Raw genomic sequence first — 72,089 nt, 5'->3', positions numbered from 1 at the left:
CTGTTGCTGTTATCCAGCTTCCTTGTATTGATAGAAGTGTTCACTGGACGCGGTGCGAGGCCGCATCGCTGTGAATACTTCCGTTTTCATACATCAGATGTGATGCTATGTCGCATCACTCTACCGTTCTCATGTTCCATGTAAGTCCTCCTTCATCACTAGATAGATTGGATTCAACCCTTGTGTCGACGCGTTCTCGCATGGGCACAAGTAGGTTGTTAGCTGGTGGGGGTTTTGATAAGGGTAATGGTCACTCGCGGTCGATGCTGACGCGAGATCTGGGACCATACCCCTTCAAGTCCCCCCAGTCTAGTGTTGCTGCCACATACAAGTTGTATGTGGGAGGAGTACTGGACTATGGTGTTTAGAAGGTAGTTTGGAGTCTGGAGAAGATCCTAGACCATGTGGATGGTCTTTCTGTTTGTAAATCAAGCTGAGGTCTGGAAGGGTCATTTGACGCCTCTTCCGTACCGGTGAAAATGTTTCGTCTGATGCGAAATTCTCAGCCTTTGGCTGGTTGCCACCTGTTGGTGTGCCGAACCAACTGTAGGAATTAGTTGGAGGAAGTGTACAATACTTCGAACCAATCTTTGAGATGGTGGTTGAAGGTGTGCACAAACTTCGAACCAACCTTTGAAGTGGTGAATGAAGAAGAGAGCATGCTGTTCCCATGATTGGATATCTAATGATGATTCCTTTCGTGGGGTGTTCATGTTCTTCCATTAGCTCTCAAGTAACCGCACGTCCTTTGCGGTTACCTCGTTGCTTGACATTGTTGGCCACGGTTGTGGGAACAACGTTGGGCACTTGCGTCATTGTTGGCCATGTTTGGTCGAACAATGTGATTCTGGATAACGGTCAAATAAACATGATCATAGGCATGGTAATGCCTATCATTGTTTATTCTATCCAACGTACAAGTAGGGTAACAAAGTCATAAGCAGACTTTTACCGCTTGTTCGATCGCTTGTTGTTCGACAAGGGCTCGTATGATCATTGGGGATCTTGTCCGCATCTCTTCCTTAGGCACCTTCCTTCACGCTCCAATACCGAGGAGTTTTTCCTTGAAGTAGTTTCGTTCCTCGATGTGGAGTTAGTTGTGGCTCTTCCGTAACAACCATTTGCGGAAGCTATGGTTATGTCCGCAGCGACTCATGAGTGTCTGCGGTTTTGCATTCCCATATTCGCTCGAAACGGGTGTGTTGTTCGGATGTGGCTCTTGAAGGTTCAGGAGTCAGGGTTGCTGATGTGCGCGCGTACATTCCCTTCCTTCTTCTTGTTAAAGAAGGGTTCATGCACCCTCTGTGGTTGTGAACCGGACAGGAGGGATTTGAAGCTTGAAGAGAATGAAGGCAATGCGGTTACCTGTATCTGAGATGCGGTTCGTCCAAAGAACAACGCTGGTTCTGAGTATCTGACACACCTGAACGGGCTCGTGTGTGTCATTTCCGCATATTCCACGTGTGCTCGTGGATAGTGCGGAAAGGTCTTATACCCCCTTATAGTGTGGAGATATATATTTCTGCCTATTTTTAGGGGTAATGTAAAAAAAAACGATATGCGGTATGGGTTTATGGTGCGGGAATCAGAGAAACCGCATACCGCTTGTAATTGGATAAGGTAGTCGCTTTTTTTACATACGTAGCTGAGCGCACGTGTGAGTTGGTGGAAGTTGGTGAGATCTTTCTGGCATGTGCTGAAATGAAAGGACGTTTGCACTGCCCGAGGCATTAAATGCACTGTAGCAAAGAGTGTAAACGTCTCTTATGTCAGGCGCGTGGGCGGCCACGCGCGCGTGATAACCGTCAGTGAAAACGGCGCTTGACACGTGGTGTCGCGCAATTCGTTCTTTTTGAACGTGATGATCGTTTTCTCCCTCCGCATTAATTGCGATGGGTATATAAGGGGAAACCGTTCGTGGTTTCCCCTCAATTGTTCGAAATTTCAAAAATTTGCCGGTGAGAGAAACATTTCTTTGTCTTCTCCGACGATATTTCTTGAACTTCCGGTGAGGTTGAGTTTAGTGTTTCTACTCACGTTCTTTCGTTTCTTCGACATTTCTGATGGCTGAACCATCAAGTCCATATAATGTGGAGGGTGAGAACCCTGAACAGCCGGTCGTAGCGGCTGATGAAGACGAAGATGATGATGTTGATGTTCCCGTGGTGGTTACCGGTGTTGAAGTGGTCGAGGGGTGGTTTCAAAACCCTAATAACCACCGTTCAGATGGCCGACGAGTGGATGCTACTTACCCACAAGAGGGGGATACCGGTGCCGATGCTCCGGCCGGTTAATATTACTTTGTGGGCTGATTTTTTCAACGACGGCAACCTTAGGTTGCCGGTGACGGTGTTCGTTGCAGAGGTGTTGGAGTATTATCATCTCCATATCTCCCAACTTAGTCCCTTTGGAATGTTCCGAATCAGGAACTTTGAATATACATTCCGTGCCCATGGTTTGCCCATTACTGTTGAAAATTTCCGGCGATTCTACCAGTTGACGGTGAACACTGGTTTTTTCTCGTTTACTCAACGACATGGGAGCTTGAAGTTGATGACGCCTCCTAAGGGTGTGACAGGCTGGAAGAAGAAATTCTTCTATGTTAAAGCCTGTGCGGTCTATGCCAGCATGTCTTTCAGGAATGTCAATGTTGGAGTTTCTGATGAAGATATTCCTGTTGCCACCGCAAAGACTGTGGATTGGTTCTCTAGGCTGCGGCCTATTGAACTCAAGAAGTTGGATAACAATCAGCTGTGGGTGTTGCGGGTGATGCTCACTAGACCGGATAGGAAGGCAAGGCCCGTTTTGCGGGAAAAGAGTGGTGGTAAGTTTGTTACTCTTTGTTGTTTTCCTTACTTCCTAATCCTTGTAGTAATCTGCATGCATGTGTTGTATCAGTGGATGCGGTTGGCTTGTGGAGAATGTTCGAGCCCGATTTCGAGGGTCGGGTTGAGCTTATTGCGGTTGAGCTGAAGAAAGGCTTCAACCTAGAAATTCTTAGCAACTTCCGCGTGCCGACGCGCGCAATGCTGGATGCCCCTGTGCCGGGAGACGCAAGAGGTATTTCGTAAGTTGCATCTGTTTTTCTAGTTTATCTTTTTAACTGGTTTCTTGATTGTTTCAATGCAGCTATCCTTGCGGATTTGGGGAAGTTTGAGAAGCGCATCCCCAAAAAGCATGCGGAGAAGAAACCGGTGAAGAAAACCACGCGGGGTCGTGGCAAGGGGAAGGCTGAAGGCTCAGTTGCCCCTTCTTCAGTGTCTGAAGCCGCAGGTACCTATCGATCTTGTTATCGTGGATATACCGATTACGTGGTAGTATCTGACACCCTTGAGGGTTTGGGTGTTATAGGTAGTGGTGCGGCTGCGGGTGGAACTGCTGCGGGTCCCCCCGTTGTTGGTGAGAAAAGAGAACCAGAGCAGAAGGTTGCTTGTGGTGGTGAACCAAAGCGTGGGGACTGCAGTCCAAAAGGGCGGCTCCGGCGCAAAAGAAACCTGCGGTTGCTGCTGGTAAGTATATCTTTTTTCATTGTTTCGTATGTACAATGTGTTTGGATTAACAATTGTTGCTCTTTGCGTTGCAGAATCCCAAGATGCAGGGTTGTCTTTTTTTGACTTCCCTTTGTCTCCCTCGCATACCGCTGCTGCGGGTGCGGGGGTGCCGAAGGAGCCTGTTGTGCCCAAGGAGCCTACGGCTCCTTTTGTTGGGCCGGTTCGCGATCCCACCGTGGAGAAGACGGTGGAAAAGACTGCTGCCCATATTTTCGATACTGTAGATTCCTCTGACAATCTGATCTCTCCTAATGAGGGTGATGGATTGGACTTGAGGTTTTCAGATGCTGGTAAGCAGAAGTCTGATGCTGAGGTGCGGCAGCATGATGCGGAGCCGCCTAAATCTTCTGCTGAGGAGAGGCTGCTGGTTCTACTTCTGGTGGTGCGGGTTCCGATGAGTCTCCCATTCAGCCTGGGGAGTCTGAATTGGAGTACTATTACCGCACCTACACGCAGGATCGCGGTACCGCGTATCATCGACCCCCCTGGACTGTTATGCAGGGGGATGATGTTTCTAACGATCCTTCCGCGTGTAGGGAGATTCTGGGTGGTTTGGGTACCCCCTTTGAAGTTGAACGCGCCCGTGCCGCGCCTCGTGAGCTGCGCATCAACCATCTCTCTTCAATGTTAGTAGGAACTTCCATTGTGGCGAATGCCATTTTGGAAGATTACAAGGTGCTGGGTCGCCGCGAGAAAAGAAGCTGCGCGCTTGCGGGCGGAAGCAGAGGAGTTGGTCAAGGCTGCTCGTGCGGGTGCGGAGCAGCTTGAGAAGGATAGAGCTGCTTTTGAGAAGCAGAAACAGACCTCGGAGTGGGCTGCCACTGCTCAGTTGAAACAGGTTCGTACTCTTGCCAAACTTCTTTCTGATGAACGCAAGAGTTGGAATGAAAAGTTTTCCAATGAGCGCAAGAAGTGGAATGAATCTTGGGCTAAGCAGAATGACAATCTGTTTCGTGCTCGTCAGGAGTTAACGAATGCCAAGGCAGCGAACGCTGCTTTGGTCAAAGAAAAGGCTGCAGCTGAGGCAGTGGCGGTTAAGGCTCAACAAGCAGAGGCCCTGGCTGTTAAGGCGCTGGAAAAGGCCAAGGAAACGGGGGCCCGTACTGCGAAGGCCCTTGATGAGGCCAAAGAGAGGGAGGGCCGCTCCTCTAAGGCTCTTGAAGAGGCGAATGCTGAGCGCACTCGTTTGAATAAAGTTGTTGCCAGCCTTCAGGTATGATTCGTTACTTCTGTTTGTATATTTCTCTGCCTTTTGAGAATGTTTATTGAGTAAACTGTTTTCTGCTATTTGAAAGGCTGAAGTTCAGGCCCGGGAGGTCGCGGTCACTGACCTCACAGCCCGCATGACTGCAGCGGAAGAGCGGGCCAATGTTGCCGTTGAGGCCAGAGATGCTCTGACCTCTTCGTTTAACTAACTGGAGGCTGACCGTGAGTGGATGCGGAGTCACGGTATCGCGCGTGTAAGTATCCCTTGCCTTTATATTTGCTTGGATTAGTATCCGAGTCTTATCATCCTTTTATTGCAGATTGTTCAGGCTATCATGGATGCACCTGAGACCGCAACTGGTTTGGACCTGGTTAAGGAGCGTGCCCGCGATGCCGGTTTTAAAGCTGGTTATAACCGCTGCATTTCCCATATGAACGTCATGTCTATAGGCGGTGTTATCGAAGAGCGATCCGGCTTTCGTGACGTGGATACCGAAGGTCGCCTGAACGCGGCCGTAGCCTCCTTTTATGATACGTCTCTCTCTTGTGTGGAGAAGTTGGACGACTGTTTAGAGGCTGCAGACTACGTTGACCGGCTGCGGATGCTGTATGCCGATGCGGAAGAGGAAGATCCCGCTGGTGGTGCTGGAGATGGTGCGGGAGCCAGCGGTACAAAATAGGGTTTAGGTTGGCTAATGTGCCCCATTTTTGCTTTACTCTTGTATATGATAGGAACTTTATGTAAGTCCCTTAAGCATCGCGTGGGTGCTTGAATTTTTTGAATATAAAGTTTATTTGTTCAATTTGTACAAGTGTTTTTAATTCTTGCATGTTTGAACGTATGTATGCGGAACTTTACCCATTTGTGAATGGGGTCAAGTATATTCCATACCTTTGTCGTATGAGTACGCGTCAATTCCGTTATTTACCCCGTTAGGGTTTTAGAATTGCGTAAGCTTTGTAAAAACTTATATAATCGGAACTCTACCCATTTGTGAATGGGGTCAAGTATACTCCATACCTTTGTCGTATGAGTACGCGTCAATTCCATTGTTTGCCTTTTTGGGCTCAGGAATTGTGTTAGTGTTAACAAAAACTTGTTTATCCGGCCGGATAAATATGCAAGTCTTTTTGCCTTTTGCTGGCCTATTACAATATTTGTTTGTGGTTACCACTTTGTATGGGTATCGCGAATGAAAATTTTACCAATCTGTTTTTGGGATACCGCAAAGTGGACACGCATTTGTAATAGTAGTAACAAACAATAATGTATAAAATTGCTTATTTATTTATTTGCCAATGGCCTGCGGCCCGATATGTTACATAGAAAATGTAGGAACATGGCTTACATATAACAGCGTCGAAGCTGTTGTGCGTTCCATGTTCGTGCGATAGATTCGCCTTCTAATGTTTGTAATTTGTATGCGCCTTTCCCTAAGACCTCTTTGATGAGGTAGGGTCCTTCCCACTTGGGGGCAAGTTTGCCTGGGCGCTCAGCATTAGATGCTTCGTTATCGCGTAGGACGTAGTCTCCTGGATTGAAAGTACAAACGCGGACGCGCGTGTTGTAGTACTTTTCAAGTTTGGATTTATATTTGGCCTCGTTGATGGCAGCGTTTTCGCGCCTTTCTTCCAAGAGGTCCAAATCGATCCTGCGTTCCGTGATGTTGTCTAGTTTTTCAATAGCCAACATTCTAGGAGAGGGGAGACCTACTTCCGCGGGGATCACCGCTTCTGAACCGTAGACTAGGCTAAAGGGTGTTTCCCCATTGCTTGTTTTTGGGCTTGTACGGTGAGCCCGTAAGATACTTGGGAGTTCATCGACCCAGCCACGCCTGGCCGTTCCCAACCGTGCTTTGATGCCTTCGAGTATACTTTTATTGATACTCTCGACTTGGCCATTCCCTTGCGGGTGTGCTACTGATGAGAATATGTGCTCAACATGTAGTTCTTCTAGCCATTTTTGGAATTAGTCGGCAGCGAAGTTGGTGCCGTTATCGGTGACAATGCACATTGGTAAACCGAAACGGCAGATGATGTGTTCCCAAATGAATTTTCTTGTTATCATAGCAGTGGTTGAGGCGAGCGGTTTTGCTTCTACCCATTTTGTGAAGTAATCGACCGCTACTATGATAAATTTGACCGCACCCGGGGCGTCAGGGAAAGGTCCCACAACGTCAATTGCCCATTTCTGAAAGGGCCATGCGGTTGTGACGGGGACTAAGTTGTTCTTTGGCCGCAAAGTTTTTGGAGCATTACGTTGACAGTCGATGCATTTGCGCAACTCTTTGACGGCGTCCAGGTGCATGCCTGGCCAGTAATATCCGGCATTCATGATTTTGGCCACTACCATGCGTGGTCCGGCATGTATGCCACATATGCCCTCGTGTATCTCTCGGATGAGGTATGTGGCATCCTGCGGGTTGACACATCGCAGGAGTGGCCCTAGGTATGATTTTCGGTATAAGATATCGTCTCCCATTTGATAGTGGCACGCTTTATGTTGTAACTTGCGTGCCTCTGATTTGCTTTCGGGAGTCACACCTGATTGCAGATATGCGATAATAGGTGTCATCCATGATGTTGTACCGTATTGAATGACGTTGACTTGGCGCAGGGGTACCGAAGGATTTTGCAGAATTTCGATGCGTATCTCCTTTGCCAAGTGCTGGAAGCTGGTGGATGCGAGTTTTGATAGTGCATCCGCGGACTTATTTTCACTTCGGTTAATATGTCGGATATTGAACGAAGCGAATTTCGATGTTAGTTGCAGGGCTTGCTCGAGGTAGAGGATCATGATATCCCCCTTTGCGGCATAGTCGCCGCGTATCTGTCCTGCAACTAACAAAGAGTCGACGTGTGCTTCCAGATGCTGCACGCCGAGTTTGACCGCTAAACGTAGTCCTGCCAGTAGGGCTTCATATTCGGCCTCGTTATTTGTGCTTTTGAAATCGAGGCGGATGGCATATGTAAGTTCTTGGCCATCAGGGCTGACGAGTCGCAGACCTGCGCCCGCACCTTCCTCGTTGGAGGCACCGTCGGTAAATAGTGCCCAAGTTTCTGAGGAAGATGGCGTTGGTACAGGGTTTTGTGCTTGTTCGCATTCTTGGATGCGATTCACCGGTACTTCGGCAGTGAAATCAGCTAAGATTTGGCCTTTTATCACGGGGCGCGGTTTGTAGTTCAGCGTGTGCGCGCCCAGCTCTATTGCCCATTTTGCTAATCTCACAGAAATGTCAGGTTTGGATAGGATCGGGCCGATCCTGTAATTGGTTAGCACCGTGATGACATGGTTCGCGAAGTAGCGTCGCAACCTTCTTGATGCGTGCACTAGTGCTAATAACAATTTTTCCATTATTGAGTACCTTGTTTCTGGGTCGTTGAGCATCTTGCTGATGTAATAGATGGGTGTTTGAACCCCCTCCCGCTCCACTATCAATACCGCGCCTACCGCGTTGTCCGTGGCAGATAGGTATAATATGAGTGGCTCATCCTTGCGTGGTGCGGTTAAGGTTGGGAGTTGTATCAAACACTCCTTCATTTCCCGGAAAGCGTTTTCAGCCTCTGCGGTCCACTGGAATTGTTCCTTCTTTAAACAGTTCCGCGGGGTCTTGATGAAAGGATAAGACTTAGCTGCATGGTTGGCTAAGAATCTGTTGAGTGCCGCTAGCCTGCCGGCTAGTCGTTGCATATCTTTCATTGATGAAGGCGATGGCATGCGCTCGATCGCCTGAACTTTCTCCGGGTTTACCTTGAATCCATCTTTAGTCACGATGAACCCAAGGAATTTGCCTTCTTCCATTCCAAACGAGCATTTCCCTGGATTGAGCTTTATGTTAACGCTTCGCAGAGTCTGGAATGTTCTTTCAATGTCTGTGAGCATGGTATCTTCCTCCATGCTCATGACGACTAGGTCGTCCATGTAGATTTCGACACTTTTGCTTATTTGGCCGCGGAAAGTGTCGTTCATCAGCTTTTGATAGGTTGCGCCCGCGTTGCGCAACCCAAACGGCATTTTTGTATAACAGTAATTCCCGGTGGGAGTGCGGAATGCCGTTTTGTCTTCATCCTCGATCGCCATTTGTACCTGATGGTACCCTTTGTAGCAATCGAGGAAACACTTCCATCTGAATGGTGCGAGATTATCGACCTTCTCGTCGATTTCCGGAAGTGCGTAACAATCCTTGGGGCAGGATTTGTTAAGGTCTTTGTAATCGACGCACATGCGCCAGCCCCCGGATGGTTTTTCTACCATGACCGGGTTGGATAACCAAGTCTGGTATTTGACTTCCCGCAGGATGCCTGCGGAGAGCAGTTCTTCGACTTGCTCTTGCATCGCCTGATTCTTTGCGGACCCAAGGTGGCGTTGGCCTTGGATCACCGGCTTGATACCTGGTGAGGTATTCAAGTGATGTTGCGCAATATCACGCGGGACCCCTGTCATGTCTGCGGGTGTCCACGTGAAAATGTCTTGGTTCCCGAAGAGAAGCTGCTTCAGGTGCGCTTTTGTGGTCGGGGACAAGGCGTGACCCAATGTAACCTTTTGTTCTGGGTATCTCGCGTTGAGAACCCATTTCTCTGGTTGGTTATTGGGGGTGGGCCTTGCGACCTTGGTCGGACGTACTTCGTCCGACATCATGACGTCCCTGCGGGCATAGATTATCGCGACCCCTGATTCGGTTGGGAAACTGACCGCAGAGTGGGGGACGGATGTAATCATATTGAAATCTCCTTGTGATTCTCTCCCAAGGAGTACGTCATATCTGGAAGTGTGAGGTAAAACCATGAAGTTTACCTCTTCTGTTCTTGTGTGCCTTCCGCTGGTAAGGCGCACAGAAAAAGTGATCTGGCCTAGGGGAAAGACAGTTTCCCCTGCGAACCCAGCCAATGGGTAATCTACTGCTTGCAATCGATCTTTGTCCTCCTGGTCGAACTGGTTGAAGCATTGTTCGTAGATTATATCAGAAGTACTGCCCGGGTCGATGAATAGACGCTCGGTGCAGTAATGTGCCAGTTGGCCTGAAATAACGACGGCGCGCCTATCGCGCGGTCCGCCTCGAACTTTTGGAAAGACGACTTGCTCGTCTTTACAGTCATTGTCCGGCCTTCTCGCCGCTTTGCGCGGTCTACCTTTGCCTCCGTTGATCATGTGAGTAGAAGCCACGTACATGGTTCTCTTTCCGGAGGAGGTACCTTCGCCATGAGGGGTGATGCGCTTGGTGGGTTTTTGCCCACCTGGTAAAAGGTGTTGCAGTTTCCCCTCTTTTAAGGCGCGCTCAATCTCCAGCCGGAGACTGATGCAGTTGTTGGTGGTGTGGCCCGAGTCCTTGTGATACTCACAGTAGAGTGTGAGGTCCTGATTTTTCTTGGACTTCATTGGTTGGGCCGGTCGCAAGAATTGCGGGTCCGCAAGAAGGACCTCGCTTGGCGACATGTTGATCTCGGTCCAGTTGCGGTCCCGAGAATCTTTCTTTGGTGCCCGGTTGTCCCGTTGAGGGCTGCGTTTCCTCGGGTCAAACGGGTTGGTCCACGGGACGTATGGTTTGGAGATATCGCTATTCTCTACGTCCCGGTTGCGTTTATTGTTACGCTTGGACCCGTGGTTAGAAGTTTCGGCCTGTGGCTCTGCCTTTGCCACATGCGGTTAGAGGGACCGCTGTGTCTGGGCATATGTCTTGACTGCGGTAATGACATCTTCCCATTTTTTAGGCAAGCCTTCTTTGCCAGAGATGGTCATAACCATCTGCCTATCTTTCACGACCCTGATGAAATGGTTCCGTGCCATTTGATCTGCCACGTCGCCTATTTCCAGGCACTCCTTATTGTATCGGACAACGAATGCTTCTAGGGATTCGTTGTCTCTGCGCCAGATATTCATGACGTCCAACGAGTCACGCGTGTGACGTCGTTGCTGGCTGAAATGAGCGAGGAACTTTTCATGAAAGTCCTCGAATGAGTCCAGTGATCTCACTGGCAAAGAATCGAACCAAGCCCTGGCCAGACCCGTAAGGGTCTGGGGGAAAAAATTGCACCAAGTGGGTTCGTCCCATTGGCCATTGCACCCTGCGCCTATGAAAATGTTCATGTGGTCGTCCGGGTCGGATGAACCACTGTATTTCCCAACGTTGAATGGGAATTTTGTTGTGGTGACATGGGCGTGGGCTATTCGCGGGGCGAATTTGGAGTTTTCGGCTGCAGCTTTCGGCCTATAGGGCTGGTTCTCAGGGCGTTTTGCAGCCCTGAGGTATGTACTGCGGGGGTGAGTGGGAGGAACATAGTTGCGTCCTCCCGGTCTGCTGCAGGTGTCATGTGAATCCCCACAATATGTACGGTCGTCCGGGTCGGTACGACCATACCCTTCGGTGTATGGCTGTGGGCCCAACCGGCTCTTAATTCCAGAGCCATGTCGGGATGCGGATCGTCGTCTGTCCTCAACGTAAGGACCTAGGCGGGTATGCACTGGTCCCCTGGTGTGGGACCCGTATGCGGAATCATCCTCGTTGATTGTGTGTACCGAACAGTAAGATGATCCACGGTCTTCACGTCTGCTTCTCGAAGCTGGACGTGAATGCGCCCTGCCTTCGTATTGTAAAACACGATCGGCAGGGGTGTGCGGTGCTGGGGTTGGCCCAGCTTGTATGTGCGCTTCCGCACAAGCGCGGTTGTATGTTGCGGCCAGTAGGGTGGCCTGTTGGTCATACCAGGCATGGGGGTCCATGTTCGGGGGGATCACAGATGCGTATTGTGATAAGTCATGTCCGAACGTTAGGGATGGACCCCGTTGCGTTGATGTGCCATGTGTCCGGGTTGCGATGTTGAGGGATTGACCCCTACCGGATTTAGATTTGTGGGATTTTGGTTATCCCCAGTATTGTTTTGGTGATCAGTCATGATTTTGAGAGAGGAAAAAGGATGATCGAAAAAGTGCTAAGAGTAGCGGTGGGCGCCAATGATGAAACAATGGTTAACCGGGCAGGGTTAACTCACTGGTCTCGTCAAGAAGGGTTAATCCCTTCCTCTCGAGGATCGCTGGCTGGATCACCGGTGGGTTGATCTCCTGCACAAGGAAACAAACCGTGACTCGTAACAAGGAGGATGGGGTGGGGGGTGCTCCTTGTTACCACTCTCCGGCGTGAGAATCAGTAGTTTGCTTGGGAAGCAAAGTAAGATAGTAGTAGTAGTGAGAGAGTTGTGAAGAGATACCTCAAACCTGGTTTGGGGTTGGTATTTATAGCCGAGGAGTGAAGGAGGAGGTGGAAGGATAGACTGAAGGCATGCTGCACCTTTGCAGGTGTGTCAGACATGTCGGCCGGGGAGACGACGCCACGTCAGTCTGTCGCTTACGTAGACCTGACAGGTGACTGCCATTGGTTCCACTTGCACCGTGGTGTCAGTCCCACTTGTTGAGCGTATAGGATGCGGTGCTAGCCGCATCGCTGCCTGCGGTAACATCTGATGTTATCGCGTCTCTTGCTTGTGATCAAGAAATACGCGAGATGCGGTGTTGGCCGCATCATCGCCTGTGGTGACTGTTGCTGTTATCCAGCTTCCTTATATTGATAGAAGTGTTCACTGGACGCGGTGCGAGGCCGCATCGCTGTGAATACTTCCGTTTTCATAAATCAGATGTGATGCTATGTCGCATCACTCTACCGTTCTCATGTTCCATGTAAGTCCTCCTTCATCACTAGATAGATTGGATTCAACCCTTGTGTCGACGCGTTCTCGCATGGGCACAAGTAGGTTGTTAGCTGGTGGGGGTTTTGATAAGGGTAATGGTCACTCGCGGTCGATGCTGACGCGAGATCTGGGACCATACCCCTTCACATTCTTTGCAGATTTGCTATGGGCACCTACCATTGGTATGGAGATATATTGAAAACACATGTAAAAACCCAGTTCTTGTCACCAGGAATCACATACACGGTGAACCTTGTGTTCAAGTTTCAGGAGAACCCGAACCGAGAGTATAAGAGTTTTGAACCTATTTTAGTTAAATACAAATTAGAAGGCGAGGGAGAGAGAAAGGGTTCAATTTCATACCTTGCATATGAGAGAGAAGATGGATGGTGGGCATGTGAATTGTATCAGTTAACTTGTGACTACAAAATTGTTCATTTTCAGATTTTGTTTGAGGGCTTCCATAATTATTCTGACATATTAGTAGAAGGCATTGAATTTCAGCCCTTGGAGAACGTAAGTTTACCAATTAAAATTTGATTATTCATGTACATCATTAATTAATTAATTAATTAATATCTTTTAGTTTTCTTTTACTGTCCAGCTGTCACAATCACATTACTTATTTTCAATGTAAGAAAACCCATATTAGTGACTAACTCAAAGTCTGATATGGTTATGTTGTTCTACAGGTGGAACATGTAGATGACAAGCAACCCATATCACATTCAGATTCAGATGCAAATTGGGAAGAAAAATTGCCAACTAATTATGAAGACATAATGAAGTTGTCGAAAAAGGGGATTTTTGATTATTTTCCATGGACAGCGAACAAGAAGAAGAAGAAAGCATACTCAATTCTTTGCAAAGGGTTCTTAACTAATGATGGCATGATGGTAAGTTTGATAGCAACAATTTCATACTTCCATTACTGAATTGCAAATCCATTTATCTTTATGTATTGAATTATATATGAACATGGTTCCACCAGAGGGGAAAATTATATATTGAATTGCTAAACATATCTATACACTCGTTGCGTGATCGTGGTTTTCTCTTGACAAAAATGGGAAGAAATGTCATATGCTTTCAGCAATAGCAGCTCTCATATGGAGTCGGAATGAAAAAGTTTATTAGCCTTACCTGAATCAAGGTTCTTTAATATCCCTTGTCAGATTTCTTATATTTTACATGTAATATGATTTTCTAACATCTCTCATATTTGGAAAAGCCTTTCAATTGGGGGATGATGACGATTTTTTTATAAAAACTAATGTCCAGTCCCAACTAGTATCATCTGTCCCAACTAGTATCATCTGAAACAACATATGCATGTTACCTTGTCAACAAATTACCAGAAGACCAATCTGGTTTTGAGGCGCCTGTTAAAGTGAAAGACAAACAATGTGATTCAGGAGATAAATTTTGGTATATTTATTTAAAAGGTACTCCTCAAACCCCAGTTGTTAGACCAAAGGCTGGTCAAAACACCCACAACCCACTCAATAGGCCGAAAATAAGAGGCCTTCCAAAACAAAGGAACGATGGATGGATTGAAGTGCAAATTTGGGAATTCCAAGCTGCCACTACAGTCAACATGGATCTTACGTTGAGACTTGATGATATTAGGAAGAATTTTAGTTGGTTTATTATTGAAGGCATTGAGTACCCATTTAGATTTTTTTTTCAATAATGGACATGAATTAATCGTAAACACAAAATTTGTTTTTTTTTTTAGTTTTTTCTATATGAGTGGGAGTACATTTGCATTCCTATTTCCTTGAAATAAGTCTTTAATGATGTTGTGTCATACAAAAAAAAAGGATATACAATACAAATAATAATAATAATAATAATAATAATAATAATAATAATAATAATAATAATAATAATAATAATAATAACAACAAATAATGCAGTTTTAACAATTAAAAAAACCGAGTGGGTTATAAATACAATATAATGTCTTTTGGAGTTCTATTATGATTTCTAATAGAGTAAATTACTGTTTTGGCCTCTATGGTTTAGTCAGTTTAACCATTTCAGTCCAAAAATAAATATTTTAACATATCAGACCCCGAGTTGCATTTTATAATGGTTTTGGTCCCTAACACGAACTTTGTTACTTTTTTACAGTTAAGTGTAACGGTAATTAGGTCATTCTATACCTTGTTAATGCAATTACTCAAGTTTTTTTTATTATTTCGTTATTTAACGATTATTATTAACAGAATACGATTTGAACATACAAATAAATATGTATTTTCATTAACCATTTGTAAAATAAAAGTCGTTTTAAAAAATATTTTTTTTGTTTACATTTTGTTTAAACCATCTATCATTTTTAAAATTGTTCATTTTTAAACCATTTGTTTTTTAAAATCGTTCTTTTTAAATTCATTTGTCTTTTAAAATTTTTTAAACACTTCATTTCATACCATTCTTTTTAAAATCATTTATTTTTAAAGATTTTTAAACAACTTACTTTGTAATTTTTTAACCTTTCGTTTATTAAATTCGTGCGTTTTTAGTACCTTACACTTATTAACTTATTTTTTAAGGTTTTGTTTTATTATAAACCTCCTTTTTTTAATCTTCATTTATTAAACCACTCGTTCGGTTAAAATGTTTTTGTTTAAAATCGATTGTTATTATCGTTATGAAGTTCTTTTTCCCTAACAACTATAAGTAAACTTAATACAAAGTTTCAAAAATGACGGATTTCAAAAACGGTTCTAAAAGGAACAGTTTAAAAAGAAATGCTTTTAAAAATGGGTTATTGGATTTTATCACTCCTAACTATTGGGTATTGGCAGCTGCCACTCCCAACTTTCACTTTGACTCCCATCAATCCCAACTTAACATTTGTGTGTTGTGTCACTCCGGTTGAGTGGATTTTGGCTCCCCTTTTGTCTTTTAGGAGCAAATTCATTTGCAGTCATTAGTAATTCACAAAGGGTTAGCCTAATATCACCAATAACACAAGTCAAACACTAAGAAATGTTCACCTGTGGAGTGACATCACACAAAGTGTTAAGTTGGGCGTGGTGGGAGTCAAAGTGATAGTTGAGAGTAGCAGCGGCCAATATCCAATAGTTGGGAGTGATAAAATACAATAACTCTTTAAAAATTAACGACTTACAAAAACGAATTGTTTAAAAAGTTAAAAAAAATGATTTTCAAAAGAAATTTATAAAATGAATCTTTTAGAAAAACTTTAAAAGACAAACAACATTAAAAAGAACGAATTTAATAAACAAGTGGATTAAAAATTAATAATTTTAAAATCGATAGACGATTTAAAAAAAGGGTTAAAAAACAAACAATTAAAAAACGACGTTTATAAAAACAAACGCTTAATGAAAATACATATTTATCTATATATATAAAACATATTTTGTTAAATAATAATCGTGAAAATAACGAAAAAATAAAAAAAACTTGAGTAATTGCACTAATAATCTCTTAAATATTAAATGAACTTTGTAATTATCAAAAACATCCCCTAAGGTATATAATTACCTAATTACCCTTACACTTAACTACAAAAAAGTACAAAGTTAGTGTGAGGGGCCAAAACTGTTATAAAATGCAACCTCAGGGTCAGATATGTTAAAAGATTTTTTTAGGCTAAAAGGGTTAAACTAACTAAACCAAAGGGGCCAAAACAGTAATTTTTCTCTTTCTAATAACTAAACTGAAAGCATAGTTATCTCTGTAATTGGCCAGTCTTTTAATTAATAGAATGTTGTTAACTTGATCTGGACATTCTACCACATAAGTTACTCCATAAATCCAAAAAAGACTATATATATTTCTTTCACTTTTGAATGTAAAATACTAAAATGTAAACAGATTTTCTTGTAAATTTAAAAAGAATTTAGTCCGGACAAGGATCAGAGCACTAGAAACAGGAAAAGAATAAAGTAAAGATATAATGAAACACATGACTTTTGTGGTCATATCCAAATTAGCAAAGGATATTTGTCAAAGTGAAGTATTAGCAAGTGAGTCATTCTCCAAGACCCTCGTCCGATCCCCATGACGATATATCCGGAAGATATGGATGAGTCATGTCAAATATATGACCGTCATCATAGACTTCTTTGCGAATAGGAGAGAGACTGATGCCCTGGTTTAGTTCGCAGGGTGTTTCTGCGGATATAAAAGAGGTTGTGGAAATAGAGTATCTGAAGAGCATGATTGTAACAAGTATGATTGTTGTAACAATTGATTAGAAAGCTCAAGCAAGACGAGAGAGAGAGGATCATTCTTCTCCTCGAATGTATCAACCGTTTAAAATTGCATACAGACCATCCAACTATGACAAAAATACATGCAAGCCCCTATTCATGTTAAGTTGTAAAATAGATGTTCTGCCATGGATTTTTAGTTTTTTTTTACTAGGCTTGTATTAAATTTTAAATCTAATTAAAGCAAAGAAAAACCGATAGTATAAAATTAAAATTAATTATTATAAAACCTTTTTTTATATTCCTAAGAGTATAAGTCAGTCCTTTGAGATATCGTTCCCTAATTAAAAAAACGTGTTTTCATTTTCTTGTTTATTCTTGTGATCTCTTGGTAACTCTATTAATCTCCAAGTGTTATTCTTGTTTATTGAGTCTAACTCAGCCTTCATTGCTTAAATCCATTTGCTATCAATGTATACTTCCTTGTAATTCCTTGTTTCTTCTTTAGCAAGTAGTAATTCATGTGGAATTACTTGGGTTTCCCCATACTTTGTATAATTAATCTGATGAAACATAAACTTATCTATAATTGTCATTTTAGTCCCTGAGTTTTGACCAAATTGTCATGTTAGTCCAAATAGTTTTTTTCTTGCCATTTTAGTTCAGTTAGTTTTGTTTTATGCCATTTTAGTCCCTAAATTTTGTCATTTTTTTACAATTTTCATCGACCACCACCACCTCCCACCACCCACCCCATCACAACCTTCTATAATCGCCACCACCTGCCTGCACCGTCACAAACCACCCACCCCCACCACCATCACCACCATCACCACCCACCATTTCCACCACCACCGGCCACTTTTCCGCCACCCACATCATCAACCAACACCACCACCATCATCGTAAAACAAAAACCACCGTCATCATCTTCACTATAAACTGGCACAATATCATCCCCATACCATCGCACCTGTAAAAAAAGTAAGAAAAATGTGGTTTGACCAAATTTCACCTAAGTTAACTAAATTTTTTCAATGGAGTTAGTGGGTTCGATGAAAATGGCAAAAAATGGCGAAAGTCAGGGACTAAAATAGCAGAAAACAAAACTATTTGGACTAAAATGACAAGAAAAAAACTATTTGGACTAAAGTGGCAATTTTGGTCAAACCTCAAGGACTAAAATGGCAATTTACTCATAAATTAGTTACATAATAAACTCTTGTAGTTCAGATGTGTAGGGATTAGTATTTCATTCATGTCACACCCCAAAAACGTCGCAGCGGAAATACAAACGTGGCGGTGACGGAGGTCGGTACCCGTAAATATCTTGGTAGATGATGCAATGTTTATTTTGGACATACAACTTATTTAAAACATGAGTTTAGATTTTAAATTTTAAACATAATCCACAACCACAACATAGTTGTCTTGATCCTTATGGATCCAAATACTCACGGTCCCAAATTAGTTTCAAAAGTTGTCCAAAAGGCGACAAGCATCACTACCACAAGATATGCCAAAATCCCGAAGCCGAACTCATGTACCTGAAGAACACGTAAAAATCAAGTGTCAACACAAAGGAAGGTGAGTTCACATATTCAAATTGGTAACAATTTGTTTAAGGAAAACTTTCTTACTATGAATTTTAATAGTAAAACATCCATATATAGTTAAGAAAGTAAATTTTATTTCCTTTGTCAAAATCCAAGGTTCAGCTATCGTGAGCGATTTATGGAAAACCTCCGGTAAGCTCATTTTCCCAAGGTTTATGTATTAAATTTCAGCCCAATCGTTCAGATTCGTAAGTTTGCAAGACATTACGAGCTATATATCAACAGTGAGAGTATAATCAAGCTAGACTCATTAAAAGAATATAAATTCGTCGCTTGAAATGACACGGAGCTACCGGTCACGACGGGGTGGTCAACCCGATAGATCTATCAACAATTCCACACATGTAATATTAATGATTAAGTTGGCTAAAAGAAATTGCGCCAAGTGCCACGTAATTGGGTCACCCAAATGCCAGCCTTAATGAACAATATATATATATATATATATATATATATATATATATATATATATATATATATATATATATCCTACTAAAAAGTTAAATTTAATATACGGTGTAATTCAAACACCGTCGTGCACCGCGTTTCTGCCTTGAAACGTCTTTATATAAAACAAAATCCCGTTTTCCTCAAAAACAAATTTTATATTATGCACATCTCCAAAACCTTGTTTTCCATAAAAACATAACATATCATTTCAAAATCATATTTTACACGAAAATATATTTTTAGATTATTCAAAGGTATATTTTATACAAAAACGTATAATTATCCTTTTCAAGGCGTGTTCTTCCCCCAAAACAGTACATAAAACAGTAAAAGAGTGGTTAGTGACACTCACCTTTGGGTGCGTTTTTATATTATCGCAATCCCTCAAATTGGTCTACACGTGCTAAATTAGTTAGGAACGCTTTAATAACCAATTACTCTATTAATACCTAATTTTCTCCAATACTTAGAATTTTCACATAACTTTGAGATTTTCTCGAGAAGTCTTTATTTTGATTATGTTGGCGTACGTTGAAATATCTGTATTTTAACGTTTCGGTAACGTTTTCGAGCGTTAGAAGTCACGTATGACTAGCCAAACACCAAGGATACTTAATATAACTTTAAATACTTATATTTATCATAAAAGTATCAATTTGTATTCTGATCTAAATCAGTTTTCCAAAAATCACTTTAAAAGCCGATTTTTACCGTTTTTAACGCACAGTCTTGTACCGAACTTTACTATAATCATCCCAAATCGTCATGACTTCATATTTTAACATAAAAATGTTATTTACTGAATAAAATGGTACTTATATTCATGTTAGTGTAGATTTCATGAAAGTCACATAAATCATACAATTTCACCAATTTTACTACTTTTTAAGCTTCATGTACAACATGCAAGACCATCAAACTTATGACACATCTTTGTATCATCAAAACACAACTTATATCATCATTTTAACATGCAAACAAAATGAAATAATTCATCATTCATATATCATATCATTTCATCATCAAATATCCTTCATATCATCATCTAGTCATCACTAATACTTATGTACAAGTATTCAATGTATGACCACTATTACTACATTATATAGAAACTTAAATGCTCATCAACATATATTTATCACATCTTCAAATAATCCAAAACATCAACTTCACTTAAATCATTTATCTAATCATTTTGATTTCATTACATGTAACATTCTTACATATTTATGAACTATCAAACAAAACTCATATACTGTCACATATACATACATATATACGGCGACAAGTATTCATCCCAACATATACTTTTCACCTATTCAACTCAAATCATCATCATCTTCTTTGCATAAATCAACTTCGATCATACATGCAACAACTTTTCAAGAATCATCACAATCAAATATCAACTTTTAAACAAAACATAATCTCTAACCCACATGCATACATACCTACGGCTATATACACACTCACACATACTTCCGTTTTCGTTTTGTTGGAAAAACATTTTGTTGATTAGATTTCAAGTGTCGTGAAAAATACAAACTTTTGAGAAACAATCTTTTGTAAATCAAAATTTACAAACAAGATCAAGAACAAGAACAAGAAAAATAAAGGTTTACACCCATGATGATCATTAGAAATAATGAAGGGTTTCAAGGGTGTTCTTGGGTAAATCTTCCATATATGCTTGAATTTCCACCATAAAGCTTCAAAGTTGCTAGTAACTTTACTAAACATGGAGGTTTTTAGAGTGTGTTCTTCAAAATTGAAGTTGAAATGGATGAAGATGGGGTGTGTGTGTGTGGTATACGGTTATGGAGGGATAGAGAGGAGACTTGTATGTCTTGGTAAGGGAAATGGTGACATGTGGAAGCCATGCATGCACCCAACACATATATGCAAGACACATGTTGCATGTTCCACCTTCCAAGACCCACATAATCATTCCCACTTTAAAATTCTACATTTTAGTGGGGCCCAACCTAATTTGGCCGAAAATTTTGTGTGGGTAAGGGTTCCCCCTTTATTTTTATAAAAAAATCTCACTTTTCATAGAATTTTACGCAAGTTTTATAAAAATTAGGTGTGTTTATGGTAGTTTCCCAATCTAATTATTATCCAAATATTTTTTCCTACCAAATACCAATATTCTTAGCCAATAATAACCCATTTTGGTTTTATTTGGCGTATCACGCTTTAAAAGTGCGTAAAAGAGTCATGTGCGCGCCAATTTCGAGCATTGCGAACTAAAAACTACCAACTATAGTTTTTGTGTGTTTTAATATTATTTCTACTAATTTATAAATATTAGCTTGCCATATTATTACTGAACAACATATTATTTGCCTTGACTGGCTGCGTTGTCTGTATTTTGTTTTATACGCGCGGTATTGATCAGTATGCGCTTAAATTCAAAAAATAGAGATTTTAAGCGTTTTAATTAATTTTCTTCACGAATATGATTAAAAATAGTATTTTAATCATAATGGAATATTTTTAGGATTTTAACATTTACCGGGGCGTCACCGACGTTTGTTTCGCATTTTGTTCGTTATGCGACAAACGTTTATCTTATTATTGCCAACATAATTTTTAACAAAGTTTGGATTTTCCAGCACATCAAATACTACTTATTAAAACCACATTTAATAAAATATTGCTCTTATTTATTCATAACACGTGTCACACTAGTATGGTACAAACTCAAAATTGTCGGGTGTCACAGTCTCCCCCTGTTTAGGAAATTTCGTCCCTGAAATTTTACACTACAGGTCTCGATTTCGCACTAGACGGAAAAAGATGAGGATATTTCCGTTGCATCTAGTCATGTCGTTTCCATGTGAACTCGGGTCCACGAATTCCAGTAGACCTTCACCAATTTAATTCGACTTCTTCTAAGCTTCTGAATCTTCCAATCTGGAACTTCAACAAGTTCTTCGATAAATCCTAGTTTATCATCTACGTGAACCTCATAGGGAGTATGATCAGTGTCTCGTCCGACATACACTTCTTCATGTTGGATACATGAAACACATCATGTACTCCACTCAACTCCTATGGTAGCTTGAGCCGATAAGCAACTGATCCAACTCGAGATAGGATCTCGAAAGAACCTATATAACGCGGGCTCAGCTTTCCCCCTTTCCCAAACCTACCAACTCCTTTCCAAGGTGACACCTTCAACAGAACACGATCTTCGACCTGAAACTACAACAGTTTTCTTCGTTTATTTGCATAACTCTTATGTCGATCGGCAGTGGCTTTCAACCTTCCCTTAATCTGGGCAACCTTATCGGTGGTTTCCTGAATGATCTTGGGTCCAGTTAGTTATCTTTCGCCAACTTTAGCCCAACAGAGAGGTGATCGACACTTCCTTTCGTACACGGCTTCAAACGGTGCAGCTTTAATACTCGCGTGATAACTGTTATTGTAGGAAAACTTAGCTAATGGTAGTTGAGTATCCCAACTTCCACCGAAACCTACCGCACACACTCGCAACATATCCTCCAAAGTCTGAATGGTTCTCTCTCTCCTTCCTACTAAGCGCATCAGCAACAACGTTGGCTTTACCTAGGTGATAACGAATTTCATACTCGTAATCATTGAGTAATTCTACCCAACATCGTTGTTTCCAGTTGAGTTCCTTCTGATCAAAGATCTGTTGGAGGCTTTTATGGTCAGTGTAGATCGTACACTTCGTGCCATACAAATAGTGTCTCCAAATCTAAAAGGCAAACACAACATCTCCTAGCTCCAAATCATGAGTTGTGTAGTTCTTCTCATGCATTTTCAGTTGTCTGGATGCATAGGCTATCACTTTGTCCTTTTGCATAAGCACACATCCAAGGCCCAAACATGACGCATCATAGTATACAACAAAACCATCATTTCCCTTAGGTAGGGATAGAATAGGTGCACTACACAACCTTTCCTTCAACAACCGAATAGCTTTCTCCTGCTTTTCTGTCCAACCAAACTTCTTATCCTTTTGGGTCAATAGCGTCAATGGTTGCACTAACCTGGAGAAATTCTCTATGAATCTCCGGTAATACCCAGCAAGTCCTAAGAATCATCCCACCTCTGAGGAAGTCCTTGGTGCTTCCCAGTTCTTAATCGTTTCAATCTTCGACGGATCCACATGTATACCTTTCTCATTTATGACATGTCCGAGAAAATAAACTTCTCAAATCTAAAACTCACATTTAGAGAACTTGGCATACAACTTCTCATTCTTCTGTAGCTCCAAAATCATTCTCAGATGTTGCTCATGATATTCTTTGGTTCGTGAACAGATAAGTATATCGTCAATAAATACTATCATCAATTTATCCAAGTAGGGTTTACAAACCCTATTCATGAGATCCATGAACACTGCAGGCGCATTAGTTAAGCCAAAATGCATGACTAAAAACTCATAATGACCATAACGTGTTCTAAAAGCAGTCTTCGAAACATCTTCATCAGCAATCTTCAACTGGGGATAGCCTAAACGCAAGTTAATCTTCGAGTAACAGCTAGATTCCTTGCAATTGATCAAACAGATCATCAATTCTTGATAGTTAGTTTGTTCAGCTCCTGATAATCTATGCACATCCTAAGCGAACCATCCTTCTTCTTCACAAACAAAACAGGTGCTCCCCAAGGCGAAAAGCTTGGTCAAATAAAACCTTCGTCTAGTATCTCTTTAAGCTAAGTCAACAGTTCTTTCATTTCTGAAGACGCTAATCTATAAGGAGATTTTGCAATCAGTGCTGCACCAGGAACAAGATCAATCCTAAACTCAATCTGTCTTGCAGGGGGTATTCCAGGTATGTTTTTAGGGAAAATTTTTGGATACTCACAAACTACATGGATCTCTTTAATCTTCCTTCCTTCAATCTTCGTACAACCACGTTGACCAAGAATGCAGGATAACCCTTATGCAACATCTTGTGCATCTTCATCACACTAACGACTCTCGATTTCCGATTTCCGACTTGTTCGCACTAGTTTCTCAGAACAATAATCTCAGATTTATTCTTGGATAGTCAATCGATCCAACGACTATATCGAAACTACCAAGCTTCACTGGTAACAAATCAATTCTAAAACTATGATTGCATAAACGAATACTACAACCACGAATAACTTCACTGATTTCTATCAGTTACCATTTGCTAATTCTATTGAGTGCTCTTTATCTAGCTTACTTGCTTGAGAACACAGAAATGGTTCAAAGTTTTTCGAAACAAAACTCAAGTCAGCTCTAGTATCAATTAGTACCAACTGTGACACCTCGCTTTTTTGAAACTTTCTTTAATTAGAAAGATTATTCATGTTCCCATTTTTTGAAACTTACATCCGTATTGTATTCGTATTTTGCCTCCGTCTTCGTAATTTGTATCTTGGATCGTACTAAAATGTAACCATTTTATCTAAATTATACTTCGATTGATCATACTTGTTTTAGTTTCGAATCTTATGCATACTTGATACAAATTCGTTATTCTCGTATACACATACAAAATTCTTATGTAAACTATCCAAAATACGCGATCTTGATATTTATTATATGTTTAAACACTTGATTCTACGTTCACAATACACAACCTATACTATTATTTTATACAAATGTATTACTTAATTTCATGTAAATTAAACATTAATATATAGATATGCTTTACAAGTTACCTATCATATATTAATATTATATAATATATATTATAATACCTAACATAAAGTTGCCAAAATATAAAAGTTTTTGGCTGATTTTTGGTTCACAACACCCAACTAACTTCATTTATTACACATCTAACACCCACATACTTGTCTTTAATACTCACCTAACTCACATTTAAAACTAACCTAAACCTCCATACTATAAATACATGTCTTCCACACTATCTTAACACTTTACACTCCCTCAAATCACTCTTAAAAACCTCCCAAATACATCCAAACTCCCACTGTTGTCAGATTCATACCTTTGCTCAAAACATTGAGTTTTGAGCACTTTTCTTCTACTTTTCTCATATTTTCTTGTACCAATCTACTTGGATGATGTGAGTGCATATGTCTGAGCACTTTTCTTCTAGTTTTCTCATATTTTCTTGTACCAATCTACTTGGATGATGTGAGTGCATATGTCTATCGCTTGCGTCAATCACTTAACGTAGCTAAAGCAAATGAGACAAGAATGGTGCTGAACTGAGAAAGTCATAAAGACCATTGAGAAAAGGTGTCTTGGTTCGAAGGGGAAGTTCGAACGAAGCCACACATGATCAACAGAGTGCCTTCGTACGAAGGATTTGTGGCTTCGTACGAAGCCATAGATAGTCTGGTTCGAACCTATCATATATATAAATAGGAGTCTTGTCTTTGTCATTTGTATCTTTCGAGTATCTTTGAGGCGAAGCTCTGCTCGTTTGTTTTCGCGGTATTGTACTGTTATATTCAGTAATAGAAAACAATTATAATTACATCCTCGTGTATTCATCCACGTACTTGATTGGATTCCGCACATATCACGTGACGGTACGCATTCATCGGTTAGAGATTTGGTCCAGGGAACGAATTAACAAGTGGTATCAGAGCAGGTGATTGTTTGCACGGATCGGAAACACGAAGATCATAGCTTCTACATCAGAATCAGCACGAAATCATATCTTCTTCTACATTTTCTTCTACTTTTCTATTTTGAAACTTAAAACACAGATTCACGAAGTTTTAACGGTTAAAAACGGCTGATTTTTGAGTATGTTGTGTGAAAAATGTTTTTGAACAATCCTACAAATTTTCAGAACAAAATTCAAACAAAATCAAGATCAAATCAGTGAAAAAGATGAAAAATATGAACTCGGTTTTCGCAGAGTAACTTCGAACGAAGCCATGACGTTACTTCGAACGAACGCACCATTATATCTGTTTTGTCATTTTGTTCTAGCTTCGTACGATGACATCTTCGTACGAACTCATCCTTGTACGAACACAGTTTTACAACTTCGAACCAATCAGATTCCACCTTCATACGAATGCAAGGTTATAGTGTTTGATCATCAGATTTAATCAAGTGTTTGATTTTGTTTGCAGGTGATCATGGCTGAGGAGTTCTACTATAACAACTCTCCTAAATATTCTTTAGATGCACTTATATATGTACATGTCCGAAGATAGCTAAACATAGGTAGGCAAATAGATATGACAACAAATCTAACATATTAAAGCCACGTACTTCCTTCAGTTACAATTACAAAGGTAACAGTTCCCCTAAAACCCTTAACGTATCCCTAAGCACTCCCAAATACATTCCGTACATAAGAAACGAACCCGAGATACCTTCATAATTGCAAAAACCAAGAAAAACAAGAAATAACAGTCTGTCGTGGGGCGCGACAGACTCCTCTTCATCCTTTGTGGGGCGCGACAGCTCAATATCAGGCAAGCACCCGGTGCTGCCATGTGTCGATGACTCAGCAACTCGTTGCTGCCTTAGGGGCCCTCGCAGGGCGCGAAGACCCCCTTGTTCTCTTGCGCGGGCCGCGAGGAACCCAAGATCAGGCACTATATATAGGATCGATCGGATTCATTTGGAATTCATTCAATCTTTCGATCTCTTTCTAAATTTCTGCATAGTAGAAGTAATACCCGGGTATTATACCCCCCTAATTAACGAAGCTCTGCCTCGTTGTAAGTATTATAACCCCCGGTTATGTATTAGATATGCTGCCCGATTGATTTAGTTCCCTGTAACGACTGTCGAGGTTCTGCCCGACGTAGTTGTTGGAGTTCTGTCTCGGGGAGGGTATAACTAATGTAAATTGGGTTATTTTACTAACACGTGTGCATTGTTTAATTAATAGATTATAACTAGGAAGTCACAAGGGAATACATAAATTAGCAATGTGAGTAATCTCCTTTTTGTAAACTGTTTTTACAAAACCTTAATTTTTTTAAATTATAATTAGTAGTGATTGAGTCTTTGTAATTCTTCAATTACTGTCGGTATGTTGGGGTTTTGTATACAAAATGTGGAACACGTTACCATTGGACAACGAGATAGCCAATGTGTAATATGACCCACCAGTCAGGATTGACAGTACTGAATGAGTAACTGTGTAGATATAAACATTGTATCGCTCTCAATACTGTAAAATGATAAAACCTGTTTTAATTAAACTGGGATTCACTCACCAGTATTTCTTGCTGATAAAATGTTTTAAACATGTGTTTTAGGTAACTTAGTATGAAGCCCATAAAAGCAAGCTGAGAAGCACTGAAGGCTTAGAAAAGTGGCTATAAAAGTTACCAAATTAAAAAGGAAAATTGTTTTCAATTAGGGTTATCCCTTTAAATACATTACAAATGAAAAATCGGATTTTGTTCCACTTGTTATTATAAATATATTATCAGAAAAACTTGGGTTTTATCCCATTTATTTATTTTAAACATTATGGTGTTTAACTCTGATAAAATTATTTCATAACTACGATACTGATGAAATTTTCGCTGCCAAAATTAATAAACACCGATACCACCGAATGTGCGAAGCTCGCGACCGTCCTCCTCCCGGGGCAAGGGGTCGAGGGCTGTGACAGAAGGTGGTATCAGAGCTATGCCACTGATTTAAGCCCTTTAGGTGTTCTTCCAATGCCTAAACTTTAAACAATTGTGTTAGGAAATTAATATCTTATGTGCTATCCTGTGAACATGAAATCTTAATATGTTTATTATGATTTTTCATATTATTCAACAAATTGTGAATTCCCAATATGTGATACCCATATTTGTATTTTACAGTTATGATATGTTTAATATTACTTATATATAATTAAGATATTAATAATATTATGTCTTATTAAAGTTTTTGATATATTATACATCATATAATTGTATGAGAATAATCTAGTACGAATTTTACAACATTATGCTAATATTACTTAATACTAATATAAGATAACACAATTCAGGTATGATACTTCAAAGAATATCATAATATAAATATTAAAATAATATGTAGTATGCCTAAAATGATTTTATGTCATTTAAATTCCTAGGATATGTAACCCCTATGTGTATTTTAAAGTAGGGATATATTCATGAATATATTAATATTAAAATTTGTAATACAGCATGCCCATATATTTATGTGAATACTATTCAAAATAAATTATAATAATATTATGATATTAATATTAATAAAAATATAAGATAACACCCGTAAATATGGTATCACTAAAATGTCATGATATAAAATATTATTCGATACTAGTAGTGTATTTTATGATATAATCCAAAAGTTTTACCCAATTTAAAAATATGTATTTCATATAATTATATTAATTTTGTTAAAATATAATGTTTCAGCATTATTTAGATACGATAACTTTAATAATTCTTTAGTACTTCTTATCATATTATTAAAAATCAAATATGTGTTATCTAATAACTAGAACCTATTAGCAATGTATAGAAAAGAATGGGAGAATGAGGGATAGATTTCTTATTGATGTATCTCATACAAAATACATGAACCAATATATATAGGCTATAACATTAACACAAACATAAATGTGACATGAGAGTTTAGAAATTTGGATTGTCACTAATAATGGATGCATTCATAACACTCCCCCTTGACTATCCACATGATGATATACTATTCTTTAATACGCTTGGTGATGCTGCCTCGTTAAAAACCTTGCTGGGAAAACTCAGTGGGACAAAACCTCAGCTAAGGGAAAAAGAATGCAGCGCGTATTGTCTCCCCCTAATACTTCTGGATTAGGTATGTTGCGTCATTAAAAACCTTACTAAGAAAACCCAATGGGACAAAACTTAGTCAAGGGAAAAAGAGTTCAACTTGAATAAGTCTCCCCCTCATTTTAACATGTATCTTTTAAGTGACGTGTGTCCATCTTCCTTGAAAGTTGAACAAAGCTTTTGTAGTGAATGATTTGTCGCTTGATCCCTTAATGTGCAATCCTTTATGTTGAGCAATGTTGTATAATCTTCTAACGAGACTTTAGGTGCCTCCTTCCAAAAATTATCATATGTCCACGACTGTGTTTCGTTACATTCCTGCATCTACAAGACTAACCAAACTTTTTTGATGGGTTAGTAAAATATAATCAAATATCATTTACACCTGAAATATTTCTTTGAACTCATTCCAATGTCTCTTTGCTTGACAAAGGTTATATCATGACAATAAGCTCAAGTGAAAGATATTATAACCATACATAGCTAGCAAAACATATTAGTGCACTTATGCATTTAACGATGGTACTTCTACAATGAGAATCTCTACTTTGGTAGGAGATGATAATAGGCATTTCTTATAACAAATGACTTAACAACCTTTAACATACTTTAAGGTTCGACTATGTCCATACTAAAATATCCAAACATCATCTTCTAGATGTACATAAGGGATTAGTAAAATATAATACATATTTACTCGAACTGCAGTTCAATTAATAATTAGACCGTGCCAAGGTCATTCAAAAATTCTCCCTCTAAAAGCTCGACAATTTCTCTCAATGATGCCTAGATATCATTACTGTAAATTGCGATTATAGTGAACTTTTTAAAAGTAGAATGTTCATAGAACATGGCTCGTTTAATCAAACTTATATCCCTCTTTATGTGAATATCTCGAGTTGTACAACACTCGTTTCGACTATTTAGTCCATACGTATTTTGTCAACTTCACACAATGCGTTCTTGAGGTTTTTACATCATTAGTGCTTCTAGCATTATCAATCGATGAGGGAATTTATTCCATCTTATCCAAATATGCATGTGCTTTCACTCTTTAGAAGTTTTGCTACATAAATTTTCCCATTTAACACATAGATATCTATATCATATGCAAAAATGTCATGAACACTTGCTTTTGTCTCCAAAATCCATATTGTACCATGCGTGTACACTATTTATTGAGATATCTCAATCACATGGTACAAGTTTTCTATGTATGTTTCTTGGTGCACATGTATTACATCGTTAAGATGTATCAATTAACCTTTTAAGAACTCAATTGCTTTAGAAACTCATCAGGAGTTCCAATTATATCCAACATGTAAAATAATCATAACCTATTCAAACCCAAATATGTATAAATGATCACATTGTTCTCATGAATTACTTTACATAACCCACATAATTTAATCCTTCGAGACTTTCATGTAAACTTTCAGTATCATGTGATACATAACATTCATAAGAGGAATGTCAATTCTCTATTTATATTACCAGACTAATAAATATTGGAAAGTCAATGCATCCACCACTAGAGAATACGTCTCCTCATAATCAATCACAGGTCTTTGCGAAAATTATTGTGCCACCAATTTTTCCTTAAATCATTTAATTTGATTTTCACATAATTCACATAAAAGACCCGTTTATATCCAACATATTTTACAACTTCAGTTGTATGTACTGTTGGTCCATATACTTTCCATGTCATTAGAGAATTCAACTTTGCCTTATTTGCGTCTTTCCATTTTGGCCAATCATTTCTTAATATTCATTCATAGCAGATCTGGAGCCTTGATCCTCATCATTTAATCATTTTAAGCGCTACATTATGTACAAAAGTATAACGACGTCGGTTTTTATTTCGATTCCATACATATCTTAGACATGATACAACTTATCGAGATCTCTTTATTTTCAAGTACCTGAGGTTCTTCTTGAACCATCATGTCTATTGTGTCTTCAGGAGATCTTATTACTATAACCTTGACTTGACCATCTTAATTATTTGCTCCATTTTTCAAGGAATTTTATTATCGGAATCAACTAGTCTCCCACGCTTTAGGTGTGCAATAGACTCATTACAAAAATATGTGGTTGTCCTCTTGGGACACAAATATAACTGGAGCATAAGAAGTTGATTATGTGACTTACTTAGTCACTCTATTTAGGTCAGTGAACTTGTCTGGTAATTTGTTCTTTAATATTGGTTAATGAATTATACTTTAAACTTCTAGTTCAAAGTTTATAGTCTGAGGATCAAGATGACATGATAATTCATTTCACTTTTCACTTTTCAACTACTTGTTATCTCCCCCCCAATGTTGGGAACATTCATTCACTAAAGTGAAAACAATGAGCCATAAACGACTTTCTCACTAATGGCTTTAAGCATTTAATTATAGACGATTATTTATACCCAACATATTCTCAAACTTTTGAGAAGTCCCGTCTTTGTGCGGTATGGTGGATGAGTTTCAATATATGTCACACAACCAAAATCTTTCATAAGACATCTTTGGTTCCTGACCAAAAACCAACTGTATGGGGAGAACTATAACTTATTCGCTTGATGTGAATTGATGGTACTATATATAAAAGTACATTTACCTAAATGAACTTTTGCTCCTCTCATGATCATTGGCTTTGTAACCAATAGTAGACGTTTAGTGATCATCTCAACAATAACACTTATTCCAATGATCGTTAATAACTTGGGAATCAAATTTACTATTATCAAATAAATATACCAATATGGATTAATGTGCTTGCTATCACATTAACTAACCCACAATCACACAAGCTTCAGGTTGTGGATTTGATAACCATTTAGACGATGCATCGATTTAGAAAAAAAACTAAAAGGTATCATGTTGTGATATTCATATCCTTTAATCGCTTCTCAGAATATTTAGGTATACACACTCTCTTTTATTTTTGCAAATATATAATTTCCCTTGAGAGCAAACATTACATGCTAATTATTATCTTGAAGAATCTTCTAGTTCTTCATTATATTTCACATCATCATTGACTTGGTGTGGTCTAACCAGTCATGTCAATTAAGTAAATAATCATGATACAAAAACTTCTAGTTTACGATTGTATACGTAGTAGTTGCATTATGCGAGTGAACAACATGTTATCATTGCAAACTATTGTGTTATATAACTTTTATCCTTTTTCACATTTTGTTCTCGTATAATCACTACCATAATTTGCCACTTATAGTGGTCAATCTCATTATGATCATTATTACAATTCTGAACTTGGCTATCATATCATTCTGATATGGTCAATCTCATTATCAACTTGGCTATCAAAACACTTCTGATGACTGATCTCATTATTATTATGATCATCATTACAAATTTCTCAATTATGTCCATGATCACGATCACGATATTTTCAATGATCGTTATACAATCACATTCAATTCAGGGAATGAAGTGAAATATGAGAGAACCGTATCTTATTGTTTCAAACATTCATGTTATACATGTTTCTATATTTATTCTTGTATAATCACTTCCTTAGTGAGTCACTTCTTGTGGTTGATTTCAATATTAACATGGTTGATCTCACTATCAATATAGGATCATTACAGTTTTCTCATTTACCATGATCACGACCTTTATAACGATCATTGTATAATCACCACATAATTAAATGGTTGATCTCATTATTCACATGAGCATAATAACAAACTTTCATGGTGGCATCATTTTAATTTACTTTGGGTCATGGTCGTGACCTTTACACTGATCATCATCATATTCACTTTAACCAATGGGATAGAATCCGAAAACATTCATGGATTCTCATTCTTCGTTCAGTCACATGGGTATGTAATCATTTTAAAGTTTTCATAGCTCTAAGAATGATATTGTTACTTCATGAGCATATAAATAATCTTCTCTTCACATAACATCAATTGAGAAGTAATTACATGTCCGAGTCATATAAGATTCATCGATCTAACATCTTATGACATTTTATAACTTCATAATGAGATTCGAAAAGTGTGACACTTCTTGTGTCATAAATAAGCATATTAAACTCTTTCATGTGTATGATAACGGAACAAATTGTATACAATTGCAATAATGATAATTTTCTTGAACATCATTCTCTGTTTTTTCAGCATCAATTAAATGAATTTCAAAACATCATTGTTCCATTAAAGAAAATTGATGAAAGGCACCATGAAATCATGCACAATTGGTTTCTAATAAATTCATAGAATACAGTTATATACGCATGCATATGAAATTTATAGTAAAATCTTAATTAATTCTTTATATTACATAATTCACGTTGATACATCAAATCTCATATCTATAGCTATCATAAAGTTTTGACTATTCATCAAACAAAAAATACACCATGTTTTTTAGTTAAACCAAATGATTCGAACTTAAGAATTAAAAGAATGTGAGTATTATAAGTCACATATATTAAAATGTTGATTTACTTGTAACTCACTAAATTTACAATCTTTAAATGTAAAGTGTGTATCTAGGAAATAGTCTAACGTGTTTGCACGTGTAGATATGAAAAACAACTAATCAACTTTCTCTTAGGTGTTCTATTCAATACAATCGATCAATAATAACATATAGAATAGAAGATGCACATAAAGTCAAAGCTATAAATGCATGGCGTTATCTAAAACGAGTTGTTATAAAACTTTATGTAGTAAGATTTTTCATCACTTACAAGAAGATACATATAATTTATAGATCAACCTATCATGGTATAACCAATCACATATATATCTCATAAAAAATATCACAACCATCATAAACGTTGCTACTATTTCCATTCAAGGATGTTCTATTTCAATTGCTATAGCAAATTTGTAATTAATTAATTATCAAGAACAATTTACTTGGAACTTCAAAGTATGATTTTTATCAATGAAAAGGTTTAAATAAATACTATGTCAAAGTAACTTTAGTAATTTATACTATAATATAGATTAATACCCAAATTATGTTATATGACAAGATATCAATTTTATCATTCGATGCTTATAATTTCTTGATAAAAAGAATGTTATAACTTTCTTCAAATATATATACCTAGCTAATTTAAATTTCGTACTTTTCAATAATCGATATATCAACGTGTATCAATAGCTTTTATAATTTATAACAATAATATAGAAATAAACAAATGCATACGAACTTGTAGCCATATAATTATAATATTGTGATAGGATAAATCAAACAAAGTGATAAAACTAAACTGGGAATCGTCTCATTCCTTAATTTGACGGCGACGCGGTGATGTTGGAAAACTCAAAACTTGAGGATTAAGTTATTAAGTTGTACAATCTGAATATGGTTTGATATTTTATAAATAGGTTTCATGGTTTTTCAAAACATGAATATTTTATAAATATGTTTTTTTTATTATCTTATTTTATGTTACGAATCTGATAAAGTTCTAGTCACCAGAATAATTTGAAACCCAAATCACAAATTTGATGATATTGTTTCATATGCGTATATGTATAAATTATAAAATAATAGAGAGAAGGGATACTTACCGGCTTGTGAACCCAAAGTTGATCAGGAGTGATTTATGGTATCAAATCACCGTAACCGGCTGGACAACGATGGTACGTTGGTAGCGTCGGGGATGTTCGAGATGGCTTTGTGGCAGCGTAACTTATTGGAATGAGCTAGATCCGGCCGCTCCTTATTACTTGTATGTTTTTGTTACTGAACCGACCATTAACCATACATAATTTGAAAGAGCACTTCGTGCTGATAACGTGTTATCTAATAACTAGAACCTATTAGCAATGTATAGAAAAGAATGGGAGAATGAGGGATAGATTTCTTATTGATGTATCTCATACAAAATACATGAACCAATATATATAGGCCATAACATTAATACAAACATAAATGTGACATGGGAGTTTAGAAATATAGATAGTCACTAATAATGGATGCATTCATAACAATATGTAGATTATTCATCAAAAGTTGATAAGTTACGTAATATTCAGGAATATATGTATAATCAATATTAATGATAATTAATACGTTAGAGAAACTTTTACACAAACGCTCTCTAAGAAAAGTCTTTAATATATACTGTTATTATTTATTATCAGTATAATACACTAAACTAAAATATTATTAAATTCGGTTTTAAATAACTTTGAAAGAGTAAAATATTTTCAATAACAAAATAGAATTTTTGACTCTTGAATAAAGTTATGTTAAAAAGAGTTTTATAGAACATAATTTAATGAACAAGAATTTTTACAGTTCATAATTCATAGTTTAACGATTCTAAAATTTAAGCACATATACATATACAATGGAAGATATAAATTTTTTTAGGAATACATACAATTTGGTACTGTGTAATTAAATGATTTTTAATACATAGCACCTATATTTCAAAAGGAAATAGTTTAAACTTATTCCTTAAATTATATGTAAGTCAGAGGTATGTATATGTTATATATAACTTGTATCAACATTAGAAATAATATTTCATTCATAAAAGTAAAAATATGTACAAAAACATTTAAGTACGATATAACCATATGATTTAAAATATACGTACGCATATCTTAAAAGGAAACAATTTCTTTTTGTCATTTGATAAGCTTAATTTATTTCTTAAATAATAATTAGAGTCATACGTATATATATTTTAATACAAGAATAATACTCCATTACTTAATATATTAATGATCGAATTTAGAAACACTAGACTTTGTATTATCTATTATGATTCTTTAATAAATAAATATAATAGATGAAAAACTAGAATTAGGTCCCAAATACGTTATAACCAAAAACGGGTCAACTTGTCGGTTAAAGTTTAAATTGTTCTAAAAGAATCCAGAAAATTTATACCCTTATTAAATTTATTCCTTTTGATAAATTGCCTCTTTATTCCAAAATATTATGTTTAATAAATTTAAAAATTTATTTCGTTAACGTAAAGCAATAAACAGTTATGTAATTGGATTCTTATGAATTGATATTATATATTACAAGAAATTTTAAAACTTATATTTATACGTATATCTATGCAAGACACCATTTTTTTGATAGTATGCATAATAATTAAATATCTTCTGTAAAAAAACAAGCTTTTATATAACAGAGGAAACAAATCTATTTGGATACCCAGCTTTAATACCTTAAGAATATCGGTACTAGCACCACTTCTTGAAAAACAATAGTGGGTCAATGACAGAGAATCTCAAAATTTTATATGAAGCCCTTACCTTTATTTTCTAAAATTCTATCCAGCTATGAACCTTGAAAATATAGTTGAATCTAAACCATATAGAAGAAAAGTTACTACAACAAAGAGAAAAACGGCACGTAATATAATATATACACTTTTCTTAAATTTTGATAAAATACAAAGTGAAAGGAACGGTTAAAATATAATGTGAATGTATGAACATGCGTGACACTGATAGGTATGACTATATTTGTGCTAAACATAATATGAACAACAAAATATGTATCATTGTTGAGTTCTGTGATAATTATATCTGAACATGTTTGTAATTCAGATGTCAAAGGAAATAGCATGTGATCCGAGAATTCAAGCTAGTAACGAAAATACTTTGGATAAAAATGCAATAGAAAATATAATTGTTCAAGGAATATTGAATGTTATACGATCGATCATTGAAGCTATTAAAATTTCCTTGCCTATAAACGAGAGTCCTACTATACACTGTAAGCATACCCATCACTTCATACCTAACCCTAGGATCAACGGAAGTCATGATATTCGTATCAAAACTCCACCTTCCAAACGAAAGAAAACCACAACCTATAGGTACTCTTGTGACAACTCGACCTTTTGACTTTAAATGCACGTTGACTTTGACCATTGACTTTGACTGTTTGACTTGTTTGACTTGTAACTGCATACGTTATGTTATAATGAAACATATTATGATTGTTGGATATATTACGTGATATATGATAAAACGCATGGTGATGATCATTTGGATATGTGTTAATGTTATCGTGTTAATGTTATCGTGTGAACCTGCTAGTAAACACTTGATCTCCTTAAGTCCTGGATAACCTTCACAAAGAAACAATGTGTCTCGCCAATAACATCTCGACGAAACAGAAACTTGTTTCGCCAAACCCAATCTCGACGAGACAGGGTGTTTCGCCGAGCCCAGTCTCGCCGAAGCCCAGTAAGGGCCCAACACGTTACATAATCATATATGTACCGAACTCTCTATTCATTCGCCATTTTTGTCAAAACTACTGAAACCCTAGAACTCCCTCTCCCTGTGACGGCGATCCCGCATACCCGAAACTCCGAACCGATCTTGTTGCTTCCTTGTTCTTTACGGTTAGTGTCCCTCTATGTGTGATTGCTTGTCTATACCACCTATTATTGTTCTTGTTGTACCCATGAAGGAGCATGCTAGATTATGACCATACTCATGTGTTGGTTGATGTTTTGATTAGGCTATGGTCAATAGCATCGATTTAGTGTTGCAAAACTCGTTAATGTATACGGAATGAATACACGTTACATGTTATGAATCTGTTTATATAGTTATGCCTTGCTGATTTTGTGTTAGATGGATAATGATGTGCGGTATGGATAGATTCCTTTATAATGATAATTCTGTATGATGATAATGATTGCGTATGATGATTTCTGTATGATTACATTATGGTACAAATGATTTTCATGATGATTATATGATTTTGGTTTGATGATTGATGACGGCAGTTGGCATGGTTAGGGTTTCTGTAATTGACTGCATGATATCCGTAACTGACATGTTGACGTAACTGATGCCTTGACGAATTTGAATGTTTGACGAAATTGAGTCATTGACGGAATGGAACGCTTGACGAAACAAGGATGTGTTTCGCCAAGGGTTTCGACGAAATTGAATTGTGTTTCGCCAAAGAATAGTTGACGAAACAGTCTATGTTTCGCCAACCTCTGTTTCGCCAATCTGGACAACCTGCACAGTAACTGATGTAATTATGTTAAGTGTTAACTGAGTTAATTAACTGATGTCAAACGCTATGCATGACTTGTGTGATGTTGATTGGTAATGTGTACTACTTGGTGATCATTGATTATGCTTATACGTGAACTGCATGAGTACAAACTGATTGTGTATACGTGCATACTCTAGGACGTGATTGACTTGCTTGTGCACATACTTAGCATACCGAGCAAACCAAGGTGAGTTCACACAGCCAAGGCATGGGGTTCCCAGGGTGGGAATGGGATTGAATGAATTATATGTACATACTTAGTTAATGGAACTTTATGATACGAGTCCTCAGGGTGAGGATGGTGAAGGATAAGATACGGCTAGACTAGTATACCTACTTGAACAGATCTTCGCACACACGCCAAGGGTTGGCTGCGATAATTATGACTGATCTTCGCACACATGCCTCGGGAAGGCTGCGAACTATACATATTAGAACTTCGCACACATGCCAGGGTGGCCAGCGATACAAATATACATAGTCTAGGATATTTGGGAGTATTAACCCAAATCTTCGCATACATGCCGAAAGGGCCCGCGATGGAAACCAATACTAAACATGAGCAATGAACGAACTAATACGATACATGATTAGATGAACGAACGCAATGCTTGCTATACCATTTCTATTACTGAACTTACTTTCTGTGAACTCGCTCAACTAGTAGTTGACTCTCTGCTGCATGCCTTGCAGGACCTTAGGTACATTATGGAGCTTGCACAGGGAGGAGCAGGTCGTTGTGGGCAAAGGATCGTGAATGCTATTTGAACACTTATGATGTTTCATACTTTAATATTTACGTTTGGGTTACTTAAATGCTTCCGCTATACTTAACTATATTACATGTTCAATATGATTGGTGGTTAAGATCCTGGTCAGTCACGCTCCCAAGCGGTGGTACTCCGCGTGTGGATTTTGGGGGTGTGACAGATTGGTATCAGAGCCATTGGTTATAGAGAACTAGGTTTTAATATGGGAAAACGTTTTTATTAAAACCAGACTATAACCAGAACAGTGCTCTCAACGATCCACAACGACGCTTCGCTCCACGTGCAAGACTCGACATACTAGGTAATAAGGTTTATGTTTATTACCTGCTTGCTAGAACTGCATAGAACTTTGCTCGTAGTATGCTTACATTACTTTGCTCACTACTTGTTATTGCTTGAGAACACTTATGTGCTTACACTCTCCTGTCATCGCACTATTCGCGAACCTTTCTCACTTATGTTGCCTTTGATGTGAAGATCAATGGCTGGACGAATTAACATGACTCAAGCCCAGCTAGAGGCTCTCGTTCAAGCTCAAGTTGTTGCGGCACTTGCAGCTGCTCAAGCAGGTAGTATACCCTGCAGTATAGACACACACTAGGATCTTTAGATCCTACATTAACTCTCGTATTTAACTTTGTCCTATTCGTACACAATAGGTCAACACGCGCAGCAGCCTGTCTGCACGTTCAAGAACTTCATGGACTGTCGTCCAAATTTTTTTCAGTGGCACAGAGGGGGCAGTGGGACTCCTCCATTGGTTTGAAAAGCTAGAATCAGTATTCGAAATGTGCGAGTGCCCTGAGGCTCGCAAGGTCAAGTTTGCCACCGGCACCTTGGAAGGAATCGCGCTAACCTGGTGGAACGCGCAGGTGCAAATTCTGGGGTTGGCAGCTGCTAACGCCACCCCATGGAACGATTTCAAGGAACTTATCAAGAGGGAGTATTGTACACGTGAAGATATTCACAAGTTGGAAGACGAGCTGTATAATTTGAAAATGGTTGGATCAGAGATCGAAGCGTATACTAAACGGTCAAACGAGCTGGCCGTGCTGTGTCCAACTATGGTAGACCCTCCATACAAGCGCATCGAGATGTATCTCAAGGGATTGGCGCCAGAGATCCAGAGCCATGTTACCTCGGCTAATCTCGACAACATCCAGGATATACAGCGTCTCGCTCATCGCATCACCGACCAGGCAGTGGATCAGAATAAACTGCCTAAGCGTGTCAACGCTACTGCTACAGTCACTCCAGCTGCTACTTCTGCTACACCCAACGACAACAAACGGAAATGGGATGGGGATTCCAGCAGGGGATCAGTTTCCGTTCAGTCTCAAGCACAACAGCGCAGGACGAATGACTACCAGAATCCGAGTCAGCAATCATCTGGCAGTCAGGAGCAGGGTGGATACCGGGGAGTTCACCCATTATGTAACAAGTGTAACAGGCACCACAGTGGAAGGTGTCGCAAGGAACGTTGTCAGAGATGTCTCAAGATAGGGCACGAAGCCAAAGATTGCAGGAGCTCACGACCTGCAAACCAGAACCAGCAATTTCCACCACCAGCTCCTCAGAACCCACAGCAGCAGCAGCCACAGCGTGGAAATCGGGGATGTTTCCAGTGTGGGGCAGAAGGTCATTACAAACGCGATTGCCCTCAGTTGAACCAGAATCAGAACCACAACAATAACCAGGGCAACGGGAACAACAACAACAACAATGGCAACGAGGCAAGAGGTCGAGCTTTCGTGTTAGGACGAGGAGACGCCATGGACGATATTTGAACTTATAACTTATTTTGGGTTTTCCTTATTATGTATCTGTTACTCAAATAAGGTTTGGTTTGAACATCAATCGTATTGGGTTTTATGAATTATTTTAACTACTATACTTTATGTTTGATATGATGGATGATTTGATATATTTGAACGCACCTGCCATATTTAAGGACCTTATGAACAGGGTGTGCAAACCCTACCTAGACAAGTTCGTCATAGTATTCGTGAAGTCCACCTCTTAGGCCACGTAGTGAACAAGGATGGGATCCATCCATCCAAGGTAGACTCGACCAGAAACTGGCCTGCACCACGTACTACAGACGGTTTACCCAGGGATTTCTCGGAGATTGCTCAGCCGCTTACGCTACTGACACAGAAGGGTGTCACCTACCGTTGGGAAGATCCCCAGGAGACTGCTTTTCAGCGCCTAAAGGATAGGCTTTGCAGCGCACCTATTCTCTCTCTGCCAAAGGGCACAGACGACTTCGTGGTTTATCGTGATGCATCCGTTCGGGGACTTGGATGTGTGTTAATGCAGCGCGACAAGGTTATTGCTTACGCTTCACGTCAACTTAAGATTCATGAACGCAACTACACGACGCACGATTTAGAGCTGGGAGCTGATGTGTTCGCGCTTAAGATATGACGACACTACCTGTACGGTACCAGGTGCACGATTTACACCGATCACAGGAGTCTCGAGCATATCCTTAAGCAGAAGGATTGAACATGCATCAACGACGATGGGTTGAACTACTTAGTGACTATGAATGCGCCATCAAGTACCATCCAGGCAAGGCCAATGTTGTGGCGGACGCCCTCAGTCGGAAGGACACTCTACCTCAGCGCGTGCGAGCGCTACAGCTTACGATCCAGTCTAGCCTGCCAGCACAGATACGAAATGCTCAGGTAGAAGCATTGAAGCCCGAAAACGTCAAGGCTGAAGCCTTACGCGGCTCACGACGACGATTAGGACAGAAGGCAGACGGCGCTTACTATGTAACGGGGCGTATTTGGGTCCCGCTTTATGGCGGTCTACGCGAACTTGTGATGGACGAAACACACAAGTCTCGCTACTCGGTACATCCAGGGTCGGATAAAATGTACCACGACATCAAAACTATTTATTGGTGGCCTAGCATGAAGGCCCACATCGCTACATACGTTGGAAAATGTTTGACCTGTGCGAGAGTCAAGGTTGAACATCAGAAACCAGCTGGCCTACTTCAGCAGCCTAAGATACCGCAATGGAAATGGGAAGAAATTTCCATGAATTTCGTTACAGGCCTACCTAGATCCCAGCGTGGGAATGATACCATATGGGTGATCGTGGATCGACTCACCAAGTCTGCACACTTTCTACCTATAAAGGAAACGGATAAGTTCTCCACTCTCGCGGACATCTACCTTAAAGAAGTTGTTTCGAGGCACGGGGTGCCCACATCCATCATTTCGGATCGCGATACACGATTCACGTCAGAGCTATGGCAAGCGATGCACAAATCTTTCGGCTCACGGTTAGACATGAGCACAGCGTATCACCCTCAGACGGATGGGCAGTCTGAGCGTACGATTCAAACTCTAGAAGACATGCTTAGGGCATGCGTTATCGATTTCGGCAACGGCGGGGAAAAGCACCTCCCTTTGGTGGAATTCTCGTATAATAACAGTTATCACACCAGCATACAAGCCGCTCCATTCGAGGCATTGTACGGGCGCAAATGCCGGTCACCTCTCTGTTGGGCAGTGGTGGGGGATAGTCAGATCACGGGTCCAGAGATAGTAGTGGACGCCACAGAAAAGATTGCACAGATACGACAACGCATGGCGGCAGCACGCGACCGTCAGAAAGCCTACGCGGACAAGCGTAGAAAGCCTTTGGAATTTCAGGTCGGGGACCGGGTTTTATTAAAAGTTTCACCCTGGAAGGGTGTAGTACGTTTTGGCAAACGGGACAAACTAAATTCGCGATATGTTGGACCATTCGAGATCATAAAAAAAAATCGGCAAGGTAGCCTACAGATTGAACTTACCAGCAGAACTCGGGGCAGTTCACAATGTCTTTCACGTGTCGAATATGAAGAAGTGTCTGTCAGATGAGACCCTTATCATTCCTTTTAAGGAACTCACTATCGACGAGCGGTTGCAGTTCGTCGAGGAACCTGTTGAAATTACGGACCGGGATGTGAAGGTCCTCAAACACAAGAGAATCCCTCTTGTTCGAGTTCGTTGGAACTCCCGACGTGGCCCAGAGTTCACCTGGGAACGCGAAGACCAAATGAAAGAAAAGTATCCCCAGTTATTCGAAACCAATACAACCACTGCTGAGGCTGAAGCTACTACCACGGAATTTCGGGGCGAAATTCCAGATCAACGGGGGGAGGATGTGACACCCCAGGAAAACCAGTGAACGATGCAACCTATCTAGCTTCCTCAGTAGGTACGTACCAAATTTCGGGACGAAATTTCTTTCAAGTTGGGGATAATGTGACAACTCGACCTTTTGACTTTAAATGCACGTTGACTTTGACCATTGACTTTGACTGTTTGACTTGTTTGACTTGTAACTGCATACGTTATGTTATAATGAAACATATTATGATTGTTGGATATATTACGTGATATATGATAAAACGCATGGTGATGATCATTTGGATATGTGTTAATGTTATCGTGTTAATGTTATCGTGTGAACCTGCTAGTAAACACTTGATCTCCTTAAGTCCTGGATAACCTTCACAAAGAAACAATGTGTCTCGCCAATAACATCTCGACGAAACAGAAACTTGTTTCGCCAAACCCAATCTCGACGAGACAGGGTTTTTCGCCGAGCCCAGTCTCGCCGAAGCCCAGTAAGGGCCCAACACGTTACGTAATCATATATGTACCGAACTCTCTATTCATTCGCCATTTTTGTCAAAACTACTGAAACCCTAGAACTCCCTCTCCCTGTGACGGCGATCCCGCATACCCGAAACTCCGAACCGATCTTGTTGCTTCCTTGTTCTTTACGGTTAGTGTCCCTCTATGTGTGATTGCTTGTCTATACCACCTATTATTGTTCTTGTTGTACCCATGAAGGAGCATGCTAGATTATGACCGTACTCATGTGTTGGTTGATGTTTTGATTAGGCTATGGTCAATAGCATCGATTTAGTGTTGCAAAACTCGTTAATGTATACGGAATGAATACACGTTACATGTTATGAATCTGTTTATATAGTTATGCCTTGCTGATTTTGTGTTAGATGGATAATGATGTGCGGTATGGATAGATTCCTTTATAATGATAATTCTGTATGATGATAATGATTGCGTATGATGATTTCTGTATGATTACATTATGGTACAAATGATTTTCATGATGATTGTATGATTTTGGTTTGATGATTGATGACGGCAGTTGGCATGGTTAGGGTTTCTGTAATTGACTGCATGATATCCGTAACTGACATGTTGACGTAACTGATGCCTTGACGAATTTGAATGTTTGACGAAATTGAGTCATTGACGGAATGGAACGCTTGACGAAACAAGGATGTGTTTCGCCAAGGGTTTCGACGAAATTGAATTGTGTTTCGCCAAAGAATAGTTGACGAAACAGTCTATGTTTCGCCAACCTCTGTTTCGCCAATCTGGACAACCTGCACAGTAACTGATGTAATTCTGTTAAGTGTTAACTGAGTTAATTAACTGATGTCAAACGCTATGCATGACTTGTGTGATGTTGATTGGTAATGTGTACTACTTGGTGATCATTGATTATGCTTATACGTGAACTGCATGAGTACAAACTGATTGTGTATACGTGCATACTCTAGGACGTGATTGACTTGCTTGTGCACATACTTAGCATACCGAGCAAACCAAGGTGAGTTCACACAGCCAAGGCATGGGGTTCCCAGGGTGGGAATGGGATTGAATGAATTATATGTACATACTTAGTTAATGGAACTTTATGATACGAGTCCTCAAGGTGAGGATGGTGAAGGATAAGATACGGCTAGACTAGTATACCTACTTGAACAGATCTTCGCACACACGCCAAGGGTTGGCTGCGATAATTATGACTGATCTTCGCACACATGCCTCGGGAAGGCTGCGAACTATACATATTAGAACTTCGCACACATGCCAGGGTGGCCAGCGATACAAATATACATAGTCTAGGATATTTGGGAGTATTAACCCAAATCTTCGCATACATGCCGAAAGGGCCCGCGATGGAAACCAATACTAAACATGAGCAATGAACGAACTAATATGATACATGATTAGATGAACGAACGCAATGCTTGCTATACCATTTCTATTACTGAACTTACTTTCTGTGAACTCGCTCAACTAGTAGTTGACTCTCTGCTGCATGCCTTGCAGGACCTTAGGTACATTATGGAGCTTGCACAGGGAGGAGCAGGTCGTTGTGGGCAAAGGATCGTGAATGCTATTTGAACACTTATGATGTTTCATACTTTAATATTTACGTTTGGGTTACTTAAATACTTCCGCTATACTTAACTATATTACATGTTCAATATGATTGGTGGTTAAGATCCTGGTCAGTCACGCTCCCAAGCGGTGGTACTCCGCGTGTGGATTTTGGGGGTGTGACAACTCTTATAAGGAATTCCGCTGCGACAAATCGCGTAAGGACAAAGAAGTGGAACCAGTAATCACGCAGCCTACCTGCAACCATAACAAAAAGCACCAAGGAAGCGTTATTCTAAAAAGACACTTCGCTGTAACTTCTGTAAGAAGAATAGGCATACAAAGGAAGTATGTAGAAGAAAAATGGAAACTGATGTATGTTACAAATGCGGAGAACCAGGACACTTCCATCTCTACTGCCCGAAACTATCTAAGGCACCCGACAACGAGGATAGAAACCCAGATGAAGCTGAGGAGAACGCGTAAACACCAGAAACTACAGCAACTTTTAAAATAAGCACCCCTACGTTTTGCATGTATTAAGTTAACTTTTGATTCCGATCAAAGTTTTATAATAAAGGTCTGTATTTCTCTTTCATAAAGCCAACGTTCATTTGTCTCACCTCTTGACAAATTCATATGTTGCTCGTGTACTGCTTGCTATTCATGTGATGTTACATCCAAACGATCAATTATTTGCAAGTTCAAATAAAATATTTCGTTATACTCACTCTAATAATTTATATGATTACACAATGCTGACTTTTGATATCAAGTCAACAGATTCCTTGGAAAACTCTTTTTCTTTTCAAAGTTACTTACCACATTTTTATTGAAACCATTTCTTGTCAATACGTATATCCATTGTTGGAATTTGTCCAAATCAAGATCAATTATTTGAACTTGTTCACAATATACATTCAATTCAAAGTCCCGTATGATGAATTGAGATCATCATATTCGAGGTAATCTCATTATTTGACTCATAGTAAACTTATTTAAAGTCTTCAATTTCGATGTGTCATTTGTTAAAACACGACACCTTGCGGTGATAATTTCTTCAAAACTTGGACTCCTTTCGTTTTCACACCTGAGGTACGAAATTTATCTATTTATTGATTCATTATCCTAAAACAGTCTTAATACAATATAAAGATACCTAAATTCATATTCTAACGTACCTCTAACATTTCTTTCATCTTTGATCCTGCAATATTTATTTCTTCTTCCACTTATACATCATATCTTTCGAATATCCAGATTCACTTTATTGAAACTTTTAGAAAAAAGGGTGAAATCATTTGGTCACCGTAATTATTGAATTCTTTCAATTACTACAAATACCCTGCGGTGTCTGTATAAATTTGTAGCCTGTGCTAATAGTAAACCCTAATCACCTTAATTCATACATCATTCGTTTGACTCATCGTTTAAGTAATCTTATGTATTAAAACCACGATACACTAAGTTCTATTGTATTGTCTGGTGTATCTCTGCCATTTAAATCAATGTCACAAATTTCTGTTATGAGAATTGACAAATTATTTTTCATACTTCTATTTTCAAATTAAGATTATTAACTCAGAGTCTTCTTCAATTGACGATCAAAGTAAGTCCCCCTCTAGCATTAAATCCTGTTATTTCCAAAAATCGTTTACACTCGATTCTTATTCAGTCATCTTGATGACTGTATCATTTCATCTCGTTCAGTTAACATTAGTTGAAACATTTAAGTTTCTCATTTTCTTCTATGCCCTTAGAAAGATATCACTAATAATTCGTCTGCAACATTCCTGTCAACTCCTCTGACAGTTGTAGCTGATAAGCTACAAGTCCTATTCTTTTAACAAATAATCTAACATACTTGGAACTTAACTTTCCTCTTCTGACGAAGCTGATTATTCTTTTAACAAAACCTTATCTCCCACTTGAAAGATTTTCATCTGTTATCTACGTAACTCTTTTAATAATCTCGTATTGCTTTAACTTGAATTATCTTGTCTATTGTTCCTTACAACATCCCAAATCTCGTTAGTTGCTTTTCTACAAATTCTGCCCCACAGACTAGTGCACTACAACAAAAATGACTTTTTAGGACATTTTCTGTGGGACGCTTCTAAAAGAGGGTCCTAAAAAATTATTTAATAGGACTAATGAACTTTTGGGGTCCTTTTATAATATACTCTACTAAACCGGTGTCCTAAAAAACTATTTAATAGGATGGATGATTTTTTGGGGTCCTATTATCATATAATTTAATAGGACACTTAAAATGTAGATCCTAATAAAGTGCTTTATAAGACATTTAATTGTTAGTGTCCCATTATGTGGTACTGTATTAGGACACTTAATCATCTGCGGTCCTATTATAACTTAACTTAATAGGACACGTTGTAGTTAAGTCATAAATGTTCAGTGTTATATGACCCTTTCTAGTCGAAGTTATATTAGAACTTAACTTAATAGGACACTTAACACTTGGTTTTTATAACTTTAAACTTTATATGACGCTTAATCATTGTGGTGTTATTATAATACACCGTAATAGGACACTTGATATTTGAGTTATAAAACATTAATTTTATAGGACGCCTATTCGTTAGAGTTTAATTATAAAATAACTTAAAAAGACACTTAACACTTAGGTCTTATAAATTTAACCTTTACAGGACGCTTAATCATTGTGGTGTTATTATAATACACTGTAATAGGACATCTGATATTTGAGTCATAAAATATCAGTTTTATAGGATGCTTATTCGCTAGAGTTCTATTATAACATAACTTAATAGGACGCTTGACACTAGGGTCTTATAACTTTAACCTTTATAGAACGCTTAATCATTATGGTGTTATTATAATACACCGTAATAGGATACTTGATATTTGAGTCGTAAAACATAAGTTTTATAGGACGTTTATTCTCTAGAGTTTTATAAGATCCGTCAAAATGGGCTCCCAAATCCGACCCGTTTTAAAATTTTTCTTAGTTTTATTGAATAACCATTTGTGATCGAATTTTGTCGTACAATGCACTCATAGGTATATATGTATATAAAAATATCTAAATACACATATAACACGAAATCATGAGGTACGCCTATCATGTACCCATACATATATAAATTTATATATATCAAAATACATATAAACTAAACATAAACACATTAGTTAGTTAATCTACCATACTTCACAAAAATAAACTTGTTACAAATATAGAGGGACCCAGTAGGGTGTGTTTGAAACTAAGTGACTTGAAGAACAAAAAATTAATAAAAATAATATACAAAAACAAAAACATAGACCCTAAGGGTCGAACCTGGGTCTACCAAGTCCATGAAACAAGATGCACACAATAACCACTCCACACTCCTCTTTGTCTGCCACTAAACCGAATCAGTTTGTATATATTGAACTTTCAAAACACCTCTCCTTTCGAATTGACAATTATTGCCCAAAACCAACGTATGAACTAGGGCTGTTCAAACTGCTCGACGATCGTTTGACGATCGCTCAAAAAATGCTCGTTCGATTCCCGCTCAGTCTGTAAATGAGTTGCTCGGATCGGTTCGATTTAAATTCAATCCAAGCATGAGCAAAGGTCCGCTCGCTCTTCGCTCGGTTTCGCTTGAATTATTTTTATTATTAATAATATATATATTTATATATATATATATATATGTAGAGGATCCTGTAAAAAGTGGGACTTTTGTGAGAAGTGTGAGAAATAATTTGGAAATGACAAGTGTCCTTTATCCTAATTAATTCAAAAGGGTATATTAGTAATTTGACATTTTTATCATTTAATTGATTTCCAAGAATAACTGCAAAAAAAAAAAAAAAAAAAAAAAAAAAAAAACTGCCGATGAGTTTTTTAAGGTTTGAATCGAATTTTGAATTAGGAGAAATTTTAGGAAACATTATACATCTGATTGTTTTATATTCTTCATCATCTTTTAATCGCAACATCTTTTAATCATACATTGTTCATGGCGTGGTGTTTTAAAAAACTGGAGACATTCACTATGATTCAAGTCATGGTGTTTTATCTGGAGACATTGTTCATGGCGTGGTGTTTTATCTATGACTTGAATCATACATTGTTCATGGCGTGGTGTTTTAAAAAACTGGAGATATTGACTATGATTCAAGTCATGGTGTTTTATCTGGAGACATTGTTCATGGCGTGGTGTTTTATCTATGACTTGAATCATAGATGTTTAAAACACCACGCATGAACAATGTCTCCAGATAAAACACCATGACTTGAATCATAGTCATGGTGTTTTAAAATCTGGGAATGTTTTGTATTGATAAAACACCACGCCATGAACAATGTCTCCAGATAAAACACCATGACTTGAATCATAGATGTTTAAAACACCACGCCATGAACAATGTCTCCAGATAAAACACCATGACTTGAATCATAGTCAATTTTATCCAGTTGTTTTAAAACACCACGCCATGAATCTGATTACAGTTCTCTTTACGATAATGTATGATGAATATGAAACCAAAGACCTCCTACAATTAAGGTGAATCATTAATTCCTATATTTAAGGAAAAATGAGTGAATGTAGGAGTTTTTGGTCGTGTATGATATGGTTACCATATTTCAAACATTGAAAAATACACTATTGCCCTTCAATTTTACATAAGGTCCCTCTAATTAAAACACAATTTACATTTTTATACCCTATTGATCTCAACCATTAGATCAAATATCTAATGGTTTAAAACACTTCTTACCCTTCTTACATTTTAGACACTTTTTACCATATCCCTACCCTATATATATATATATATATATATATATATATAGGGAGGGGCTCATGCGAGAACCACCCTTATTGTGAGAACCTTGAGAACCAATGTGAACACAACCTAAAATAGCTAAAAAAAACCTAACCCCACCCCCCCCCCCAAAACCTAAACCCCCCTCCCCCACCCCCCAAAAACCTAAACCCCCCCCCCCCCCAAGCTAAAATGCTAAAAACTAAACCCCCAAAAAACCTTAAAAAATCTAAAAAAAAACTAAAAAAATCAAAAAAAAAATCTAAAATTTTTTTTTTGAATTTTTTTAATATTTTTTATGTTAAAATCGCTACTTTTAGAAGCCAAAAAAAATTTTTTTTTTTTTAAATTTTTTTTTTGCTTCAAAAAGTAGCGATTTTTTTATAAAAAATATTAAAAAATTCAAAAAAAATTTTTGTGTGATTTTTAGCTATTTTTAGGCATTTTTGGTGTGTTCACATTGGTTCTCGCGGTTCTCACAATAAGAGGTGGTTCTCGCATGATCTTCTCCCTATATATATATATATATATATGGGAAAATTCATTTGAGAAGAAAATTAATGTGAGAAGACAAAGAAGAAAGACCATATTAGTAAAATACTATTTCATTTATAACTCATATTATTAATTTTTCTTTTGTTAATTAATTAGTCAACTAATCATTAATTATGCTACATATAATCTACAAAACCTACACATATCAAAATTTTCTTACATATACCTTACATATTATAGAATTTTATCCTACACTGTCGAAATTTATCCTACACACCTCGAAATATATCCTACACAACTCATAATTTACCCTACACAACTAGTATTTTATTCTACACTTTAAATTAGGTTGTTTTTTTTTTAATTTGAAAAAAGTATATATTTTGAAAAAGAGTTATAAATTTAATCTAGTTAGTTATTAAAGGAGAAAAATACAAATTAATGATTTATGTAAGTTTACCAATATACCCTTATATTAAAATTAAATGCAAATATTAAATAAAGTAAAATGAAACATTTTTATTGGTTGAAACTTTTTCTTTTCTCTTCTTAAAAAAAATCTTCTCATTTGAACCATTCACTATATATATATATGTGTGTGTGTGTGTGTGTGTGTGTGTGTGTATATATATATATATATATATATATATATATATAGGGTAAGGTTCATGCGAGAAGCACCTTTATTGCGAGAACCGCGAGAACCAATGTGAACACAACCTAAAATAGCTAAAAAACCTAACCCCCACCCCCCAAAAACCTAACCCCCTCCCCCCTCCCACAAAAAAAAAAATAAAAATAAAAAACCTAACCCCCCCTGCCAAGCTAAATGCTAAAAACTAAAACCCCAAAAAAACCTAACCCCCCCCCCCAAACTAAAATGTTAAAAACTAAACCCCCAAAAAACCTTAAAAAATCTAAAAAGATCTAAATTTTTTTTTATATATTTTTTTATGTTTAAATCGCTACTTTTAGTAGCAAAAAAAAAATCTAAATTTTTTTTTATATATTTTTTTGTGTTTATAGCCACCCACCGCAGCTAGCACCACCCGCCGCTGCCACCGTATGCCATCGATCACCGGCGCCGTTGCCTACCATCCTGCCGCCGCCCGCCACACCGCCGCAACAGGCACCCTCCGCCACCACCCGTCGCTGCCATTGCCACCCTCCGCCATCAAACACCGGCGCCATCGCCACCACCACCGCCACCTCAACCCACCGTCGTTTCCACCCTCTGCCACCGCCCGCCATCGCCACTCTCCACCATCAAACACCAGCGCCATCGCCACCACCAACGAACACCACCAATCACCGCGACCACAACCACCGCTGTCACCACTCTCCGCCACCGAACACTCGTGCCACCACCGGCCACCGACCACCTCCACCACTAGCCACCCAACGCTGCCACTACCAGTCATCGCCACGGTCGACCACCACCCGCCATCGCCGACCACTACCATCCACCCCCACTACAACCCTCTGCCACCGAACACCAGCGTCACCGCCACCACAACCCACCACCCGCCACTACCACCCATCGCTGCCGCCATACTCCCCAACCAAACACCGGCAGCACTGCCGACCACCGCCACCCGTCACCGCTTTTATTCATTTTTAATTTCTTTTCCTAGCCTACCAAACACTACAAGCTAATGATTCATTCCATTCCCATGTGGTAACCAAACAAGACAATGTAATGCAATGATCCATTTCATTCCTTCGTTCATTCCATTACCTCGTCCATTCCATTACCTTATACCAAACAGACCCCTAGGGTCTGTTTGGTATGGTGTAATGGAATGGACGAAGGAATGGAATGGACGAGGGAATGGAATGGACGAGGGAATGCAATGGATCATTACCATTCCATGTCTTGTTTGGTTACCATGTGTGAATGGAATGAGTTATTATTGTGTATTGTTCGGTAAGCAAGAACAACGGAGTAATAAAATCAGCGGTGAGTGGTGGTGGTGGAGGTGGTGGTGGTCGGTGGTAGTGATTGTGGATGGTTATAGGTGGCGGTTGTGAGTGTCGGCAGCGGCGAAGGGTGGTGGTGGTGGCGGCGAGTGGCGGTGTGGCGGCGACGACGAATGGTGATAGTGGCAAGGTGGTCGTTGGTGGTGGGTGGGAGCAGAGGTGGCGGTTGGTGGCGGCGGCGGCGGTTGGTGGTGGCGGTGGTGGTGGCGTCGACGATGGTTGTGGGCGGCGGTGGCGAGTGTCGTTAGCGGTTGGTCGTAGCTGTGGGTGATAACGGTGGTGAGTGGGTGGCGGCAGCGGTGGCTGTCGGGGTCAGGTAGTGGCGGGTGGCGGCGATGGCGTCGGTGGTGGGTGGTGGTGGTGGTGGTGGGTTGTGGCGAAGGTGGTGGGTTGTGGTGTTGTTGATGAATGGTGCAAGGGGGGATGGAATGGAAAAAAAACATGGGGGGTGGAAGGAATGATTTTGAGGGAATGGAATGTATTTTGGAATGGGTGATTCCATTGCATTGACCAACCAAACACGCTTTTCTTCATTACCTCGTAATCGTCCATTCCATTCCACCCCTCATTCCTGCATACCAAACACTATCCTAGTGTTGTGAACAACTCAGGCCCTTGATTTACTTGCTGAATTTTCGTGATTGATTTGTGAGACAAGCTTCCATATCCGAGTACTGAATCTGGACGTCATCCTTACCAAAATCCGTACTTCCCAACTTTTACTTTTTATAAAAACGGAAATTTAAAACTTTCCGAAATCAAGAATCAAAGTTTTAATACAACCAGAATTATTGTTATACTAGCCCAATCAGACCACAAGAATTCGACACCACCCAATAAATCGTTCCAGAAACCTCCTCTGATTATCCTGCAATCGCCGGAGTTCTACCGGAGTAAACCGCAATCGCCGGAGTTCTCATCGGAAAGCTGCACGTCACCGGATACGTTAGGACCCTCATTCTTTTTTTTTGTTACGGTATATTTATATTTCCCATCTATCCATTTTATCTTTTGATACTCCTTTTATATAGTTATGATACACCAAGGCTGAGTTTAATAAGCATATTATAAGCACAGTGTTTCCTGTTCTCACAGTAAGATCGAGACGGGGCGGATTTAGGTGGGGTTCAGGGGGTGCACGGGATACCCTCAACTTTCTTGGTGAAATACAAAAAAGAAAATTGTGTTGTTTTATGTATTCAGATACCTCTAAGAAACTATTAGGATATCCCTGAATATAATATATGAGTGAATATAATATATGAGAGACATGGAGAGAAACAATAAATTTTTTTTGAAGAAAAATGAGATCTCCGGTATGAGTTGCAGAGACCAAGAAGACGACTATAAAGATATTTGATTTTTTCTTCTTCTTTTGAAATTGAAATGTGAAAAGTGGGCTGGAACCTACGTGGCTCCCAAGCCTATTATTATTTTCTATTTTATTTACCATTTACAATTACAGTTACAATTTAGAATTACAATATAATAACTAACATACTATATAATTATTGTTACTTGTATGAAATTTATTAAATTAATTATCTACAAATTTATTAATCTAGCATATTATTTATTATTTCATCAACATATTATCTATTAGCTTTTTATTTTCTTTTATTTTATTTGGAACTTAACCGAAAATTTTACTTTGGTTTTTATTTTATTTGGAACTAACATACTATTTGGTTGTTGTCTAAAGGCAAAGCTTCATGGTTTTAAGATGTAAGCGATGATTTAAAAATACAGGTAAAAAAGTATAACTTATCATTTTAAAAGGTAAACGACATCTATTGAAATGTGGTATAAACATACATATCAAAAAGTGTAACTTACTCTTTAAACTATTCAAATACCTTCTCGACTTGCACTAACTACTTTCTTAAAGAATATGTATTTTATTTTTAGTTTTTATTCTTTTATTTTTCTTTTTATAAATCTTTATTTCTTATTTATTTGGGCCTTTTATGAATGATTTAATGAGATTTTTCTTTTTTGTGTACACCAGTAATGGAAGATAAAAGTATGCAAGGACAAAGCTCCAAAAGACGTATGAATGCTTATGAAAATAGTAGAATGTCAAGGATTCAAGAGAATCAAAAAAATTACAAGCTTTGGGATTGAGGACGCATGATGACTCAAGATTTTATGCTTCTTATTTCTTTTATTGCTTTTAATTTCTTTGTTAAATGTTAAGACTTTATGTTAGATAATGTTATAGCTTATGTATGGTTAGTGTTTTTGTTATGAACATGCTTATTTGAAATATAATGATTCTTTCATTAGTTGATGTTATACAATAACTATTAGGATGTTATACGTTTATGGTCTGTTTATAAATTGGTTTTATAATCTTATTTGGGATATTAGGACCATTTTCTTGATATTAAAGTAACTATAATGTTGCATCATAAGGGTCCTATAAACTAATTTTTAAGGACGCTTATATGTGTATCAAAAGATTAAAAGTAAGTAATCACATATTAGAACATTGTAAAAGTGTCCTAATATATTCTTTTTAGGACGCTATTTAAGTTGTCAATAGATATATTAAGCGACCATAAAATTGGTTTCATAATCTTCTTAGGTATATTAGAACCCTTTTCTTGGTACTAAATTAGCTATAATGTTACATCATAAGGGTCCTATCAATTAATTTCTAAGGACGCTTGTTAGTGTATCAAAAGATTAAAAGTATGTAAGCACATATTAGAACATCATAAAAGTGTCCTAATATGTTTTTATTAGGACACTATTTTGGTTGTTCAAAGACATTACGCGACCATAAAATTGGTTTCATAATCTTATTTGAGATGTTAGGATGCTTTTTTAGTTCCGGGACTTATTACGGCCTCTTTACATGAAACGCTTTTACCGTTGGTCCTATTAAATAAAAGGTCCTATAAAATAGCATTTTAGGACGCTTTTGCACGTACTAAAAACCTAGTTTTCTTGTAGTGGTGTTTGGAACTTCCAAAGACACTTTGACACTATTTTTACTAAAAAATTGATATAACTCCAAGGGAGTATAGTAGCTCGAATCTCGAGGACGAGACTTAAAACAAGGTGGGGAGGATATAACAACTCTCTTAAATATTCTTTAGATACACTTATATATGTACATGTCCGAAGATAGCTAAACATAGGTAGGCAAATAGATATGACAATAAATCTAACATATTAAAGCCACGTACTTCCATCAGTTACTATTACAAAGGTAACAGTTCCCCTAAAACCCTTAACGTAACCCTAAGCACTCCCAACTACATTTCGTACATAAGAAACAAACCCGAGATACCTTCGTAATTGCAAAAACCAAGAAAAACAAGAAATAACAATCTGTCGCGGGGCGCGACAGACTCCTCTTCATCCTTCGCGGGGCGCGACAGCTTAATATCAAGCAAGCACCCGGTGCTGCCACGTGTCGATGACTCAGCAACTCGTTGCCGCCTTAGGGGCCCTCGCGGGGCTCGAAGACCCCCTTGTTCTCTTTTGCGGGCCGCGAGGAAGCCAAGATCAGGCACTATATATAGGATCGATCAGATTCATTTGGAATTCGTTCAATCTCTCGATCTCTCTCTAAATTTCTGCATAGTAGAAGTAATACCCGGGCATTATACCCCCTTAATTAACGAAGCTCTGCCTCGTTGTAAGTATTATAACCCCCAGTTACGTATTAGATACGCTGCCCGATTGATTTAGTGCTCCGTAACGGCTGTCGAGGTTCTGCCCGACGTAGTTGTTGGAGTTCTGTCTCGGGGAGGGTATAACTAATGTAAATTGGGTTATTATACTAACACGTGTGCATTGTTTAATTAATAGAATATAACCAGGAAGTCACAAGGGAATCCCTAAATTAGCAATGTGAGTAATCTCCTTTTTGTAAACTGTTTTTACAAAACCTTAATTATTTTAAATTATAATTAGCAGTGATTGAGTCTTTTTAATTCTTCAATTACTGCCGGTATGTTGGGGTTTTGTATACAAAATGTGGAACACGTTACCATTGGAAAACGAGATAGCCAATGTGTTATATGACCCACAAGTCAGAATTGACATTACTGAATGAGTAATTGTGTAGATATAAACATTGTAATCGCTCAATACTGTAAAATGATAAAACTTGTTTTAATTAAACTGAGATTCACTCACCAGTATTTCTTGGTGATAAGATGTTTTAAACATGTGTTTCAGGTTACTTAGTATGAAGCCCATAAAAGCCAGCTGAGGAGCACTGAAAGCTTAGAAAAGTGGCTATAAAAGTAACCAAATTAAAAAGGAAAATTGTTTTCAATTAGGGTTATCCCTATAAATACATTACAAATGAAAAATCGGATTTTGTTCCACTTGTTATTATCGATATATTATCAGAAAAACTTGGGTTTTATCCCATTTATTTATTTTAAACATTATGGTGTTTAACTCTGATAAAATTATTTCCTAACTATGATCCTGATGAAATTTCCGTTGCCAAAATTAATAAACACCGATACCACCGAATGTGCGAAGCTCGCGGCCGCCCGCCTCCTGGGGCAAGGGGTCGGGGGCTGTGACATCTACAACACGTTCTACAAGGCTTATACTTTAGTAACTTCCGAAAGATCAACTGTTGCTCCAAAAAGCATTTCGAAAGCTATAACTGAAAACATTAATTAGATAATTTTTACGGAACTAACTCAAAACCACCTAAACTTGATAGTACTGAAGATTATACTTGGTGGAAAGAAAGATTTATTAACTGGGCAAAAGCTTATGCGCATGAGAGTTGGTTTTGTTTGGAATTCGGGTATAGTAGACCAGTTGATGATAAAAATGAAGAAATTCAACTTAAAAATTTATCAGTTGAAAACAAAATGGATTTTTTCATATGAACAAAGAATGATTGCCTTAATTCAACAGTCGATAAGAGATGACATTTTTGTATTACTTAATCATGATGGGCCATCAAAATCAGTGTGGGAAGCATTACGGGTAAAAGCTGAGGGTGGGAAGCAAATCAAAAAGAACAAACTAGCATTGCTTAAAAAAGAGTTTGATTTATTTGATGGTATAAAAGGTGAATCTGTAAGACAAATGATTGAAAGATTTTGTCACCTTAAAATTGAACTCGATAGATTTGGAATAACAAAAACCCGTGAGGAAATTATTGATAAAATCATTGAAGCTTTACCAGGTGCTGATCAGTGGCAAACATTTGTATTCATTTGGAAAAATAATGTTTTGTATGATACAATTACTTTGGATGTTTTGATTCAAAATATCGAGAGTCATGAGCTTGAGCTGCAAAACAAAGTAAAATGAGCAACTCTTTGTATCAGCAGAATGTGGGTCTTTATTACAAAGACAGTATACCTTCGGTGTCAGTCAGTGAGTCACCATAGATAGCCTTCAGTGTTGAAAAGTCTAAAGATTCACAGAAAAGCTCATCTAGCTACAATCCGGGGTATCATTCATCTTCGACAGCTTCAAATTCAGAAGAACCCGATGAGATTCTCTGCAACATTGCTCTAAAATTGAAAAATTCTCCAGCAATGAGCATCAATGTGGCTAAACAATAAATGAGTTTTATAGCATTGATTCTGGAATCATACGAGAGTCTGGTAGCAGGGAGAATCGGAAATCCTGAGTTGACAAAGGAAGATTACGACCAGATAGATCCAGAGGAGATGGAACTCAATGATATTAGATTGTGTTTAGCTAGTGGCATCCGTAGAGCTCAAAGGTTCATGGAGATAAAAGGAAGGCAGGATCTTGGTGGATTGTTAAGCACAAAGCTCGGTTTCGACAAGTCAAAAATGACATGTTTTCGATGTAAATAAAAGGGTCACTTCAACGGGGAATGTGTTAACAGAGAAGTAGCTGATTATGGTAATCGTTTCAATGATGACTACTACAAAAAGGCTATTTATCATAAAACCGGTGAACATACTTCTGGAGAAAGTCTATAGCGAATAATTGGAAATTCATCAAAAGAAAAATCACATGCTTTAGTGATACGTGATCATGTCAAACCCAAGATTGAACATGCCAAACACAGGGTCACTCATGCAGATGAAGGGTTTAATTGGAATGATTATCTTGATGATGATGATGAAACTGCTTTAGTGGCTGAAGTGAAAAAGAGTGCATTTGTAGCTATGGTGAAAGAAAGAACGAACGAAGAGATTCTGAAAGAGAAAACATACAGAGAAAGATGTATTGTTAATTATAGAATTCAAGAAATGGAGAAAGATTATGAAGAAGCAAGGAATTATCAAAGATGGGGCAAGAAGCGAAAGTGTTATATCAACAGCAAAGAAGAACCTCTTGTTCATCCAAGCAAAGTGGTGTATAATGACGTTCTTGCAGTAATTCCTCTATCTGGAGAATATTATTCAAATGTCGCGAAAGATAAAGATTATGTTAAAAAGCTGCATAAGATCATCAAAGATGTCATGATAGCTAGTCTAAGACAGAGAGATGAAGAGAGGATAAAGAAGAATATTGAAAATCTGGTGGATGAATTAAAGAAGGTTGCTGAAGAAGAGAAAGTGGAAATGGAAAAAGAAGAAACAACTGGTAAAAATGAACAGAAACTAGCAAAAGAAGCTGTTACTGAAGAACAACAGAATGAAGAGGATGAGAAAAAGAAAGATGAAGTTGATGAGAAGTTGATGAGAAGTTGAAGGTGTCAGTTGATGTAGCTGATGCTGGTGTTGCTGAGGAAAAGAAGGAGAAAGAAGCTGTTCAGGATGACAAAGAAAGCCGAGGTGCCGATTACTGAGGTAAATATTTCAACTGAATCTTCTGAAGTTGTAGATAAAACTGCTAAATAGTGCAAGAAATGCATGGAAACGTGCAGTGCTTGTACTGAAAAAGATGAAAAATTCAGAGCAAGAGATATTGAATTTACTAAAATTGAGAAAGTTTTCAAAGATAAATGTAAAGAAATGTTAGAAAATAAACAGTTTTTGAAAGATAAATGATGAAAAGCTGACACAAAGATGCAAGATTTTAGAAAAAGAAAATTAGATTTTGAAAGAAAGGTGTTCAGCAATGTCAGAAGAGTGTTTGCAAAAGAAAATGCATTTCAAGAAATTAAAACATAATATGACTCAGTAAAACTTGCTTATCATATTACAAAAGAATCATATGAAGCTGTGAAGAGTCAAATGAAACTTGTTCAATCTAGATTGAAACATTGTTCTGAAACATCAGACACACTTTAGCGACATTATGAAATAAAACAACAAGTTGTGAATTCATGTATTGAAGATGTTGTTGTGCTTAAACGTAAAATAGTTGATTTAGAACAAGATAACAACAAGTTGCATAGTTATCACGCTTCGTCATATGTTCTTGAACATATTTTCAATTTAAAACCAGATGATAACGATTATGAGAAAAACAAGAAAGGAATTGGCTCAGAATATCATCAGGTTCCACCACCGTTTGAGGAAAAATTCACATTCTATGATGACGAGAAGGTGGAAAAAGCTTTCAACATGGTTGATCAATTTCCAGATAATATTGACATAACCTATTCCAAATTTGATGATTCTAATGATTCAGATGTGGTAGGTAAGGTCGTTGAAAGTGTTTTGCAAGATGATTTTACCAAATCAGATAAGTCCGAGTCACAAGATGAAAATGAGGGAAATTTACATGAGAGTTATCTTAAAAATTCAAAATCTGAGAAAGATGCGAATAATGATTCAAAAGGATTGGTTTATACCATGATTGGGTCAGACAAATTATTCACAGATATTGATGTCCCGATTCAGAATGTGATATTAGAAAAGGTTGACAAGGTTTTCAAATTGGTAGAGATTGAAAAATTTGAAATTAATAATTTTGCTGGAAAGAGCAAGAAGTCTTTTTATAACAAACCTAGTTATAAAAAGAAAAATAAGAAGGCTAGGTTGGGTTATAAAAGGAAACAGTATCAAAAGAAAAAAACTGAAAAGCAAAATGTTCCGAAAAATATAACTTTCGTTCACGGAACAAGCTCAGAGGAAGAGAAAGAACTCCAATTTAGACGCCAGTCTAATGAAGAGTTCTATGCTTAAAAGAAACAGCAACAACAACAGGTTAAAGATGTGTTGGTGCACTACATCTGTTGATTTCGTCTTGGATCAAGTCATATGTTGTTTTGTATAGATTAGGGCTCAATTTATGAGAAAATAGGAGAATGTATGTGTTTAGGAGAAGGTTTCGCTTAAATGGTCTTAGAAGGTTTCGTTTGTATGTCAAGTGATTGGTTTCGCTTGAGTGTTCACATATGGTTTTGCTTGTGTGAACATGTCACTTCAAGCGAAACCTGATCACTATATATACCATTGAAGCGAATTCATTTGTAACGTTTGTGATTTCCATACCGAGGTGCTGCCGGTGTGACGTTTGAGCTGTAAACGTTGATAAATCAATACAACAGTAGATTAAAGTGAAGAACAAGCTATTTCTACCTACGTTTCTTATTATTCCGCATCTGAAACATAGGAGAACGCCTCTGAACGACTCGTTAGGTTGAAAACACGATCCTACAAGATGTTTCCAAGAAAACATGTTTCAAGTGTGGTTAAACTAGACATGTCGGTCAAAAATGTCCTAATTTGAAACCTGTTGATGTTGAACAAAAGAGACAGCAAACTGAAGCTGTTAAATAGAAGTCAACCAATTTTGAATCACAACAAACTCGGAAACCAAAATCGAAAACACCCACAGTTGAACCTAAACAGATTTGGAAACAAAAGGTTGATTTTCAAAATAAAAAATAAAGTTGTGAACCAAAAACATTCAAGTTTGAACCAAAACAAATCTGAAAACCAAAAATTAGTCCAAGGTTTTATCAAACAAAAGGTTCAAAGGGTCAAATTTGGGTGGAAAAGAAACAGACTTCTGTGAGTGATAATAAAAATGAGAATGTTTTTGAAAAGAACGATAGAAACTATCCAGTTCTACCTGGAAAGATAAACATTCAGTTACCTGAGTCAAAACAGGCTTGGGTTGCTTTGTTCAAGTGATTGAATTAAGTGAATGTGCAGTGCTCTAGATAGAGGTTAATTGTCAAATCAAGGAGAGGAGCAACCTGGCACCGGAGGAGGATGGTGGTCCCTGCAACTGAAATCAGGGAGTTTATGTTTTCTATATATAAATAAATCAAATTCTTAAAACCTCTAAAAATTGAAAATCTTTAAAAATGTTGGATCTGAGTTTGATTTTGATTGTATTTTGTGTTTGGAAAATAAGATGAAGATGGATGAGTGTGCAGCGGAAATTATAATGAAAACAAACTTTGCATACAATCAAACGAGAGTAATACTTTTATCAAACATCTTTACACAGAGAACCGAAAGATTGAATTTATTTCAATTACGATTATTTTCCTCATCTTCAGCTCTCTCTTCTATCTCACCTGTCTTTTCTTCTTCGGACCATGGATCTGTCAGTGGTTCAATCAGGGTGTCTAAACTTTCTTCCAACAGTACTTCATTTGCCACAGCAGTGACCACTTCTTCAATCACCTCATCCACTGTTTCAGAGGCCAGCTGTTCCTCTTCAGATTCAACCCCCTCTTGTATTGACTCTAATGCCATTAAACAAAATTCATCATGAGAAGAAACATTGGAAGCATAGAGTGCAAAATTCTCATCACTAAGGTCTTCAGGCATACTGCTCCAGTTAACAAATTCTTGAGTAAAGAAACTTTGTTGATCTGGTTGTTTTGCTACTGGAGCAGTGGTTTGTGGTGCAGGTTGCACTTGTGCCTGGGGAGCAGGGGTTTGAACATATTGGATCTGTGGAGCAGCTGTTTGGACATAATGCACTGGCACAGGAGCAACAGCATAGTGAGCAGTGTTCACATGTGTTGCTGGGGCATATTGGGCATAGTGCACAGTGTTTTGACTTTGAGGTCTAGGATTTGAACTAGGGTGAGTGATTATGAGACCAGTTGTTTGACTCCTATACTCTCTAGCAAAATGTCCTAACCTGTTACACTTATAACACTTGATTTTCGATTTATCCAACCCAACCCTTAGATTCCCATGCAACCCTGGGAATTTTCGCCCTGCTCTTTTATAAAACTTGCTAGTTCTAACACTTAGCAAGGCCAGTTGGTGCAGGATGTCCATTTCCTCTAGATCAGTGGGGTCAAAATGCTGTAGATCATTGAGTTCAAAGCTTAAATTGTCTGACATCTAGTTTTCATTTGCAGTGAATGCATAACCTGTAGAGTGAGGATCAGGGTTGTTAAAATTTGCACCAGCAGTTATGTCAATGAAGTGATCATAACCCTGATCCTTACCACTACCACCAGATTCTTCTTGACCCAGAAGAGCAGTGTTACCGAATGAATAATCATCAACGGTTTTCCCTGACTCTTGTAACTTCCTTTTCTGGTTCAACTCCCTTTCGTAGGTCAGAAGTCGACCATGGAGTTGGGTCAAGGTCAGATCCTTGAACTCAGGTGAATTTCGGGTGACAAAAGCTATTATGTCCCATTTTTATGGCAGTGACCTGAGGAACCTGCTGTTTTGAGTTGAGTTTGTAAAAGTAGTTTTAACAAGCCTCAGTTCACTGATGAGACAACTGAAACGCTCAAATTGTTGCGTCAGTGATTCACCTTTAACATGACAAAATGTTTCATACTGTTGGTTCAGGATTTCCCTATTGTTTTCTATGACTTCTTCGGTACCTCCAAACTGTTCCTTAAGCGCGTCCCACAACTCTTTGGCATTGTCACAATGTAACAAACCAGCATATATTTCGTTGGGCAGCGCTGATGCTATGATACTAAACGCTTTAGCATCTAGTTCAAATTTTTGATAATCTGTTTCAGTATAATTTTCAACAGGTTTTGGAACTTGTTTTTTAGCATCTTCAACGCTTGGCACTGTAGGAACATGAGGACCAAAGATGACAGACTTCCAACAACCTGTGCTTTGTTGAGCGAGGATGTGACCCATCCTCCTCTGCCAGATGTTGTACTCATTTCTTTTTAGCATAGGTGGTTTAAAAAGAGAACCAATGTTGTTTTTATCGTCCTGAGATTGTGACATCATTCTTGTTGTTTTACAGGTACTGAGAAATCAACTTTAATGGTGATTAATCCTTACTCTGTTTTTCAACGACGAACAAACGATCAGTACCAACTGTTTTGAGCTGAACTATTTACGTCAAAATGATTGTTAAATCAAATTTGACTGTCCAAGCTCTGATACCAATTGTTGGATCTGAGTTTGATTTTGATTGTATTTTGTGTTTGAAAAATAAGATGAAGATGGATGAGTGTGCAGTGGAAATTATAATGAAAACAAACTTTGCATACAATCAAACGAGAGTAATACTTTTATCAAACATCTTTACACAGAGAACTGAAAGATTGAATTTATTTCAATTACGATTACAATGATTGATGTAAGAATGCAAACTGCCCCTCAGCTAGAGCTCAGTAGTTTGTTCGTGCAAAGAAGACGAATGATGCAAAGAGCTAATAGAACAGTACCAAGTACTGAACTATTTATAGGCACTAGCAAACTACTGAGCATCTTTGCCGACGTCACCATGAAAGTGACATCTAACCTCCTAACAAACTCTAACCTCTGATCTATACAGACACTGCTTGTGTTAACTACTGCTAATACATTCTATTACAAAACACACTTTAGAACAGCTGCTGCAACCTTCTACTGCTGTGAACCCAGCAGCACTTGTCCGGATCAGCAGTGCTTGACTCAAGGCAGTAGATTGAATCATCAGGACTTTAGTCTTCCATCAGATCTTTAGTCGAGCAGCAGTTATGGGTCAGCAGTTTAGCAAGATCAGCAGATAGGAGGTCATCAGTAGTTGTAATCACTTTCAAGGGGAGAGATTTGTATATCAGCATCTGCTTATTCAGAATCCACTGCTCTGATCCAGTTTTGGCTTTAATTATCTGTTCCTCTGATAGGGTTCAATCCCAACAATCTCCCCCTGGAACAGATAATGCCAAAACCCTTCATTATTTGTGGATATTTTATTGCCTCATTAACAGCTCCCTTATCTGACCTTTAAATTGTAATTCAAAGTCAAGGGCATCTGTATCTTCATCATCCCTACTAAGTGGAAGATCAAGGAGATCCTGCAAATCTTCAAGACTCAGGCCAAGAGCTTGTTCCCTTGATATTTTCTCCACTTCTCCACCAGACCTGAGCAAAGTCAATACGCAGGTCTGTTTGTCAGTTGCCCACTTTTGTATTTTTGAGCCTGGTGGGTTTCTTGGGAGATGCTTATTTGCAGAAGTATTTGGTGAGGCTGGCCTGTTCATCACTGGCTGAGCAGTGGTAGCAGAGTTTTCCTGTTCAAGTTCTTCTTTTAACGTTCTTATCAAACCTTCTTTTACAACAGCATTTCCAGTAAGAATTTCTTGAACAGTTTCAGCTCCTAACTGGCTTTGTTTCCTTCTTTTGTAGATGGCATTACCAGCTGGAGCAGTGGCTCTCCTGTTTTGCAGCTTTGATGGTCTTTTTGAAACCGCTGCTTCAGGATAGTCAGGTTTTTGAGGAATTTTTGGATCTTTCTTTCTTAATTCCTCCAACCTTTTGTAGGTTGACATGACCACATCTTCTTTCCATCTAGCAATTTGTCTTTTTGTACCAAAATCAGCAACAACCAGTTCTTCTTTCATTCTCTTTAGCTCCATTTGCTTATCAGGTACATTCTTTCTGAACTTTGCCCAAACAGGAGGAGTGTGAGTGACTTTCCTTTTTATCATGTCTTGAATTCTTGCAGCTTCAACTTCAAGTTCAGGAACAATCCACTCTTTGTACATGTGTCTCTCTCCTTTGTATCTTTTGTGAAACATAATGCTTTCAATGTAGTCTTTCTTCAAAGTTTCAGCTGCTCTTTCTGAAATTTGTTGACTGACATTCTTTGCAAAACGTTCTAGGGAACTGACTTGTGTGAGCAGATATTGGTAGTATCTTGATACTTCTTTGTCAAATTTCCCTTGTGAGTTTCTTTTCGAAATATCCTCTGCTTGCTTGGCCTTTATCTTCAAATATTCTTCAATATTTTTGGGCCAGGGATATCCTTTGATTGAAGGCAAACTCCTTTTGGCAGGGTCATCCTCAGTATAGAAAGATTTTATTTATTCTCTAACAGCTTCTAGTTCAAGAGGAAATTGAACACCTTCAGGAGGTAAGGACTTGTGCATTGGAACAGAAGAGAGTGGAACTGGTTTTGGTATTCTGACAAGAGCTAAAGGTTTTGAAGATGTTTGGGATGGTGCAGTGACATCATCTTTAGGAATTAGCCTTCTCCTCTTTATTTGAGGAGGGACTGTTGATGTTTTGGATGGAAAGGTGATTGTAGTGGCAGTGGTTTGTGATAGACTAACAGTTGTTGAAACAACTGGTGTTCCAACCACTGTTGTCTTTAGAGCAGAAGTTATAACAACTGCTGTCTTCTGCCTTTTGACAGGAGGTGATTTTGATTCTGGTGGTGATGGTGGTAAAGCAGTGGATGTAATGTGTGTTGAGGTGGTGTGTGTTGAAGTGGGAGCAGATGTTGAAACTACTGAAGTACCAGCAGCAGCTGATACAACATGAGTTACAACAGCTGTTGTAGGTGGTGGTTTTTTAGCAGACTTTGAACGTCTGACCGGAATGGATTTGGGTAGCCTTACTTTTCTAGTAGGCTTCTTCTTTTCATCAATAAGATTTTCATTATCTCTTGACCCTGAAGTACCCTGATCCGGATAATCCACCCTGGCTTTCTTTTTGGCCTCTCTATCTCTTTTCACACATGCAAGTGCTTCTGCAAATGCATTTGTGGTCACATCAATTTTCTTACTCCCATCTGGCAAAGGAATCTTTTTGGTCATATTTGAATTTTCTGGTGCAAGGTAGAGACCATCTGTTATTCCTTTCCTTTTCCACTCCTGAATTTTCTCCCCCTTTTTGGCATTATCTTCGGGGAGTTGATCAATGAAGAATACTGGTGGAGAAGCAGTGCCAGTGTTGTGCAGGATCTGAGTTTTGAGAGCCTTTAGATCAGCCTGAGTGTCTTTGAACCTAGACCCCATAGCATTTCTCAGCTCTTGAACATGTTTCTCATGTTGCTGATCTGCTATTTGTGCTTGATGATGGAGAAAAGGTTGAAATAGATTCCAGAGCTCATTTGTAGCAGGTGCCTGTTGTAGAGCATGTGCTTGAGATGGAACAGCAGTGGATTGTACCTTTTGTACCTGTAACAACTATTGGAGCATATCTTTGAGCTCAGCAACAGAGTTATCAAGTTTTTCAACACGAGCCGTCAATTTCTGGTACTTTAAATCATCACCCAATTTAATGGGATCATCTGATTTCCCACTAACAGTGGTTGTATCAGTGGTTGAAGTAGGGAGTTTACTCCAAACATTAACCACTGATGCCCCTTTTTCTTGGTACTGGGGTCTTCTTCCTTCAACACTTGACAACCTTTTGATGTTGCCAGTAGGATAAATAAATCCACTGGTGGTTGGCAGAGGTGCTATAAAAGGAATTGCCTCCAAGGAAGTCTTATTGATGTAACCACTGTCCAACTGTAAACCAGTGGGTTCAACAGTTGTAGTGGCTGCTTCACTTGGATTACCACAAAGAGTTACTTGTAATTCAATGGGTGTAACCTCCTCAGGTTGTGTTGGTGGGTTATCAAAGAATGATACAACAGGCTCAGTCATTTGTTGAAGTATATTCTCGTTGACAGGTGATTGAGAAGGACTGAGTAATGCCTGGTTCAAATCAATTGCATCCAACAGCAGTTGTGTTTTTGGTGGAATTGAGGATGTGATGGTGGGTGTAGAAAGTGGATTTGCTCCGGGCATTGAGCTGTGGATGATGGAAACGAGTGTATCCAGAGCATCATAATGTGATGGCCCTTTGTGTACAACCTGTTCTTTTTGTGAAGAAGCAGGAGGAGTTATGGTTATGGGTTGAGATATTTGTACCAACTGCTGTGAGGAAGAAGCAGCAGTGGTTTCTTGTGACATTTGTGTTGTCACAGGCATTAACTCTGGTATCTCATCCTCCAGAGTTGCCGTTTTGATTGGTTTGGGGGGTTTTTGATTTTTCTTTTTGTAAAGCTTTTTGGGTTTTGTAGGTGTGGGTTTCAAAACAGTTTGTCTGCTGCTTTGATCACCTAGAGCAGTAGGCTCAGCAGCAGATACCTGAGGAGCAGTGGTAGCTGCTAAATTATGCTCAGGTACCCCTGCTTGTGTTTTGCAAGGTGCTAACATCCGTGAAAAAGTTTCAGATGTTAAGCAGTTTATTACAGTTATTTCACCTTGGTTTATTAAAGCTAAATCATCCTTACTGAATTTCTTTTCAAAATAGTAACTTAAAAACCTTGGAAACAGTAAGAATGATTTGGTTTCAACATTATTAACCAAATCTTCAAAGATTTCCCGAGAATAATTGTAATTTTCTTCTTGAAGAATTGCATATCCCAGATTTTGAATCTTTATAGGGATCTCATTAAAAGAAGTGGTTTTGTTTGAAACACATAGTAGGAGGGTATGAAATAGGAATCTGGGTGCAGGAGGAAAATAACCTTTTTCTAAGGTCAGTTTCTTCATCCTGGTGGCTTCATACCCTCTTTCAATGAAGTCAATGTGTAACTCGTTTTTAGTGAAGGAAGTTTTACCTGCCTGGTCATCGAGTTGAAAGACTTCGGAGATGGATTTTGGCGTGATTTGGACAGTTTTACCCTTTATAGAAGAGTGAATGGTGGTTGCAGTGTCTCCTTGTTTTTCAAGGGTTGCATTTTTCCAAAACTCCCTTTGGGTCGCCAAATGAGATTGGTGCATCGGCGGTGAGCAAAGTTTTGTACTTTGACTTTGCCATGATGGTAATAATGGAATCGAAAACATCTGTGGTTCCTGGTTTTGTGAGAAGACCCAGGAGATTGTGAGATTTTTTGAATGGAATTTCAGTGGAGGTAGCCTTTTGAGAGGCTGTTTTCGATGATTTTGATGTGGGTTTTGCAGATGACTTCGATTTTGTCATTTTGAAACGAACGATCGAAGGAATTTTGTGAGAGATGAGAAGAAAAACTGCTTTGAGAAGAGAATTTTTAAGAATTCAATTCGACAGTAAAACCCTGTTTTGGTGGTGAGTGGGGAATTTATAGGAAAGAGAATGAATGCTGACGTGGCAGCCGTTACAAAAGGTCTGACTGCTATGTACTGCCCACGTGACAACCACTGGTGAAAATGGAGGACAGTACTTTTGGTGAAAGCAACTGATGAAAGCAGTGGAAAGGGGGCAGTGGATGATTTTCACTATCAGTGGATAGTATATCAGTGGATAAGACACTGCTTTTGAACAACAGAGGTTATCAAGAAACGAGAGAACAGAGGTTACCTTTCAGCAGTGGGCAGACTTTTGAAGTAGAGCAGACTTTTGAACAATCAGTGGTTATGGCAGACTTTTAAGGATTTCAATGAAATTTTCATTTTTCGCTATTTTTAAGGATGGATTTTTGATTTTCTGAAAACATTTTGTTGCTTTTATTCATAGAAAAACAAGATGTTGCTTGTTATTCCATGTTTAGCATCCCAATCCTAGAGACCAAGCTTTCAAAAGTGGCTGTATCAAGTGCTTTTGTGAGCACATCTGCCAGCTGGTCTTTAGTTGGGACATGATGCAGAGAAATCAAACCTTTTTCATAGCAATCCCTCACAAAGTGATGTCTGATGTCGATGTGCTTTGTGGTAGAGTGGGAAACTGGATTTTTTATGATATTTTCTGCTGCCTGGCTGTCCAACATGAGTGGTGTCTTTAAGGCAGTGATACCAAAATCCAGCAACTGATTTTGAGCCACAGGAGTTGGGCTGTACAGCTTGCAGCAGCAATGTATTCAGCCTCAGCAGTGGATGTTGAAACTGCTGCTTGCTTTTTGCTTTGCCAAGAGACTAAGCAATCACCTAGAAACTGGCACCCTCCTGAAGTGGACTTCCTTGTGGTGTGACATCCAGCAAAGTCACTGTCTGAAAAACCTGAAAGCTTGATATTCCCATTAGCTGGATACCAGATACCAAGTGTGAGAGCACCTTTTATGTATCTGAGAATCCTTCTTACAGCAATGAGATTTGATTTTCTGGGAGCTGATTGACTTCTTGCACAGACACATGTTGCAAACATGATGTCTGGTCTAGATGCAGTTAGGTACAATAAAGATCCAATCATGCTTCTATAAAGTGTTTGGTCAATCAGCTCATCCTTTTCATCAGACATGACCAGCTTATTTGTGGCCATGGGTGTGCTGCATGGTTTACAATCATTCATATCAAATTTGGTTAAAAGTTCTTTAGCATATTTGCTTTGATGAATGAAGGTTCCATTTTGCAATTGCTGTACTTGGAGACCAAGAAAGCATTGCAGCTCACCCATTGCACTCATTTCAAACTCAGCTGTCATGAGTTCTCTAAACTCTTCACACATTTTGGTACATGTGCTTCCAAAAATAATGTCATCCACATAAATTTGGACAATCATTAAATCTTTCCCTCTCCATTTAAGAAACAGTGTTTTATCAATGGTACCTCTTTTGAAACCATTTGAGAGTAGAAAGTTGGAAAGAGTTTCATACCAGGCTCTTGGTGCTTGTTTCAGGCCATACAAGGCTTTGTTTAGCCTGTAGACATGATCAAGATAAAATGGATCCTCAAAGCCTGGAGGTTGACATACATACACCTCTTCTTGCAATTGTCACACCCCGACTTCCACGTGTCTCACCGGTGGGCCCGGTGGGGAATTACCGTGACGATGTTGGCAACAATATAGTCAAACCACACAATTATATAATGCACAGCGGAAGCATAAGATAAATATATAAATTTCAACCTCTGATCATAATATCAAAATGTATTACAGGGGTTGAATATATCCACAGTGGATCGTAAATAAACATAAAGTGTTGTTCCATCAGATACTGCAATCAAGCTTGCGAGGCTTATCCCGACGCTAGGGAGCTAATACCAGCCAATTTACGTTTAGGTACCTGCACTTAATCTTTTTGGGGAAAATACGTCAGTTTACACTGGTAAATACATTCAACTGACACATTTGAAAATGTTTATTAAAATTGATTTGAATGCACAAGGCACAAACTCTTTTATAACTTGGGAAAATTCATAATGATCTTGTGAACGTTTTACATGTTCTTTTATGCGTTCAGTAGCCCGGGTCGTGCCGGGTTAAAGATTTATAGACACACCACGTTTGCGTAAAACCGTAGTACAAAAACCAACGGCTACGTCTTTTAATTTTAATGTCGACACTTTATACCGGGTGTACGCCTACACCGGGATGTCGATGGTCGTGGCCATTTCGTAAAATGATGCCAAGGATATCCGGGACAACGGTCATTAAACCCCCCAAAGGCTTATAAGCAACAAAACTGTTTAAATGAGCCGATCATATTAAATCAATTAACCACCTAAGCGATGGAATTATATAATGCTCAATCAAGCGGTATTAATATACCGTAACCCAAGCCCATATAGGGGAAATAAGTTAAAGTATTTACCTTTGCAAGTATAAATCCTTAATTTAGATCAAGTCACCGATAGCTTTTACTGGGGCTCCTAATCTGGAACGAAGGTTTTAATTAACCTCTTAGAATCCTAACGGTCCTTATATTAGCCGTAGCTTAAACCGGTTGATTCCGATACATAGATATGGTTAATTCGCACGAAAAGGCGAAAACCGTGAATGGAGTATGATTTGGACCCAACAAGTTCAGAGACTTGTTTTATATGGGTTAATAGTTCATACTCTGGATTTTGGGGTTCAAATAATATAATTTGACCCATATCGGCTATTGCACGAAAACTAGTTCCATGAGCCGTACCGTGTGCGCAAATAGGCGAAACGGTTAACCATAAGTGTCCTACGCTTATTTCCTAAGTCAATATGCCTTAAAAGTATTTTGGTATCAGTAGGATACCTTCCGTAATGCCCGTAACGAGTTTAAGTTAATATTATGCCCCGTAGGGGCTTTTCGGTCATTTTAAAGACTTTACAAGGGCTTTTCGAGTTCTACAGGAAATCTGAGTTTCCCGAACAGCTTATAAAGCTTAAAATACTTTATTTATTATTTAAAACCAGTGGCAATTGGAATCGGGTCAAAAGACCTTGTAGAACTCCCGTTTTGGCCAAAAAGGGCATATTCGGTATTTACCGAACCGTAGCCATAACCGCAGGTTATGAGCAAGGTAAAAATTATTAAAAATCTTTAAAATTCCCAAAATATTATTTTACCACAGTGGGTAAAAGTTTTGGTGACGAAACTTGGGTTAGATGGGCGTTATGCTAATTGCGCCGTTAATTACAAATTTTCTCAAAAGTGCGCCTTTTAGCATAACTCTCATTCTAGACCTCGGATTGACGTGAAACTTTAAGGACATGCTTATAATTTAATAAGCAAGGTTTTGGTCCGTTCACGTGTCCGAAATACTCGTTTTAATTTTAAAAGGCCGTTACGGTCAACTTTTAGGCGAATGACGGAAATACGTAAAAGACTCGGATAACTCATGAACCGACCACAGAGGCGTATACCAACATGTGACCTGGTCCTAAGAGAGTCCTAAGGTATATTTATACCTCACTAAAACGGGTCAGAACTGAAGTCAAAGCAAAAGTCAAACTTTTGCGACTTTTGGCTCCGAACCGGTTCAATATAGTAAATGATCGATTCAAACGAGCGCAAACAGGTTTATATACTTATTATCATGTTTTATGATTGTCAAAACAGGTTCCATGACATATACATTACAGATTATGCATAAATCGCTAAAATAGCTTTCTGTTGACTTTTTAACCGCACGTTTGACTCGACATTTGACATAGTTAGAGTGGTGATCAGGGGGAACCATTTTAGAGGTTTATTACCCACGTAAATACCAACTCATAACCACTTTTGATTCGTCATAAGACTGAACCATTACTGATTTATTGTAAAGTCAAACCGTAGTTACGACGGTTTGGTTCTTAGCCATTTACTAAGGAAATGTGACACCACAAAGGGTTAGATCACTTACAGAAGTTGTGTTCTTGCTTATGGAGCAGAGAAGAGGACTTGAGGGCTCTTGAAATGATCAGAGGTGTGTGTTTTGATGTTGTGAATGTTATGTTGCATACTAGTGCTATTTATAGCAAATGTCATGGCTCAAGATCATTACACACAACTCTACAAGTGCCCTTGGATGAATGGCAGGTGTATTAGAGGGTTATGGGTCGAGTAGGGGGCACCCATGCCTCATTGATTGAGGTTTGGTCGTTCATAAGCTCCAAAAGCCATGTAGTTACAACAATTCTGCATCTGGGCACTTTACGCGACCCGCATGGGAGTTCCCATGCACT

At 38.4% G+C, this 72,089-nt stretch overlaps 1 protein-coding gene and 1 long non-coding RNA gene across 2 annotated transcripts; both read left to right on the top strand.

The window, feature by feature from the left end:
* Positions 1-12,602: 12,602 nt before the first annotated feature.
* Positions 12,603-13,465, top strand: LOC110934632. Its single transcript, XM_022177537.1, has 2 exons — positions 12,603-12,953; positions 13,130-13,465. Exons 1-2 carry the CDS (start codon positions 12,603-12,605, stop codon positions 13,370-13,372), a joined length of 594 nt encoding a protein of 197 aa, XP_022033229.1. The 3' UTR covers positions 13,373-13,465.
* A 38,932-nt stretch (positions 13,466-52,397) lies between these two features.
* LOC110891873 lies at positions 52,398-53,992 on the top strand. The gene is made up of 2 exons (XR_002565620.2): positions 52,398-52,702; positions 53,735-53,992. It is a non-coding gene; the product is annotated as an uncharacterized LOC110891873 (long non-coding RNA).
* The last annotated feature ends 18,097 nt before the right edge of the window (positions 53,993-72,089 follow it).

The sequence above is a fragment of the Helianthus annuus genome, chromosome 15 (assembly GCF_002127325.2).
Source record: "Helianthus annuus cultivar XRQ/B chromosome 15, HanXRQr2.0-SUNRISE, whole genome shotgun sequence".
Lineage (NCBI taxonomy): Eukaryota > Viridiplantae > Streptophyta > Magnoliopsida > Asterales > Asteraceae > Helianthus > Helianthus annuus.
The sequence above is the reverse complement of the archived record's forward strand: the minus strand, read 5'-3'. Positions and strand labels throughout refer to the sequence as shown.

What these genes read in the sequence shown, in the direction of transcription:
- LOC110934632 (XM_022177537.1), top strand. Translation starts at nt 12,603, where the DNA reads ATGGGCACCTACCATTGGTATGGAGATATATTGAAAACACATGTAAAA. An exon ending in AATTTCAGCCCTTGGAGAAC is followed by an intron (nt 12,954 to 13,129) that starts GTAAGTTTACCA and finishes GTTGTTCTACAG; the next exon opens with GTGGAACATGTAGATGACAA.